At 39.4% G+C, this 57,466-nt stretch overlaps 2 protein-coding genes across 2 annotated transcripts; one reads left to right on the top strand and one right to left on the bottom strand.

Annotated features, from left to right (window-relative positions):
- The first annotated feature begins 9,338 nt into the window (after positions 1-9,338).
- On the top strand, positions 9,339-41,019 carry LOC135467462 (uncharacterized). Its single transcript, XM_064745236.1, has 11 exons — positions 9,339-9,353; positions 9,571-9,742; positions 10,157-10,271; positions 10,829-11,003; positions 11,343-11,547; positions 11,961-12,065; positions 12,348-12,469; positions 37,233-37,319; positions 37,593-38,942; positions 39,324-39,506; positions 40,081-41,019. Exons 1-11 carry the CDS (start codon positions 9,339-9,341, stop codon positions 40,198-40,200), a joined length of 2,649 nt encoding a protein of 882 aa, XP_064601306.1. The 3' UTR covers positions 40,201-41,019.
- Positions 41,020-45,935: 4,916 nt separating this feature from the next.
- LOC135468218 (uncharacterized) lies at positions 45,936-53,899 on the bottom strand. The gene is made up of 11 exons (XM_064746343.1): positions 53,890-53,899; positions 53,124-53,295; positions 52,619-52,733; positions 51,280-51,454; positions 50,722-50,926; positions 50,179-50,283; positions 49,783-49,904; positions 49,507-49,593; positions 47,867-49,216; positions 47,297-47,479; positions 45,936-46,711 (listed from the first exon to the last, which is right to left on the bottom strand). Exons 2-9 carry the CDS (start codon positions 53,146-53,148, stop codon positions 48,623-48,625), a joined length of 1,428 nt encoding a protein of 475 aa, XP_064602413.1. The 5' UTR covers positions 53,149-53,295; positions 53,890-53,899; the 3' UTR covers positions 45,936-46,711; positions 47,297-47,479; positions 47,867-48,622.
- Between the last annotated feature and the right edge of the window lie 3,567 nt (positions 53,900-57,466).

Here is a 57,466-nt window from a genome sequence, read left to right as displayed (position 1 = left end):
GAACAATTCTTAGACTTGGTCAGCACCATGGTTAATGGGGCTAGGTACATGTCAGAGCGGTGGTGCAGCCCACATGTAACATTATTAAGCGCATGTCCGACAAATGGGTCGGTCTGGAGCTCTACTACGAGCTTAGGGACATTCTCGATTGGAGTAGGCCACTCAAGAATAGGCCACCCGAGAATACAATTGCAGTGCGGTTCCCCCGAGTCTTCGTGGTTTGAGCCCCAAGACGAGCTTCATATCGAGAGTACAGCCGCTTGATGTTCTCATCGCTCATGGTGTCGATTCCCTCGGCCGATACGTGTTTTCCCAGATATCGCTTGGCCTGGCCGCCTGACGTAAGTGCGGCCAGCCTATCCCTTTGCCATGCCGATTCATATAATCTGTATGACGACACATCCGTAGGGGCGTGCGTCTCATTTAAAGAACCTTCGGTGCCGGCCTTGGAAGAATCCTTGTGGCAAGCCAGGGAGCTGAACATGTCCTCTTTCTTAACGCCTTAGTCAACGCCTTCGTGGCGCTACAGTCATCAATGATGTAAAGCGTGGGTGACCCTTGCAAAAGCTTGTACAGGTAGTCGTGAATCCGCTCACCCGGGTTGAAACAGTAGACCTCGGTGTCCGACTATAATCATCGTCGCCGCTGATAAGTCTTCGCCAACACCCCAAGCTCTGCGGTCTAAAATAAACCGCATCAGAGAGATCATACTCTTCCGGGAGCAAGGGATCACTATCAACTCTATCCTCACTGCGCTTGGATTGACGATCTAGACATTGGTGTTAGTGCTCACTGGGGGCTTTGCGCTTTTCCCAGCGCCACCTCCTAAGCCAACCGAAAGAGTGGGTGAAAAGGCATCTCCAAGCCCTCGGGCGCGCACTTGGCAAGCTGCCTGGCAATCTCGTCAGTGTTCTGTCATGGCTACTGAACCTTCTCCTGAAAACAGCTGGATGGCTGGCCGAGAATGTTTGGCCTCTGGTCGGGATGCAGGGGTCTGTTGTTCCTGGCGTACGAGGCTGGCTAATGTAGACCACAACAGCAGTAACCCAATAGCAATCCTCGCTACAACGAGAGCTGTCTTCTCCGCATCGTGGTTGTACGGCACTAAGGAGAATGAGTCGTCTGGTGGGCCTTCAAGCTGTTGTGTTTGTGCCGTAGGCACGGTGGGCGGGGGGACAGCTTCTTGTGGCTTCAAAATCCAGCATTCTCCGCTCTGGTGGGACTGCACAGTAGGTGGCACTTCGACGTTCACACCCTCATTGGCGCCTAGCTTCTGACCGGCCGTCCGAAAGACGATGTTGTTAATTTAGTTGGCCCTCTGACCGACTCGCAGAAGCATTTCGCTAGGGGCCATATATAGGCCTATGCCGAACATGAAGTCGACGACACTACCGGCGTACTGTAACACGACCTGGTAGCGTTTGATAGAAGACGGTAGGTCGATCGGGAAGGAAATAGCATCTTCGTCAAACGGATTGCTGAACGCGTCTCAAGCCCGTTCGGGGGGGTTGGGGGCTTTTATCTCTTCCGCCGGACCCGGTAGTAGACATGGAATGAGAACAGGGCCTTCATTGGGGGGTCGGGGCGTGAAAATGATTTTCAGCAGACACACCACACCCCGTGGTTCCACACCAGACTGCAATGTTCAGCTGCCAAACTGCATTGGGTTGGTATTCCAGGCCTGAACAATGGAATTGCTGGTTACTTTCGGTAAGCGGTACTTTTGGAACACATCTGCGAATTGGACATGGAAGGCCTTGCCTTCTCTCACGTAGATGTCAGGACGTGTGAGATGGTCTGCGTGGGTCTGGATAGTATGTGATGGGTTGGCCTTATAAGTAGCCTCTCTGTTGAAGCTATAGGCCGTTTTGCTCATTGTGTCGCAAAGTACTGTATACACTAAATATGTTTGTCACCTTCTCTGATGTTCAAAACGGCAGCTTAGCCAAGCTGCCGCACAGTCTAGACAACCGGGATCACCGTCTAAAGGTTGTCTTTCTTGAGATCACGCTATTCCCCTCGTGGGTTAACATTCGCCTATTTCGCCTAGTGCTCGACTTGGTGAACAGGCCTCACTAATGCTGCAAGAACTTGCTCTAATCTTGGGATTCGGGATTTTATAAGCTTCCGTCTCTGGTCCCTCATAAGGAGGCCTACGTGCAATTGGCTGAAGTGAGCAGTTCAAGTTCAGAGAATGTGCTGATATCCTCGGCTAGTAGCCACGGTCACGGCCGTACACGCCTTTGGTCTATTCTTTCTCTAGCCCACAGTACAAACCCTTGCCCTCGGGCCATAAAACAATCCTGACGCTAGGGCTTTTCCAGTTTGATGGCGGTTTTTATACCCGGAAAAAATTACAGCTGGGGGGAAGAAGTCAGAATCTGACACGTGCGATTCCCTTCAAGACGTCTCAGCCAAAGCGGAGAGTGTGCGCAAACCACCTTTTGAGGCACTCGGAGAACAAAAGCTCTCCTTAGTCCGCGCTGGGATCTTACGAGGTCCCGCGACCCCGATTGGTTGATTGATGTACAGGTGACCCCGAAATCCGTCCAAGTATCCGTCCAAGAGAGAGACGCCAGACGGGCGTTATATAAGAAGTACCGCCATGGTGTGAATGTCGCGGGCGCTTTTGATTCGGCTGTGATGTTTGGATCTTTCGGTCTGGGAGTGGCGGGCGTGGGTCTACTCTCTACGATGGTTGCGGCCCCTGCTGTCTTGGCAATGGAGGCGACCGACCTCGGATGCAGCTTGTGTAGCGCCGCTATGAAATACGCTAGCCGTCGACTCGCAGAGAAGGGGAATAAGCATAACGCGATACGAATATTAGCAAATAATAAACTGAACAGCTTCCACGCACATGTGTCCGAAGCAATGGTTGACGGCTCAGTTTCGGACTCCGAGTTCAATCAGATCGTTTCGGAGATGACCAGCTACCGTAACCTCAAGCAAACGTCACGCACACGCATTCAGAAATTGTTCAACTCCGTACAGATCGACCAAAACGTTAAAGAAGAACTTCGGGGCGTGGGGTCGGGAGTTGGAACGCGCAGAGCTGAAAAAACACCTTTTGTCCGCGTCCTCGTGGGTACGCTGAGTTGTTTAACACCGCTCTGTCAATAGAACTGCCCAGAAAACATACTAGGACTCCACCACAGGTCAATGGAGAGACCCTTCAGAGGAAAAAAATGTGCCGGAGTGGGAATCGAACCCCCAAATAGCAAAGCCTGTAAGCGAAGCCAACATCCGTTGCTATGGGTGTTGTCTACCTTGGATACCGCGCTCCTGCTTGAGCGCCTGTCTGTGTATATACAGTGAGGCTGATTCTATTACCAGACACTCAAACAGGATGTTCTGTGTACACATTTTCTGACCTGAATAACAATAGGTCATTTGCAGTCTCTATCAAATCGGAGTTCGCCTGGCAAGGTTAGTGAAGCCAACACTCACATAGACAGGTGATCGTGTAGGAACACCATTGCTATGGGTGTTGTCTAACTTGGATACCGTGCTCCTGCATGAGCGGGCTTTAATGGGTCAGACAGCAATGATAACACACTCAAACAAGATGTTTTGTGTACACAGTCTGACTTGTGACTTGAATAACAGTCTCTCTATAAACAGGATGCAAGATTAGTGGGTCCCGCTGACACACTGTATGCATGTGGTGTATAATAAGGTACCGGTATAGGCTCTCCAGGTTAGTGTGTGGGCAATTTTATATGTACTACTATGAACGGAGCGCGTCTGTCTACATAAGTTTTTGTGGCAATTATCTATCTACGCTGGAGCGTGTCTGTCTACATAAGCTTTGTGGGGAATTAGTTATGTACGTCGGAGCGCGTCTGTCTACATAAGTTTTGGGGGCAATTCTGTGTGTATGTCGGAGCCAGCCCTGCACCAGAACCCCCGTCATATATATTACCGTTTCAGATGGAATTTACAAAGCTTAATGTCAATTCTTAAAATCTGTATTGAAACGGAACATTCGCAGCAATACACCACACTGCGATTTTTACCTCCTTTATTTTTGGGGCAACAGTTGCTAGTTTGACGAAATAACTCAGAGCTAAAGTTAATGGCACAGAATAACCTTGGAAATACGAAAAACTGTCTCCCCCCCCCCTCCTCCCTCGAAGGGACCTTTGCGACGCGTAACTACTTTGACAGCATAGAATAATCTTGGCGAAATGTAACTATTTTGACCTCACACAGCCTTTGCGATGTTCATTGCTTAGTTAAATAAAACCAAGCGTTTCAAAACCCAGCTGTTGTGCGTCGTTACGTGACACACATGTGAAATATTCTCATTCAAATCGGCTAAGTGAGATGCAAACAATCCATCATTTAGCCCAATACCTTGGCTCACGATCTAAAAGTTAACGTAATGCCATGTGCAGTCAAGAATTCATTTATATTAAAAGTCAATGGTGACATACATGTAAATCCTCCAGGAAGTGCATGGAGAACTCCAAAAGACGGTAAGAACTTGTTTTGATTGGAGAACCTATGATACTTGTAGCTCGGGGAATCCCCTTCCCAGAACGGGTGGTGGGAGGAAAAGAAAAAAAACTGACTTTTAAATGTTGTAGACATGTTAAGTGTTCCGGTGCCAAACTTCTGAATGTTTTATGTGTCAAGAAGTTTGTCAGTTATCTGGTCATTCACCGGTAAGGTCGAATGTTAAGGCTCTCCGATCTGCGGTTGTATGTCAGGAGGTTTGTCAGTTATCTGGTCATTCACCGGTAAGGTCGAATGTTAAGGCTCAACGATCTGCGGTTGTATGTCTGGAGGCTTGTCAGTTATCTGGTCATTCACCGGTATGGTCGAATGTTAAGGCTCTCCGATCTGCGGTTGTATGTCAGGAGGTTTGTCAGTTATCTGGTCATTCACCGGTAAGGTCGAATGTTAAGGCTCTCCGATCTGCGGTTGTATGTCAGGAGGTTTGTCAGTTATCTGGTCATTCACCGGTAAGGTCGAATGTTAAGGCTCTCCGATCTGCGGTTGTATGTCTGGAGGCTTGTCAGTTATCTGGTCATTCACCGGTAAGGTCGAATGTTAAGGCTCTCCGATCTGCGGTTGTATGTCAGGAGGTTTGTCAGTTATCTGGTCATTCACCGGTAAGGTCGAATGTTAAGGCTCAACGATCTGCGGTTGTATGTCAGGAGGTTTGTCAGTTATCTGGTCATTCACCGGTAAGGTCGAATGTTAAGGCTCAACGATCTGCGGTTGTATGTCAGGAGGTTTGTCAGTTATCTGGTCATTCACCGGTAAGGTCGAATGTTAAGGCTCTCCGATCTGCGGTTGTATGTCAGGAGGTTTGTCAGTTATCTGGTCATTCACCGGTAAGGTCGAATGTTAAGGCTCTCCGATCTGCGGTTGTATGTCAGAAGGTTTGTCAGTTATCTGGTCATTCACCGGTATGGTCGAATGTTAAGGCTCAACGATCTGCGGTTGTATGTCTGGAGGCTTATCAGTTATCTGGTCATTCACCGGTAAGGTCGAATGTTAAGGCTCTCCGATCTGCGGTTGTATGTCAGGAGGTTTGTCAGTTATCTGGTCATTCACCGGTAAGGTCGAATGTTAAGGCTCTCCGATCTGCGGTTGTATGTCAGGAGGTTTGTCAGTTATCTGGTCATTCACCGGTAAGATCGAATGTTAAGGTTCAACGATCTGCGGTTGTATGTCAGGAGGTTTGCCAGTTATCTGGTCATTCACCGGTAAGGTCGAATGTTAAGGCTCAACGATCTGCGGTTGTATGTCAGGAGGTTTGTCAGTTATCTGGTCATTCACCGGTAAGGTCGAATGTTAAAGCTCAACGATCTGCGTTTGTATGTCAGGAGGTTTGTCGGGTTCTTGCTGAAGGGCGGTGGTTTCTCCTGTGAAAATGTCTACCATTTATACTGGAGAAATACTGGGGAAAAGTAAAAAAGTATTACTTGTAAACCACAAATAAATTAATTCTCCATAAGGTAATTGATCCTTTGGGATATGTGAGACACTCAGCTCCCCGTGGATATGACTGAATAGGCCCGTTAAAGTTGTATTGTACGACACATAGCCTATCCTGTTCGAGTTAGTGACTAAGTTTTATTTTTACATAAATAATTGTGCATACATTTTTCTGTGGTATTTCTGATTATTACGACAGCCTTGTCTTCTGTATAAAAGAAATATACTGAACAAATCAATGTTTTGTTAGCTAATCTGTATTCTTCAAATGCATGTATGTACCACATTGGAGATACATTGGGATTTACGTTGCCTGTCTTTCCTTTATTCTGTTACTCCGTCGCGTACACGATGTTCGGAGAAAAGGCATTGCTAGATCTCTTTCAAAGTTTGAACAGCAGTATGACATTAATACCTGGATGGCTGAGATCGGGCTTGAGTGGTGTGCGTAAAACAATATGGCCACCTCTGCAATCCTTGTTTTCCACTTTGTGAACAATGTCTGGATAATAACTCGAGAATACAGTGTCGTTTACTGTTGAACAGTGGCCATACGTCAGTGAGAGAACTACTTGGTTAGGTTTTCAGACTTGCACCTTGAGCAGTATGGCCTTGGATAGGATCTTTGTTTTCCTGTTGTTGTCCGGACAATAACTGAGGAAGGTTTTGACAGATTTCTTTCAAACTTGGGTAGTGATTATGACATCAGCCAGGGAGCAATTGGGACTGGCTCTCAGCTAAGTACGTCATACGTCATAGCTACCATCTTTCTTTGTCGTTAAAATTTATCCATACAAATACCCAGGTATGTGTACAAAACAAAAGTCTAGTACAACCATCTTTTCATTTCTAGGCGTTAATATTGTCGGATTGGATTGCTTTTCCACTAATGACTTCAGGAAATGAGGATATCCAGTATTGGTGTCCACAATAAACATGCAATTTCTAAGGATGCTTGTACTTCAATTTCTAAAGATGTTTCCTCTTCACTGTACTGCTTGTACACCCATCAAATTGCATGAGACTGACTATTTATGTTTTTGATCACGTTAACTGAAAAGATGGAACATTGCAATAAATCCATATACAAAGTAAACTGAACCTCAACAGTCTACTTTCTCTGACCGCATACCAAATAGAATTCAATTAGAATTTATTTAATAAGGCAAGAGCTTTAACTGTGGGAAGAAACCAGAGAAGCGATGATAGTATTATAAGTCGCAAATGGTCTTACGCAACTGCGGGCTCTTGCTGTTTACGTCAGTTAGGGTATTATTCTAAGTGTTCATGTAAATACCTGAACAGTAGCAAATTACACGTCCCCTAGCATGACTTGAGTAGAATCGTGTAAAACAAAGCAGTGATGTTAATTGCAATTTAATAGACGTCAATGATCTACTAAATAAATATGCCAAAATTATTAATTATAATAACTATCGTTAATTCGTCTACACACAACTATGATATTGTTGTTAAAGTGTACATCTACAACATGAAATTAATTATAAATTGTTTAATTGGAAATTCCATTATTCTTGATGTAAAGTTACCAGACTATTATTCAAGATCGGTCATTCTTCAGTAAGTTCGATGAAAACAGAGAGTGTAGATTTCCAAGGACTTTCCTTTCACTCAGTATAAAATCGTGCTTGGGATAAATTTTAATTAAAATTCACAGCTTTGTCAAATGTTTTTCAGTGAACATTGCAGAAAAAAATATAACGTGGGATTGCGGATGCGGATCTACTCTTAGTGGCATCTTTTGTGCCACTCGTTACAACCTTGTCGGATGGAAACACATTTATTGACACACGATCTATAAGGCTATTTAACTGCATACCAAATACGTTTAGGTCTGTTTCGTGAAATTCATTTACGCGCGCGTTTTTGTTTGGATTTGATTGGTTGAGACGTGTACAGGAAGATAAAATGTAACCGTATAAATAGGAGTGATGTTACCCCTAAGACCCAGTCCTGACCGTTGGGGCAAAGACAATGTGGCGGTGGTGGGACCTGCTGATCTGTGGCTTGCTATTTTCCTACAGCTCTGCGCAGTTGATATGTCACGTATGTATATATTTCGATGCCGTGACCATGTATCTCTTAATCATGTTATCTTAAGATAAACGACGCTAAAATATGAACTAAGTTTCACCAATTACACAACTGAAATTCGTTTACTCATGGGTAAAAAGAGTTATTACAACTTTCAGTGTCGCATGGGTAAAAAGAGTTATTACAACATTCAATGTCGTGATTAGAGTTGGAAAAACTTCCTGTAAGTTCAGAGTTCCTGAACTCTGATAGTATGGTCCATAAAACCCGCCTTAAAATTCAAATGTGTGGACTTCTTTAATTCACGTCACAAAAATCTAAACAAATATTTTCTCGAGGTCTATTCCTTTATCAGAGACAACAGATAACTTTCATAGTGCTAACACGTATTTTGATCCATATCTGTGTTTTTGCATTGGTCACAGACCGGCAATGAATTCCGTTTAGACGTCACCAGGGGCCAGTTTCATGTAGTACACTTGGCTAAGTAAGCCCTTGACTACCTTGACAACGTATGTTATAGAAATATAAAACTAAGGGCTACTTAACACTAAGTACACCTGATGAACTATCTCAATATTCCTAAGTTTGACCATAGACCAATTCCGTCTTTTTGAGTTCGAAATTAACTCAGGCATTTTCCTTTAAAGGAAGGACATACCAGCACTTATGAGTATAAGAATGAGTTGAGGTTGTGGGGTGAAGTCCAGCAGAAATTTGAAGTGTCCTGCTCGGTAGAGATCGATTGTAATGGGGGTAAGTAAGCCTTATACGTTTTAGTAAAATGAAGGGCTTTTCTATAAACAAGGAATATTACAATATCACAGAAGCATTTGTGTGCGAGTATGTTGAATTTTTTCAGTTTTGTGTTGCTCGTGCTTTCAGAATCAGCCCTATCAACAAAGGCACAGCTGGCATACGACTTCACTGCTCATTTCAGTGATCTAAAAGTGAAAGAGACGAGCGTCCGGTGAGTCATCCAAGGATATGCCAATATTCAATCTGAAAGATGTCAAGGAGTTTTTAAGAACTCGGAGGAGACACCCCGACTCAAAATAACCACATTGCTTCAGGAGATCTGTCATGTTCATGACTGCGATTTTACTGAGTTTGTTCCACCCGGTTTCCTTCGCCGATCGAAACTACCATCTTCATATTAATGCAATGAAATATTTTTTTAAACATTGTAAAAACATCAATCAAACGAAAGAATTTTTCGTTAAAGGTTTGTTTAAAAAGGAACGTAATTATTACAATAACGCCAACTCCCTCTTACACTCATAGAGATGAAATGGCTTACACGCTTATTTTTTATTTTGCAAACAGACCTGAGGATGCCCTCAAGCTTTGTAAGTCTTCGCAGGTATGTACATATATTTGAATAGTTTTTTTGATGGCGATTCTTCACTTAACAGCACATAAAATCATACAATTCCGATTCGTTCTTCTTGTGCTATACATATCATCAATAATCCTCATTCGTCGATGTATTTGTGCATACATATACACTGTACATCGTGTTTCGCAGTAGCTTACAGCGATTTTAAAAATAGCTATTTCTAACAGGACTCGAGATGCGCGCTTGACAATTCTCCAGACGAGGATAGTGAGGAGGACTCCGGTACACGTGGTGGTTCGCGTGTCGTCCGTGACGATGGACTGTTCAACTTACCTATTGTCTTCACACAGACAGCCTCTGGCAAAATCCTCCGTATACGGTTTATGGAGAAAGACCTGGGTGAGTTTGCATACGATGTCTTTTGGGGGTTTCAATAATGCTAGTGCTTTTTTACTGCTCAGTATATTTTTAATACCAGTATGCAATAATTTACTTATTTTCAAAGAGATAACACGTTGCCTTTTTGTATGAAAAAATGAATTTTAGCCAATTTTAATCATAGCTAAGCTTGTTCGTTTTACTTTAATATTCTCAAAATTTGTGATAATGCTACCCTATAACCAAAAATGGTTATTATTCTCTTACATCAAAATTATCCATCTCGGCTGGCTATATGATTTACAGCGAACACGTTTTATCTAGTTCAACACTCTTAAATTAAAATGAATTTTATCTTGACTCTCCATAAATGCTGTCCTACAGTCCTACAGAAATGTTAGAGCATATAAATTTTGTTTTATTTTTTGTATTCAGAAAATGTGGATATTGTAAACATCAAGCGAGGCATTATTTCTGCTTTACAAACCCAAATAAACACAAACACTGAGGAAGAAGTGGATTCAACAGGCAAGCATAAAATCCGGTATAGGTAAGTAGATCGTGACCAAGATGTTCACAGTGGTATAGGCATTATGTGACAGATCCCAGGTTGATGTTTATACAGACATAGTGTGACAGGTCGCAGGTTGATGTTGAGCATATATCTGCTACAGACATAATGTGACAGATCGCAGATTGATGTTTATACCAGCAAGTATCTAGTACAGACATTCTGTGATAGATCGCAGGTTGATGTTTACATGGAACATCACTGATAAAAACTTAATGTGACATATCGGAGGTTGATGTTTTTAATGCCAATGGTCCATATTTAGTGCGACATGCTTGGTCTTTATTATGGTATGTAACGGGTACAGACACAGTGTGACATATTGCAGGTAGATACTTAGAGCTACGCGTCACTGATAAAATAATTAATTTACAGCTCCTCCGGTGCTGGACTAGTGTCACACATAACAGATTAATCTACTGTGGCATATCTCAACACATTCTAAACAACATTAACGATATCTGTACATACAGAATGTTAATCAACATGCCTCGTGCCTAAAAGAACATTTAAAGAAGTTGTCATGTGTATTACAGCGCCTCGGGATCTGGTAATGAAACAGTGATTATTAAGGAATATGATAACAAAGATGACGTAGATGCTCCATTCAGTGGAAGACCAGGTAATGTCCATGTTAAAGGTCGAACAACGGTCAGCCGTGGCGACATTACGTCCAGCGAGGGACAGGCATCCAGTCAACCGGAAACAGGGGTAGGTCAATCAAAGTTTGGGTAAGGTCAGGGTTCTTCATGTCCCATGTCTCTACCCAGGTTTTCATAAGGAATATAAGTGTATACACGTGACTGACTTAATTGCGTGAAAGTGTTTATGTCTGAAAACGCAAAATCCTTTATGACTATTAAAGTTCATAAAGGGTTATAAGCTATTTTTATCCAGTTTTATTACGTGGGAGACGGTAAATGCAGACTACTGTTCATAAACTGTGCCATTTTGCTTTTTAATCTGCGAAATGCGCTACAGTGTATGGACGCCTGTTATTATTTTATTATTCAAAGGTTATAAAGAGTAATTAAGTTTACATATTTACAGGAAGACGAAGATGAAGATGAGATCCCACCAGATGTCGCCAGTGCCATTGATGCCGGAGATGTGTTGAAAAGTGAATCCAAGTATAAACTGAACCTTAAACTGAAGCGCAAACGGACGGCCCAACGAGCTAAGAGGGTGGCAAGCTTTAAGCCGACGGAATTTATTGACACCCCCATCACCATAGAGACGACACGACACGACCAAGGTACAGTGGATAGCCCAGAATAAGTTTCCCACGGAGGACTCTATCAACAAAACAACAATCGTATTACGTAACTTGAATATGAAAATTCGTATCCTATGTGTCGCCTTAGATTGACATTGTGACAATCAAATTTTGCCAATGTTCTCTTCCTGATGATTGGATGAAAACAAGAATTTTAACACTGGCATGTTTATAATATTGTTTATGTCAACGTCTGTGTGTAACTTTGTATTGGAAATGTTACATGAGAACCCGCCACCAAACCCAAATGGGATATTATTGGTGCAGTTATATATGACAATAACCTTATCCATGGCGTATGTGCGTAGAACCTTGTTTATCGACGATTTGCAACCTTATCATATCCACGAAAATTCCCGAATAAACAATTCATTCCATGATTTTTGTTTCAGAAGACGAACTTCTCAATCGACTTGAACTGTTATACAATCGATTAGAAACAACTCCCGTTGACAGGATTTTGGTTAAATTTCTTCAGTCTAAAGTTGAAGGGGATCGTAAGTCATAACGCGATTGATAAATATTTTAAGAGATTTTTATAGAAATCATTTCTTCGAGGTAATCAAATCGTCAATCTTTGTGCGATAACATAATACAAGTTGTAAGTTTTACAACTAAATTCATGAATAAAGAAGGGCGCAACTTTCAGTTTGGCCAGGTGTTAAAATAATGCATAAAAAAGTGTTTAAAAGGATTAATTTCGACAAACTGTTTTTTATCTTTTACCGTTTGGGCTGTAAATACTATCAAAGCATCCCATTGTTTCCTTTTTTACGTAGTTGACTTTTTAAAGGAAATTGTCGTTCTTGAGGCAAACATTGGATATGAAAAGGTTACGACAAAACTGAGGCGCCACAACAAACCCCCACTTATGGACATTTTAGTCCCACGTTCTTACGGCGTGAGTATTTTTAAGTTGTTAACCTGCTTAGCGAAGTCCTGATTATTACCGAACATATCGTGAACTTTCTCTTTGCTCTGTTACTTTTATTTGGATACAGTAAAAATTCCAACACGTAATCAACGGAGCCAACCCACTGTACTTTGGTAGAATAAATGTAACTCTAAGCTTCCCCATCATATTTTCAGATGCTGGCTCAGTGTCACGTGACATGGGACATCTGTCAATCAATGTTGTCTCTGTACGCACAAGGAGGAGGTGTCCTTGCTGAAGAGGTTTGATAAACTGTTCAAGATACTGTCTGATACTGTTCAAGTTCAAAGTGTTCAAGTAGATTTTTTTTTACTCATAATACTTACACTTAATAATATAATTGTTGATATATCAAAGTTCGTTGATTTATTCATAATACTTACACTTAATTATTAAATAATGGACATGTCAAAGCTCTTCGAATAGAGACTGGTATACCGCATGTGGATACTGTCTATATATCTTCAAAATAATGTTAATATCGACATAAATCATAAAGCAGGCAAAAGGTAGATTTTACACCAGTTATTCATGTTGTAGGTTTTTCAGTACCTGTTATCTGCTGACAGTCAACTTACCGATGAGCAGATGTCCAGTGTGATTGACACGGTGTCCACTATGACAAATCCCTCGGACGACTTTATCAAACTTCTGATTGATTTGTACGAGGCAGACTCCGCAGGCTCAGAGAAAGCTCGTTCCTTGCTGCTGGTTATGGGGATGTTGGCAGGACAGGACTCGGTATCAGACTCTGTCAAGTCGATCCTCAGAGGAATTTTACTGACACAGCTAGATGACATTAAAGAAGGAAACTGTCCAGAAGACACCGACCACATCGACGCTCTGGAGGCTGCCGGAAATATGGAGGACGAGAAGTTACTCTCAAGAGTCTTGGAGATTGGTTCCGTCTGTGAGGCGAGAGGAAGTCTGAGGATAGCCGTGGTGCATGCGGCAAGGGGTTTCATTAATAAACCGGATACAGTTGACCTCTTCATTCAGATTCTCGAATCAGCAGATTGTGAAGTTGTAGAAGAAGTGATACATCTGCTAATGGACATCATGGCTAATCAAAAATCCGAGGACAATCTCTCCCAATGGCCTCTCGTCCAACTGAACGACTTTGACAGGGCTTTGGTTCATTTGATTACACAAACGGACAGTCTGGGGTGTGTTTTGGACACAGCTATACCATACTTAAAAAAAAAATTAAAAACAGATATTGACGAAATTTTAGTACAACTTCGTATGAGAGACATGCTTTCTTATCCATTTGAGACAAATCACACCGGTAGAATGCAAAAGCGAAGTCTTGAGCATTCCGCGTGTTCTGTTTGGAGCGATCATGGTGGAAGATACAGTGATATACAGTCCGCAAGCACTTTCCAGTCTGACTTGAAAACCTACGATAGACGCCGCCACTGTCTCGCTCACTTCCGTGTGGGAGGATCAAAGGCCAACGCTGATCTCTATGGCGGATTCTTCGTTGGCTGTGACACCAGATCCTCGAGGGCCAAGTTGTTTGCCAGAGTGGTAGCTAAGGGCAAGGTCTTTTCGAAAACTTTTAAAATCGGTACAATTTACGCGTACTTTCTTAACAACAACTCGGGAATTTCTGCAAACGTTTATGTAAATGTAGGAGGGAAAACGTTCTTATCTTCACAATTTCATGCGCAGCCACAATCTGTAATTCGGCGAGTGTGGAATCCCAAACCTCTTACTATACGCCTGCTTAGAATTCCACTTCTCATCACGTCAATAAATATTGATGTAAAGATCAGTCCCAGCCTCAATTTGGATCAAAGTTTCACTTCATGCCAAGCGTCAGCCACGTGCCTTCAGCTTATCCCGAGGGCCACAGTTCGTGCAACAGGAGAGGCCTCCATCAGTCTGGTAATACATGTCTCCTATCAGTTTTCTATTGCTGTATAACGGATTTTGTTAGACAAATATTTATAGTGTATAAATATTTTATAGCATGAAGTGCCATCTGGTAAGTTGGTAGACTCTTCAATCCCTAATTATTCATATTTGCAATTCCACTGTATGCTAAAATAAACATTCAAACGTTTCCAGTGAGGAATAAATAAACCGAATCTGTAACACATTATATATAATAGAGATACATATTGTCACTAAATACACCCATGTCTTGATCTGCATATATGTAACCATTTCTGATATATATTTCCCGTTCTGTTCTCAGTAAAAATAAATTGCATACTATTTCTGTGTTACATGATATGTACGTGCAATATATTCTGTGATATTCATTCTGACAGGCCGTGATTCGAGGTGGTGCTGAAGTGGGGTTTAACTTTAACTACTATCTGAAGGCGGAATTGCGGGTGTTTTCCAGCTGCAGTTTGCCCTGTGTCTCACTGTCACATGGTCATGATCCAAACAGCGTCAGCATCGAATTCTGGTACCAGCGTCGTACCAAGATACGTATCAAAATTTGGCCGGTATGGAAATTGTGATTTTACAAGAGAGAAATTGTCCTTTTTTTGTTTTATGTTTAATTCCAAGAAAAGCGTTTTAGCGTCTGATAACACTATAGTATATACGGGATATTCCTGGCTAGCTGTGTAATCAGTATTGCAATGATAAAATGTAGTGAAAATAAGAGATAAAATAATGTAGACTGCTGTATGTAAATGTTTTCTTTGATTTAATTGTCTGACCTGTTTCATTATCGGAAACATAATACCTCAGAGCCTTAAAGTTGTATGATAGGGGATGGCCTGCATTCCTACATGCTAAATCCCGACGTGGGAGGTCGACAGCGCCTAAATTGTCACCAGCTAAAAGAGCTGTCTGATAAGTGGGAATTTCTGGAGTGTATTAGAATCAACCAAATACCAATCATACGTTTGTCATAGGTATACGTTTCGAAAATCTGCTTTCGTTTTCACTCTATAAGTTCATGGTTAGTAAATGCTTGTCTTATATACTACACCTTGGGTAGGAGAATATGATCGCAATACTTTCTTACTAAAAATAAATGTCCATCGCAATTGCACTGCAGAAAATATTTACTTCAAGATAGATTCTCGATCGTCTGTTACCGGTAAAAGTAAAGTACGTGCTCGGTCTAAGACTTGACTGTACTTATCTCTATATTTGTGATTTTTCTCCACGAATTTCATTAAAAATAAACTGAAAGAAAAATTATACCCGCTCTCTTTGGCAGCCATGGAAGTCCAAATTCAGTTGGACATGGGGCAGTAGGGAGATATACAGTCCCAGCAGCCTGTCCTGGAGTGTTGGATCATCTAGAGAGCGAAGCATTTTCTCCGCCTGTCCCAAATAGACGCCAACTGTAAGAAATTCTGCATGAGTGAGTTTAAAACTTATCACCAGACCACTTTTGATAGGCTATCAATGTTGAAAATATATATTTTTAAATATATATTTAATGAAAATAAAATGCAAAATTAATATCTTTTTAATAGGCACTAAGACCAGCCTCGAAGACAAGTTAAACATATCAAATTGTGACGTCACGAAACCGTCAACCACGGACAAGTAAAATGTTTACTCCAAGATAAACAGTGTTCCAAATAACGTCTTAATTTGACAATTTTTTTATTGAACTCCTCCAGTGACAAGATACAAGAGTGAAGCCAAAGCACTTCTGAGTAGTGACAAATCACTGTTCGCCCTGTCTTGTCTGTGTCTTGAACTGGGCTTGAAGTTATTGCTAGGAATAGAATGTATTAAGATTGCATAACTAAGACTACTTTATTTTCGCAGCCGAATGGCAGTGGAAGAAGCACGTCACGGAGTACGTCTTGAGTGAAGAACAAGACACAGGGGTGGAGCATAAATTTACGAGTATATAATTGTATATATATACATTGATAACAGGATTAAAATGTAGCAATTACTTATAAGTAAAACTTTTAGAGTCGTTGTGGAAGGGTATTCAAATCGAGGATACAGTAATGTAGAGTGGGGTCCAATATAACGAGGACAAGACAGTCCACTTGCCTTTTACTGAAGCGAACTTTACATTTGATCATAGATACTTTTTACTTCTCAATATCTATCCATTCCCAAATATGTAATAGTCAAATACCTTCAATAAAATCTCTGCCATGGCTTTTATATTTCTGATCTATTGTTTTGTTCTTATCTTGCATCTTACATTAATATCTTGGTAAATTGCTTCAAATATTGATTGTTCTATCATTTTCGTGTTAGGTGCCAAAGAAATAGGAAACGTATATAGGCAGTTTCACAAGGTAAACCTGCTTTAGTTCAAAGCAGAAAACTAATATGGTACCGGTATCATATTAGATAAGACATGTAATGAATTACGCTTATATCATGAAACAAGCAACACTATTAAGGTCATTTACAGATGGCATCGGGAGATGCGGTGATGTATATTCAATGTGTTTAAAAACTTTATTGATATTTATGCACATTCAGATATCCCCAACCATTGAAACAGTTATGAATAGCCCATTGTTTCAGTTTCAATTGTTTTGTTTTCAAGGTTGTTGGTAGGTGATATATAGTTTCAATTGAAGATATATGTTGTTACCTTGGAAATTTCATCACCACGTATTTAACAAATACTATTTCATAATATTTCACTGTGGAGAATAATTTGGCTTGCTCCGATTGACCGACTGATATTTTTGTCCATTGAAGCATCACTTAGGTTATAGTCTATTTCTTTTAGCCAGTCGCCTATATTCAGCTGGTACGTGGGAAGGTCTTCCAGCAACCGTTGAAAACTGTTGGCTGCTTTTGTTTACATGATTTCGTCCGAGTTGCTAAACCAAGTCTACACACCCTGCCGCCATTCCACTCAGTCATTTGATACCATACTTCGATAGTGTTTATTGAGTGTATGGACTTCTAATGAGTTTCACGTTGGGTTTGTAATGGACATGATGTATATATGTGTGCCTAATGAATGCTATGAATGAGTATGGCGTTAAACAACGCTCAGATAAATAACTGAATTCCACAGCGACGAAAAGGGATCATTTTTTTTATCTGTAAACCAGCCAGTCAAAGGCTGGAAAGTTAGGCTCTATGTAAATATACGCCCATGCTCCATGCACTCAGTAAGATTTACGTGTTCTCGTTACTCTAGCAAAAACGTTTTGGTTTGCGTTAAGTTTGAGTTTTATTACTGCGGATTTGCATAACTTAATTAATTACACGGTACTATGTGTTCGTCAGGAAAAAGGGTCAAAGGAGCTAAAGTAAGCAAACAGGGGTTTAGACCATTTCGAAAATCGAACACGATAAATAAGGGAGGTCACTCTCAATGAACATGGCCTAGACTGCCGTAGAACATGATTCGAAATGAAATAATTCTACGACATGCACTCAATACTTGTAATCGTTTCAGGACATGTACTTTAGCTGTAAGCCAGATTACCACATGATATCTCACATTGTTCTCAGGTTTTCATTCTGCGGTTGTGTTACGCTGAAACTTCGTCAGATCGCCTAAATTTCCTTTCTGTGGCTTATTTCTGCTTTTGCCAGTCAACCCTTATTCAGCTGTCTATAACATCAGTGATACTCACTACCAAAATTGCCTTCCGTTGGTGACACGTAATACCACAAGGTCTACACACCGATATGTTTTACGTTCATTATAATGCAAGGAAAATGCAGTTAGAATACTTTTTCTAATTGATGATATTAAACTCCATTAGCCTTGTTTTAACACCAAGAACAATTTGTTTCGGGTGACGTCATGACTATTCAAGAACAAGTGGCATAGTGGACAATAGGTGTGGAGAGTAATATGTTTTATAATAGGTGCACCAACACGCGATTAGAAGGAGCTCCACGCGTAAACATGGCCTACGCGACTGTCTTAGGGAATATACTACGCTGTCTTCTATAACAAACTTTCGAACATCTAGTTTTAAACCCATACCACCGTGAGATTATATACTACAAGAGATGAAATAAAATTAATTTATGAAGGTTATAGTTTACTAATATGTGCTAATAATGTCAAATATACCAATCTCATAAAATGGCTCAGATTAAATTCGATAGCAGTTTAGATAACTGGTGTTACCCTCTCTCAAAACATATTAAACTTTGCCATCCTCCTACGCCGTCATAACCGAGCTTATGTAGTTTCACATTATGAAATAGAAAATGTGTTCTACCTTCACATTCTGGAATATAGACTTTCAAGACATCCATGTGTAAATCTTGTATTCTCACGTGCCAGTGACTAAAGGCAATATTGGTGATTTTACAGGCAGCTGAATATATTTATTTATTTGATTTATTTGATTTGTGTTTTATGCCCTACTCAAGAATATTTCACCTATTCGATGGCGGCCAGTATTACGGTGGGAGGAAACCGGGCACGGCCCGTAGGAAACCCACGTCCATCCGCAGGCTGCTGGCAGACCTTCCCACTTACGGCCGGAGAGGAAACCAGCATTAGCTGGACTTGAACTCAAAGCATTGGTGAGAGGCTCCTGGGTGATTACGCTGCGCTAGCGCGCTAACCAACTGAGCCACGGAGGCCCCCCCCAGTAATATATAAAAATGCGTTTACGCAAATTATGTTCACAAATCAAATTAAGTTTACACGGTTGGTTCAAATCTCTCAATTATACCACCTAAATATGGAAATGATTTTAGTTGCAGCAGAGCATCGTTATTATGTAATTTAGATGAATATATAGCTATCAATTAAAAACTTTTAATTGTGCCAAAATTCTGATTGTAACTACTGATTTGGAGTCCGCGCTCACAAAACCTCGTGAGGTTTTGTTCATAGAGCTGTTTCTCGTCTTTAGAACTTATAAGGCTATGCAAATCTGCAATACCTGCCACATCCAGCTTAATGGTTCGTGTCGTCTTACAGCCTAGCCCTTTTTTCAGGGAATCACCCGTGTTAAAAGATACTTGTCCATCTTTAAAATGTATGATGTCAAAAATTTGACCAGCCAATAGACAAAACGACTGTTTTACGGAGCTCCATAACTGATATTAAAAATAAAATTTAATATAAATAATTGTACCTACATTTTTCTGTGGTATTTCTGATTATTACAACAGTCTTGTTTTATACTGAGCACACTAATTTTTGCCAGCTAATCCGTATTCTTCAAATACATGTACGTACCACATTGGGGATACATTGGGATTACGTTGTCTGTCATTCCTTTATTCTATTACTCCGTCGTGTACCGATATTCCGAGAGTAATTCGAAAACGCATTGCTAGGTCTCTTTCAAAGTTTGAACAGTGGGATAGCTGAGAGTGGGTCTTAGTGGTGTGCGTAAAACAATATGGCCACCTCTGCAATCCTTGTTTTCCAGTTTGTGAACAATGTCTGGACAATAACTCGAGAATACAGTGTCGTTTACTGTTGAACAGTGGTAATGCATCAGTGAGAGAACTACTTGGTTAGGTTTACAGACTTGTACCTTGAGCAGTATGGCCCTGGATAGAATCTTTGTTTTTCTGTTGTTGTCCGGACAATAACTGAGGAAGGTCTTGACAGACTTCTTTCAAATTTGGGTAGTGGTATGACATCAACCAGGGAGCAATCGGGACTGGCACTCAGCTAAGTACGTAAAACAATTCAACCATAGCTACCATCTTTCTTTGTCGTTACAATATATCCATACAAATACCCAGGTATGTGTATATAAAAAAGGCTTGTACAACCATCCTTTCATTTCTAGGCGTTAATATTGTCGGATTGGATGGCTTTTCCACTAATGACTTAAGGAAATGAGAATATCCAGTATTGGTGTCCACAATGAACATTTCTAAGGATGCTTCTTCTTTACTATACTACTTGTACACCCATCAAATTGTATGTGACTGACAATTTACGTTATTCATCTTGTTAGCTGAAAAGATCGAACAGTGTAATAAATATATACACAAAGTATTCTATTGCCATACGTAACATGGACCTCAACAGTCTACTTTCTCTGACCGCATACCAAATAGAATCCATTTGGAATTTACCTCGAGTTGACTGTCAAATTAAGGCAAGAGCTTTAACTGTGGGAGAAAAACCAGAGAAGCGATGATAGGTATTATAAGTCGCAAATGGTCTTACGTAACGGGTGAAGTATGGGCTCTTGCTGTTTACGTCAGTTAGGGTAATTATTCTAAGTGTTCATGTAAATACCTGAACAGTAGCAAATTACGCGTCCCTTAGCTCCATGACTTGAGTAGAATTGGGTAAAACAAAGCAGTGATGTTAATTGCAATTTTAATAGATATCAATGATCTACTGAATAAATATGTCAAAGTTATTAATTATAATTATAATCATTATCGTTAATTCGTCTACACACAACGTTGATATTGTTGTTAAAGTGTACATCTTCATCATAAAAATCAATTAAAAATTGTTTAGTTAAAAATTCCAGGATCCTTGATATAAAGTGACCGGAATGTTACCAAAGATCGGGTTCTATGTAATATAATTTCACAGAAGGGAAATAGGAATCTGTCATTCACTTCTGCACCAGCAGGTATGTAACCTATTTTGTTAGCTTAGTTTTAGCCCGCTGAGAACATTTTGTGTAAAAGTCACGACCAAAAACATTTGTACGACACCAACTCAGCTCTATCATGGAGGTGAGCTGCCAGAGAACTAAATATTTATTCATTTCACATACGTGTGAAATTATTTTTATATGAAGTGCTGGAAACGTGAATCTACATATAGGTGTTGCATTTAATGGTGACTCAAATAGCTACATGATCTATTGCTGATCAACGTAGTATGGCTTTATGGTCGTTACAGTTGAGTAGAGCGGACTGTTGGTAGAATTCTGTGAGCAATCTGCTAGCTTCCTGTTCCTGAATGGCTATATCCGTGTTTTGGTGGAGTTTGGGCAGGACCAGAGCACTGACCTAGCTACACCTCTCATAGACCTCGTCACAGTACATTTAGCTCTCACTGGTATGTACAACTGACACACTCACAGATAAACCTTTGCTTTCTTGTAGAGTTAAAAGATAACTACAAAAACTAATATGTTGTTTACCTGTAAGATTCCAATATATGTTCAGATTAAAACATTTTAAATAAACTTAATTTTAAAAAGACAGTGTAGATTTCTAAGGACTATCCTTTCACTCAGTATTCAGTCGTACATCGGATAAATTTTAATTGAAATTGACTGCTTTGTAAAATGTTTTTCGGTGAAGATTCCAGAAAAAAATATAACGTGGGATTCCGGATGCGGATCTACTCTTAGTGGCATCTTTTGTGTCACTGGTTACAACCTTGTCTAATGGAAACAGATTTACTGACACACGATCTATAAGGCTATTTAGACTGCATACCGAATACGTTTGGTCTGTTTTGTGAAGTCTGTTTGTGAAATATATATCTTTTTAAGTTGAAAAGTACTTTATGCATTTTCCTTTAGAGGAAGGATATACCAGCACTTACGAGTATGAGAATGAGGTGAGGTTGTGGGGTGAAGTCCAGCAGAAATTTGAAGTGTCCTGCTCGGTAGAGATCGATTGTAATGGGGGTAAGTAAGCCTTATACTTTTACTAAAATGAAGGGTTTTTCAATAAACAAGGAATATTACAATATCACAGAAGCATTTGTACACGAGTATGTTGAATTTTTTCAGTTTTGTGTTAATCGTGCTTTCAGAATCAACCCTATCAACAGAGGCACAGCTGGCATACTACTTCACTGCTCATTTCAGTGATCTAAAAGCGAAAGAGACGAACATCCGGTGAGTCACCCAAGCATATGCCAACATTCAATATAAAAGGAGAAAAGGACTTTTTTAAGAACTCGGAAAAGACACCCCGACTCAAAATGACTACAGCGTTTTAGGAGATGTGTCGTGTTCAAGGAATGCGATTTCACTGAGTTTGTTCCACCCAGTTTCCACTACCATCTTCATATTAATGGAATGAAATATTTTTTAAACATTGTAAAAACATCAATCTAACGAAAGAATTTTTCGTTAAAAGTCTGTTTAAAAAGGAACGTAATTATTACAACAACGCCAACTTCCTTTTACACTCAGAGAAATGAAATGGCTTACACACTTATTTTTTATTTTGCAAAAAGACCTGAGGATGCAATCAATCTGTAAGTCTTCGCAACCTCTGTCAAAATCCTCCGTATACGGTTTATGGAGAAAGACCTGGGTGAGTTTGCATACGATGTCTTTTGGGGGGTTCATTAATGCTAGTGCTTTTTTATTGTCTTAGCATATTTTTAATACCAGTAGGCAATAATTTACTTATTTTCAAAGAGATAACACGTTGCCTTTTTGTATGAAAAAATGAAATTTATCCAATTTTAGTCATAGCTAAGCTTGTTCGTTTAACTTTAATATTCTCAAAATTTGTGATAACGCTACCCTATAACCAAAAATGGTTATTATTCTCTTACATCAAGATTATCCATCTCGGCTGGCTATATAGTTCACAGCGAACACGTTTTATCTAGTTCAATACTGTTAAATTAAAATTAATATTTTCTTGGCTCTCCATAAATGCTGTCCTACACAGTTTACTGAAATGTTAGAGCACAAAAGTTTTATTTTATTTTTTGTATTCAGAAAATGTGGATATTGTAAACATCAAGCGAGGCATTATTTCTGCTTTACAAACCCAAATAAACATTAACACTGAGGAAAAATTGGATTCAACAGGCAAGCATAAAATCCAGTATAGCAGGTAGATCGGGACCTGTTCACAGTGGTATAGGCATTGTGTGACAGATCCCAGGTTGATGTTTATAAAGACATAGTGTGACAGGTCGCAGGTTGATGTTTATACGAGCGTATATCTGCTACAGTCATAATTTGACAGATCGCAGATTGAAGTTTATACTAGCATGTATCTAGTACAGACATCGTACAGACATGATAGATCGTAGGTTGATTTTTATACCAGCATATATCAAACATAGTGTGACAGATCACGGGTTGATGTTCATACAAGCATGTGTATTACAGCGCCTCGGAATCTGGTAATGAAACAGTGATTATTAAGGAATATGATAACAAAGATGACGTAGATGCTCCATCCAGTGGAAAACCAGGTAACGTCCATGTTAAAGGTCGAACAACGGTCAGCCATGGCGACATTACGTCCAGCGAGGGACAGGCATCCAGTCAACCGGAAACAGGGGTATGTCAATCAAAATTTGGGTAAGACCAGGGTCCTTTATGAGGGGCCTCATGTCTCTACCCAGGTTTTCATAATGAATATAAGTGTATACACGTGACTGACTTAATTGCGTGAAAGTGTTTATGTCTGAAAACGCAAAATCCTTTGTGACTATTGTAGTTCATAAAGGGCTATAAGCTATTTTTATCCAGTTTTATTACGTGGGAGACGGTAAATGCAGACTACTGTTCATAAACTGTGCCATTTTGCTTTTTAATCTGCGAAATGCGCTACAGTGTATGGACGACGTTATTATTTTATTATTCAAAGGTTAGGAAGGATAATTAAATTCATATATTTACAGACAGACGAAGATGAAGATGAGATCCCACCAGATGTCGCCAGTGCCATTGATGCCGGAGATGTGTTGAAAAGTGAATCCAAGTATAAACTGAACCTTAAACTGAAGCGCAAACGGACGGCCCAACGAGAAAAGAGGGTGGCAAGCTTTAAGCCGACGGAATTTATTGACACTCCCATCACCATAGAGACGACACGACACGACCAAGGTACTGTGGATAGCCCAGAATCAGTTTGCCACAGAGGAAATACATGTTCTCTTAAGCAATGTACCACTGCGCCTTTCTTTAATGCTGTCCACAAATTCATAAAAAAACAAATAACAACTTAATCAACAAAACAACAATCGTATTACGTAACTTGAATATGAAAATTCGTGTCCTATGTGTCGCTTTAGATTGACATTGTGACAATCAAATTTTGCCAATGTTCTCTTCCTGATGATTGGATGAAAATAAGAATTTTAACAGTGGCATGTTTATAATATTGTTTATGTCAACGTCTGTGTGTAAATTTGTATTGGAAATGTTACATGAGTTGTAGAACCCGCCTCCAAACCCAACTGGGATATTATTGGTGCAGTTATATATGACAATAACCTTATCCATGGCGTATGTGTGTAGAACCTTAATTATGGACGATTTGCAACATTATTATATCCAAGGAAATTCCCGAATAAACAATTCATTCCATGATTTTTGTTTTAGACGACGAACTCCTAAATGCACTTGAACTGTTATACAATCGATTAGAAACAACTCCCGTTGACAGGATTTTGGTTAAATTTCTTCAGTCTAAAGTTGAAGGGGATCGTAAGTCATAACGCGATTGAGATTTTTATAGAAATCATTTCTTCGAGGTAATCAAATCGTCAATCTTTGTGCGATAACATAATACAAGTTGTAAGTTTTACACCCCCATTCATGGATAAAGAAGGGCACAATTTTCAGTTTGGCCAGGTGTTTAAAAAATGCATAAAAAAGAATTCCAAATGATTAATTTCGACAAACTGTTTTTTATCTTTTACCGTTTGGGCTGTAAATACTATCAAAGCATCCCATTGTTTCCCTTTTATGTTGTTGACTTTTTAAGGGAAATTGTCACTCTTGAGGCAAACATTGGATATGAAAAGGTTAAGACGAAACTGAGGCGCCACAACAAAACCCTCACTCATGGAAGTTTTAGTCCCACGTTCTTACGGGAAACGTATTTTTAAGTTGTTAACCTGCTTACCGAAGTCCTGATTATTACCGAACATATTGTGAACTTTTTCTTTGCTCTATTGCTTTTATTTGGATACTGTAAAAAATCCAGTACCTTATCAACAGAGCCAACCCACTGTACTTTGGTAGATAAAATGTAACTCTCTAGGTTTCCATAAAAAAACCTAGAGAACCATCAGAAAAAAATAAATTGCATACTATTTCTGTTTTACATGATATGTACGTGCAATATGTTCTCTGATATTCATTCTGACAGGCTGTGATTCGAGGTGGTGCTGAAGTTGGGTTTAACTTTAACTACTATCTGAATATATATACATTACCATTTTCTGACGACAGACGTTAGAGAAATCTTAACAAGTATAGCAATACATAATTAAATACATGTACTCGTAAATGTATGCTCCATCCCTGTGTCTTGTTCTGCACACAAGACGACCCCGTACTCAGTGACGTGCTTCTTTCACTGCCATTCAGCTGCGAAAATAAATGAGTCTTAGTTATGCCCTCTTAACATGTTCTAATCCTATCATTAACTTCAAGCCCAGTGCAACATACAGACAAGTCAGGGCGAACAGTGATTTGTCACTGCTTAGAAGTGCTTTGGCTTCACTCTTGTATCTTGTCACTGGAAGAGTTCAATAAAAAAATGTCAAATTAAGACGTTATTTGGAGCAGTGTTTATGTTGGAGTAAACATTTTACTTGGCCGTGGTTGACGGTTTTGTGACGTCACAAGTTGATATGTTTAACTTGTCTTCGTGGCTTTCCATTTTATTTTCATTAAATATATTTCGTTATTCAACATTGCTATTCTATCAAAAGTGGTCTGGTGATAAGTTTTAAACTCACTCATGCAGAATTTGTTACAAGTGGAGAAAATGCTGCGCTCCCTAGATGATCCAACACTCCAGGACAGGCTGCTGGGACTGTATATCTCCCGACCGCCCCATGTCCAACTGAATTTGGACTTCCATGGCTGCCAAATAGAGAGGGTAAAATTTTTCTTTCAGTTTATTTTTAATGAAATTCGTGGAGAAAGATCACAAATATAGAGATAAGTACAGTCAAGTCTTATACCGAGCATGTACTTCATTTTTACCGGCAACAGACGATCGGGAATCTATCTTAAAGTAGATATTTTCTGCAGTGGAATTGCGATGGACATTTATTTTTAGTAAGAAAATATTGCGATCATATTCTCATACCCACGGCGTTTACTAACCAGGAATTGACAGTGTGAAAACGAAAGCAGATTTTCGAAACGTATACCTATGACAAACGTATGATTGGTATTTGGTTGATTCTAATACACTCTAGAAATTCCCACTTATTAGTCAGCTGTTTTGGGTGGTGGAAACGTAGGTGCTCTCGACCGCCCCCCCCCCCCCCATGTTAGCATGTTGGAATGCAGGCCATCCCCTATCATACAACTTTAAGGCTCTGAGGTATGATGTTTCCGATAATGAAACGGGTGAGACAATTAAATCGAAGAAAACATTAACAGATACCAGTGTACATTATTTTATCTCTTATTTTCACTACATTTTATCATTGCAATACTGATTACACAGCTAGCCAGGAATATCCCGTATATACTATAGTTTTATCAGACGGTAAGACGCTTTTCTTAGAAGTAAACATGAAAGAAAAAAAGGACAATTTTTACAGTGGTCGTAGAAGGGTATTTACAACGAGAAGACAGTAATGGAGAGCGGGGTCCAGTATAACGAGCACAAGACAGTCCACTTGCCTTTTACTGAAGCGAACTTTACATTTTATAATAGATACTTTTTACTTCTCAATATCTATCCATTCCCAAATATGTAATAGTCCGTTAACTTGAGTAAAATCTCTGCCATGGCCTTTATATTTCTGATCTATTCTTTTGTTCTTATCTTGCATTAATATCTTGGAAAATTGCTTCTATTATTGATTGCTCCAGCATTTTTGTGTTAGGTCCCAAAGAAATAGGAAACATATATAGGAGGTTTCACATGGTAAACCTGCTTTAGTTCAAAGCAGGAGACTTAGTTTAATACGGTACCGGTATCATTTCAAATAAGATATGCAATGAATTACGTTTATCATGAAACAAGCAACACTATTAAGGTCAATTACAGATGACATCGGGAGATGCGGTGATGTATCTTCAAAGTGTTTGAAAACATTATTGACATTTATGCGCATTTAGATACCCCCAACCATTGAGACAGTCATGAATAGCCCATTGTTTCAGTTTCAATCGTTTTGTTTTCAAGGTTGTCAGTAGGTGACATATAGTGAGTGAGGGATTGCTTGGGGTTTAAAGTCGTACTTAACAATTTCCCAGTCATATGACTACGAAAGAATCCTTGAAGTACATGTTATGTGCCTCCTAGTTGCAGGGCGGATTTCCAGCGCTCTTTCACATAGTGCTGCTTGACTGAGACGCCTTACCGAATGATTGGCGTATACCGAAGCATAAATTATATGACATACCCGCACAAATGACGAAAAAGAACTTAGTTCGGGTCGCTGAAACCACGCCAAGGTTAAGTGCTGCTTATTTACATTTGTGTATATACTTTCTCGATCCCCACAAATCAAAATGTCGGTCATTTGCGTGAAACATTCTTGAGTACCGGTATGGTACAAAGCAAACATTGTATGAATTGCTGTTATCTCAGTTGTCAGCGAGACACCTTACAATGACAAGTTGCGCTGAACATACTTGTCACTTTATTATAAAGCCTCCCAGGTTATGCTCCGATTCTTCTGAGCAGGGTGGTTTACTCACGGATATCACGCTTATACAGCGTTTGTTAGGTTTACGGTAGGATAAAATTGGCAAAGCACATGAGATACCCCGCCCCCCCCCCCCCCCCCCAGGTGGCTGACTTCCGTCGTCGATGTAAGATGTAGACGTTTTGATCAAATGAATGGGTTAGAAGTATTCTGGGCATGCAATAGCAAACATTTTATTAAAAAAATATAAACATTTTTGGTTAGAGAGAAAGAAGAAGAATGATGTACAGGTCTTTGCTGGAGAAGTAGAATTATTTACGACCAAATATGCAGAATTGTTTATTCTGCTTTACTTAAAGACAGGTGGAGAATATGCTTCCCTTACTTTATTTTATTTATTTATTTGATTGGGGTTCAAATCCAGGTCATGCTGGCTTCCTCTCCGGCCGTACCTGGGAAGGTCAAATAAATAAATATTTGATTGATGTTTTACGCCGTACTCAAGAATATTTCACATACATGACGGCGGCCAGCATTATTGTGGGTGAAAACCGGGCACAGGCACAGGGGAGAGGAAGCCAGTATGAGCTGGACCTGAACTCATAGCAATGGTGAGAGGCTCCTGGGTCAATACGCTGCGCTAGAGCGCTAACCAACTCACCCGCTTGGCTTATTGGGTGATTCAACTCTCCATGACAGACTTCTCGGTGTACGTGTTTTTTTTACTGCCCCACGTTCATTGGAATCTTATTTTCCATTGCTGCGAAAACGAAAGAGTTACTTACATTTAAATTTAAGCATTTGAATGAACAGTTAGAATAAAACTCTGAGGTAAACTGACAGGAGGCCGGATTGTCATTGTCGTCGCCAATGAATAAATTCATTTATTATAAAAGTTAAATGGTGACGTACATGTAAATCTCCAGGAAGTGCATGGAGCACTCACCAAGACGATAACAATTGATTTGTTTTGAATGGAGAAACCATGTAGCTTGGGGAACCCCCTTCCCAGTCCGGGTGGTGGGAGGAAAAGAAAAAAAAACTGCTGCATGTTGTAGACATGTTAAGTGTTCCAAGTATTTCTGTTTATGTTCAGTGCCAAACTTCTGAATATTTGATGTGTCAAGAAGTTTGTCAGTTACCTGGTTACTCACCGGTAAGTTCGAATGTTAACGCTGTGTTAACCGCGGTTGTATGTCAGGAGGTTTGTCGGCTGTTGGTGGTGGTTCCTTCAAAATACTGAAAAATTATTTGGACAAAATAAACAAGTATTACTTGTAAACCACAAATAAATTAATTTTCTATAAGATGATTGATCCTTAGGGACATGTGAGACACTCAGCCCCCCATGGATAAAAATGTTTACAAACGTTGAAAGAACGCACATCGAGACGTTTAGTTCTGACTGAATAGGGCACTTGACGACATACAGCCTAGCAGCTAGTTTGCGCGAACGTTGGTATAGGTTAAGTGAACTGTCCTTTGTAGAATACTAATAGTGCGGGATGAAAAAAACGATTTCCTGCCAAACGTACGTCAGAAACCGTTCTACTGACACTGAGCCGTTTTAGAGATCTGATAGATGAAGGAGTTGTAACTAAGTCCTGTTGGAGTTGGGCATGAGATTTGTGTACAAACCCAGCTTGCTAATGTTGAAACTGAAACTTTCTGTGGTGTCATTTTTGTCTATTTTGCAAAGTTCGTGGTTCTCAGCAATACACCTAACAAGTATATGTCGATCGATGTCGATATGAAAGATTGTGGAGAAAACTGAAAGACAGGTGGGCGGACAGATATAGACAGGCATTTCTCAAGTTGTGTGACTACTGGTTATTTAACGAGATCGGGTGAATAGATAAAAAATAATTTCAAATAATTTCGAACTGGTTAATCTGTTTTAGTTTTCCTCGGGGAGAACTTCAGACAATAGATCTTTATATTTAATCAATACATATCAATGGGTAGCTTTTCATCACCGAATATTTGCAAGATTTTCTTGAGTCACAAATTAGACTGCAGTGTATTGATCGGGCAGTGGGCGGGGATTCCCCGTAACTCTCTCCCACCCACGGTATTGACATTGATATGTTGAGTTTGCCCCTAGATGTCTCTCTCTTTGAGAAATGGGTAAGCACATTTATTTGGCAGGGCACAAAAAGAACCTGTTCAAAAGCATGATGTACATTTCATACACACGCATTTTGAATACACTTGTGACTCAGATATAACTTTACAAAATTCATTTTAATCTGGAGTAATTTTGATATTGTATATTTTACGCACATCGTCAGTGTGTAAGGGCATTATAGGAACGTACTGACAAAGAACTGACGTTTCCAGCTGCCAATTAAATTTACATGTATAGGGGCAGTAATATATTAAAATGTTTTACACAAATTTAATTCGACTGAGGATCATAACGTTTTTATGATGTCTACATCTTTCAATTATACCACATAAATCTGGAGATGCTTTATATTACAGCCGACCAACTATAATATATAATTTAGATGATTATATAGTAACCAGTTAAAAACCTTTAATTGCGTCAATTTTTTAATTGTTTGATTTGGAGTGCGGCGTCACAAATCCTCGTGGGATTTTTGTTCATACAGGTGTCTTACATCATTAGACCTGGAACTTACAAGGCTAAAGTAAATTCGCCATACCTGCCACATCCAGCTTAATGGTTCGTGTCGTCTTATACTCTACCCCTTATTCAGGGAATCACCCGTGTTAAAAGATATGATATCATAAAAGATGTATGATGTCAAAAATTTGACCAGCCAATAGACAAAACGACTGTTTTACGCAGCTCCATAATTGATGTAAAAAAAAATTTAATATAAAAAATGGTGCACATATTTTTCTGTGGTATTTCTGATAATTACGACAGTCTTGTCTTCGACATAGAGATATAATGATTACATCATTATTTTTTTGTTAGCTAATCTCTATTCTTCAAATGCATGTACGTACCACATTGGGGATACATTGGGATTTACGTTGTCTGTCATTCCTTTATTCTATTACTCCGTCGTGTGCCGATTTTCCGAGAGTAATTCTAAAACGCATTGCTAGGTCTCTTTCAAAGTTTGAACAGTGGGATGGCTGAGAGTGGGTCTTAGTGGTGTGCGTAAAACAATATGGCCACCTTTGCAATCCTTGTTTTCCAGTTTGTGAGCAATGTCTGGACAATAACTCGAGAATACAGCGTCGTTTACTGTTGGACAGTGGCAATACGTCAGTGAGACAACTACTTGGTTAGGTTTACTGACTTGTACCTTGAGCAGTATGGCCTTGGACAAAATCTTTGTTTTCCTGTTGTTACCCGGACGTTCCGTTTTCGTCTGAAGTGTTTGCCGAACGTTCCAGAAACCTGCTCTATTCATAGTGGCATCTTTTGTGTCACTCGTTACAACCTTGTCTGATGGAAACACATTTACTGACACACAATCTATAAGGCTATCCATACACGGCTTCTTCTTTGTTATCAAACACTTTCCCTTCACAGAGACCATTCACTTCCACATTCTTTTTGTAACCTTGTCCTCGTTATGCTGAATACGTTTTGGTCTCTTTTGTGAAAATGGTTTACGTGAGTGTTTTGTTTGGTTTTGATTGGCTGATACTTATACAGGAAGATAAAATGTAACTGTATAAATAGGAGTGAAATTACCCCGAAGATCCAAAATCCTGACCGTTAGGGCAAAGACAATGTGGCAGTGGTGGGACCTGCTGATCTGTGGCCTGCTATTTTCCTACAGCTCTGCGCAGTTGATATGTCACGTATGTATATAGATCGATGCCGTGACCATGTATCTCTTAATCATGTTATCTTAAGATAAACGACGCTAAAATATGAACTAAGTTTCACCATTTACATAAATGAAACTCGTTTACTCATGGGTAAAAAGAGTTATTACAACATTCAATGTCTCATGGGTAAAAAGAGTTATTACAACATTCAGTGTCGTGATTAGAGTTGGAAAAACTTCCTGTGAGTTCAGAGATCCTGAACTCTGATAGTATGGTCCATAAAACCCGCCTTAAAATTCAAATGTGTGTCTTTCTTTAATTCACATCACAAAAATCTAAACAAATATTAAATCGAGGTCTGTTCCTTTATCAGAGACAAAAGATAACTTTCATAGTACTAATACGTATTTTGATCCATATCTGTATTTTTGCATTGGTCACAGACCGGCAATGAATTCCGTTTAGACGTCACCAGGGGCCAGTTTCATGTAGCACACTTAGCTAAGTAAGCCCTTGACTACCTTGACAACGTATGTTGTAGAAATATAAAACTAAGAGCTACTTAACACTAAGTACACCTGATGAACTATCTCAATATTCCTAAGTTGACCTTAGACCAATTCCGTTTAGACGTAAAAGTCTGCCTTTTTGAGTTCGAAATTAACTCAGGCATTTTTCTTTAAAGGAAGGACATACCAGCACTTATGAGTATAAGAATGAGTTGAAGTTGTGGGGTGAAGTCCAGCAGAAATTTGAAGTGTCCTGCTCGGTAGAGATCGATTGTAATGGGGGTAAGTAAGCCTTATACTTTTACTAAAATGAAGGGCTTTTCTATAAACAAGGGATATTACAATATCACGGAAGCATTTGTACACGAATATGTTGAATTTTTTCAGTTTTGTGTTACTCGTGCTTTCAGAATCAGCCCTATCAACAGAGGCACAGCTGGCATACGACTTCACTGCTCATTTCAGTGATCTAAAAGTGAAAGAGACGAACATCCGGTGAGTCACCCAGGGATATGCCAATATTCAATCTGAAAGATGACAAGGAGTTTTTAAGAACTCAGAGAAGACACCCCGACTCAAAATAACCACTTCGCTTCAGGAGATCTGTCATGTTCATGGACTGCGATTTCACTGAGTTTGTTCCACCCGGTTTCCTTCGTCGATTGAAACTACCATCTTCATATTAATGCAATGAAATATTTTTTTAAACATTGTAAAAACATCAATCAAACGAAAGAATTTCTCGTTAAAGGTTTGTTTAAAAAGGAACGTAATTATTACAATAACGCCAACTTCCTTTTACACTCACAGAGATGAAATGGCTTACACACTTATTTTTTATTTTGCAAACAGACCTGAGGATGCCCTCAAGCTTTGTAAGTCTTCGCAGGTATGTACATATATTTGAATTGTTTTTTTCATGGCGATTCTTCACTCCACAGCACATAAAATCATACAATAATTCCGATTCGTTTCTCTTGTGCTATACACATCATCAATAATCCTCATTCGTTGATGTATTTGTTCATACATATACACTGTACAGCGTGTTTCGCAGTAGCTTACAGCGATTTTAAAAACAGCTATTTCTCACAGGACTCGAGATGTGCGCTTGACAATCCTCCAGACGAGGATAGTGAGGAGGACTCTGGGTCAAGTGGTGGTTCACGTATCGTCCGTGACGACGGACTGTTCAACTTACCTATTGTCTTCACACAGACAGCCTCGGGCAAAATCCTCCGTATACGGTTTATGGAGAAAGACCTGGGTGAGTTTGCATACATTGTTTGTTATTTCATTAATGCTAGTTCTTTTTTCTTTTTTTGCTTAGTATATATTTGATACACAATAATTTACTTATTTTCAAGGAGATAACACGTTGCCTTTTCGACAGAGAAAATTAATTTCAAACAATTTTAATCATAGCTAGGCTAATTTTGTGATAATGCTATGCTAAAACCAAAATGGTTATTATTTTCTAATATCAAGATTTTCCATCTCGGATGGCTATATGATTCACAGCGAACACGTTTTATTTCGTTTTAAATTGTTAAATTAAAATTAGTATGATCTTGACTCTCCATAAATGCTCTTTTTAATAAGTTTCGTTTTATTTTTTTGAATTCAGAAAATGTGGATGTTGTAAACATCAAGCGAGGCATTATTTCTGCTTTACAAACCCAAATAAACACAAACACTGAGGAAGAAGTGGATTCAACAGGCAAGCATAAAATTCGGTATAGGTAAGTAGATCGGGACCAAGATGTTCACAGTGGTATAGGCATTGTGTGACAGATCCCAGGTTGATGTTTATATCAGCATATATCTGGCCTAGACATAGTGTGACAGATCGCAGGTTGAGGTTTATACCAGTATATATCTGGCATAGACATAGTGTGACAGATCGAAGGTTGTTATTTATTCCAGCATATACAGACATAGGTTGACAGATCATAGTTTGATGTTTGTACCAGCATACATCAGAGATAGTGTGACAGATCGCAGGTTGATGTTTATACCAGTATATATCTGGCATAGACATAGTGTGACAGTTCGAAGGTTGTTATTTATTCCAGCATATACAGACATAGGTTTACAGATCATAGTTTGATGTTTGTACCAGCATACATTAGAGATAGTGTGACAGGTCGCAGGCTGATGTTTATACCACCATATATCTGGCAGAGACAAAGTGTGGCCGATCGCACGTTGTTTTTTATGGCCGCATATACAGACATATTTTGACAGATCGCAGGTTGATGTTTGTACCAGTATACATCAGAGATAGTGTGACAGGTCGCAGGCTGATGTTTATACCAGCATATATCTGGCAGATACAAAGTGTGGCCGATCGCACGTTGTTTTTTATGGCCGCATATACAGACATATTTTGACAGATCGCAGGTTGATGTTTATACCAGCATACATCAGACATACTGTGAGTGATCGCAGGTTGATGTTTATACCAGTATATAACAAACTTAATGTGATATATTGCAGCTTGATGTTTAGACCGGCCACATCCCTATCGCTTGTGCAGATATAGTGTGACATATCACAGCTCAATGTTTACGCGGAACATCACTGATACAGACTTAGTGTGACATGTCAGACGTTGACGTTTATAATGCGAAAGTTCCATTTTTATTGCGACATGCTTGGTATTTATTATGGTATGTAAGGGTATAGACAACGTGTGATATATTGCAGGTAGATACTTAGAGCTACACGTCACAGATGACGGTGTCTCCGGTGCTGGACCTGTGTCACACATAACAGATATATCCTATTGTCGCACATCTCAGCACATTCTAAACAACATTAACGGCATTAGTACATGTATAGGTTGTTAATTAACATGCCTCGTGCCTAAAAGAACGTTTAAAGAAGTTGTCATGTGTATTACAGCGCCTCGGGATCTGGTGATGAAACAGTAATTATTAAGGAATATGATAACAAAGATGACGTAGATGCTCCATTTAGTGGAAAACCAGGTAACGTCCATGTTAAAGGTCGAACAACGGTCAGCCATGGCGACATTACGTCCAGCGAGGGACAGGCATCCAGTCAACCGGAAATAGGGGTAGGTCATTTAAAGTTTGGGTAAGATCAGGGTTCTTTATGAGCGACCTTATGTCTCTACCCAGGTTTTGAATGTAAGCATATACATGTGACTGACTTAATTACGCGAAAGTGTTAATGTCTGAAAACGCAAATCGCTTTATGACTATTGTAGTTCATAAAGGGCTATAAGCTTTGAAGATTTTTATCCAGTTTTATTACATGGGAGACGATAAATGCAGACTACTATTCATAAACTGTGCCATTTTGCTCTTTAACTTGCGAAATATGCTACAGTGTGTGGACGTTTTTTTATTATTTTCATATTCAAAAGCTGATTAAATGAAAAGTAATTAAATTTATATACTTACAGGAAGAGGAAGATGAAGATGAGATCCCACCAGATGTCGCCAGTGCCATTGATGCTGGAGATGTGTTGAAAAGTGAATCCAAGTATAAACTGAGCCTTAAACTGAAGCGCAAACGGTCGGCTAAACGAGCGAAGAGGGTGGGAAGTTTTAAGCCGACGGAATTTATTGACACCCCCATCACCATAGAGACATCACGACACGACCAAGGTAATGTGGATAGCCCAGAATCAGTTTCGCAAGGAGGAAATACATGTTCCCTTAAGCAATGTACCACTGCGCCTTTCTTTAATGTTGTCCACAAATTCATAAAAAAAATCAAATAACAACTCTATCAACAAAACAACAATTGTTTTACGTAACTTGAATATGGAAATTCGTGTCCTACGTTTCGCCTTAAATTGACATTGTGACAATCAAATTTCGCTGATGATTGGATGAAAATATGAATTTTAATACTGGCATGTTTATAATATTGTTTATGTCAACGTCTGTGTGTGCATTGGCAATGTTACATGAGTTGTATATATGACAATAACGTTATCCATGGCGTATGTGTGTAGAACCTTAATTATGAACGATTTGCAACATTATCATATCCAAGAAAATTCCCCAATAAACCATTCATTCCATTGTTTCAGAAGACGAACTCCTAAATCAACTTGAACTGTTATACAGTCGATTAGAAACAACACCCGTTGACAGGATTTTGGCTAAATTTCTTCAGTCTAAAGATGAAGGCGATCGTAAGTCATTACACAATTGATAAATACCTAGGGACATTTTGTACAAATCCTTTCTTCGACGTCATGAAATCGTCAATCTTTGTGCGATAATATAATACAAGTTGTAAGTTTTATAACTTAATTCATTGATAAAGAAGGACGCAACTTTGAGTTTGGACAGGTGTTAAAATAATACATAAAAAAGGATTTAATAGAATTACTTTCGACAAGCTGTTTTTATTTCTTTCAGGGGCCTCCGTGGCTCAGTCGGTTAGCGCGCTAGCGCAGCGTAATGACCCAGGAACCTCTCACCAATGCGGTCGCTGTGAGTTCAAGTCCAGCTCATGCTGGCTTCCTTTCCGGCCGTAAGTGGGTAGGTCTGCCAGCAACCTGCGGATGGTCGTGGGTTTCCCCTGGGCTGTACCCGGTTTCCACCCACCATAATGCTGGACGCCGTCGTATAAGTGTAATATTCTTGAGTACGTCGTAAAACACCAATCAAATAAATAAATAAATTATTTCTTTCACCTTTGGGCTGCTAATTCTGTCAATGTATCCATTTTTTTACGTAGTTGACCTTTTAAAGGAAATTGTCGTTCTTGAGACAAACATTGGGAACGAAAAGGTTAAGACGTACCTGCGGCGCCACAACAAAACCCCACTTATGGACATTTTAGTCCCACGTTCTTACGGTGTGAGTATTTTTAAGTTGTTAACATGCCTAGCGAAGTCCTGATCATTACCGAATATATCATGAACTTTCTGTTTGCTCCATTGCTTCTATTTAGATACAGTAAAATTTCAGTATGTAACTAAAAAAGCCAACCCACTGTACTTTGGTAGAATAATGTACCTCTCTAAACTTCCCCATCATATTTCCAGATGCTGGCTCAGTGTCACGTGACATGGGACATCTGTCAACCAATGTTGTCTCTGTACGCACAAGGAGGAGGTGCCCTTGCTGAAGAGGTTTGTTAAACTGTCTGAATCCGAATGAGCAATGGTCGCGGCTTTTACGACCATAACATGAGTTTTAAAATAGATTTAGTTAAAAAGAAGGCAGCGATATTAATTTGACTTTGTTTTATTTATAATACTTACACTTAATAACCAAAGTTCTTCGAATGGACACTGGTACACGGCATGTGCATACTGTCTATAAATCTTCAAAATAATGATGCTATCTACATAAAAGATAAAACAGGCAACAAGCAGTTTTTACACCAGTTATTCATGTTGTAGGTGTTTCAATACCTGTTATCTGCTGACAGTCAACTTACCCATGAGCAGTTGTCCAATGTTATTGACACGGTGTCCACTATGACAAATCCATCGGACGACTTTATCAAACTTCTGATTGATTTGTACGAGTCTGATTCAGCAAACTTAGAGATAGCTCGTGCCTTGCTGCTGGTTATGGGGACGTTGGCAGGACAGGACTCGGTATCAGACTCTGTCAAGTCGATCCTCAGAGGAATTTTACTGACACAGCTAGATGACATTAAAGAAGGAAACTGTCCAGAAGACACCGACCATATCGACGCTCTGGAAGCTGCCGGAAATATGGAGGATGAGAAGCTACTCTCAAGAGTCTTGGAGATTGGTTCAGTTTGCGAGGCGAGCGGAAGTCTGAGGATAGCCGTGACGCATGCGGCAAGGCGTTTCGTCAATAAACAGGAAACCGTTGGTTTCTTAATTCAGGTTCTGGAATCAGCCAATTGTGAAGTGGTAGAAGAAGCTATACATCTGCTGATAGATATCATGGCAAATCAAAAATCCGAGGACAATCTCTCTCAATGGCCTCTCGTCGGAATGAACGCTTTTGACAGGTCTTTGGCTCACTTCCTGACACAAACGGACAATCTGGGGTGTGTTTTGGACACAGCTATACGATACTTCAAAAAGAAATTGCAAACAGATGTTGACCAAATCTTAGTACAACTTCGTATGAGTAACATGCATTCTTCTCCACTTGAGACAAATCACACCGGTAGAATACAAAAGCGAAGTCTTGAACATGCCACATGTTCTGTTTGGAGCGACTATAGTGGAAGATACAGTGATATACAGTCCGCAAGCACTTTCCAATCCGACTTGAGAACGTACAATAGACGTCGCCACTGTCTCGCTCACTTCCGTGTGGGAGGATCAAAGGCCAACGCTGATCTCTATGGCGGATTCTTCGTTGGCTGTGACACCAGATCCTCGAGGGCCAAGTTGTTTGCCAGAGTGGTAGCTAAAGGCAAGGTCTTTTCGAAAACTTTTAGAATCGGTACAATTTACGTGTACTTCCTGAACAGCAACTCTAGAATTTCTGCAAGAGTGTATGTAAATGTAGGAGGGAAAACACTCTTATCTTCACAATTTTATGTGCAGCCAAAAACTGTAACTCGCCGGCTGTGGAATCCCAGACCTCTTACTATACGCCTGCTTAGAATTCCACTTCTCATCACGTCAATAAATATTTATTTGAAGATCAGCCCCAGCCTCTATTTGGATCAAAGTTTCACTTCATGCCAAGCGTCAGCCACGTGCCTTCAGCTTATCCCAAGGGTTAGAGCACGAGCGGCAGCTGGGGCCTCCATCGGTCTGGTAATATATGCCTCTTATCATATTCCTATGGCTACATAACTGATTTTATTAGACACAAATATATAGTAGAGTAAAAAGTGCCATTTGGCAAGTTGGTAGACTCTTCAATCCCCAATTCATATTTGCAATTCCGCTGTATGCTAAAAGAAACATTCAAACGTTTCCAGTGAGAAACAAATAAACCGAATCTGTAACACATTATAGAATAGAGCCACATATTGTCACTAAATATACCCATGTCTTGATCTGCATATATGTAACCATTTCAGATATATATTTCCCGTGCTGTTCTCATTAAAAATAAATTGCATAATAAATTAAGTACTATTTCTGTGTTACATGAGATGTGTGCAATATATTCTGTGATATTCATTCTGACAGGCCGTGATTCGAGGTGGTGCTGATATTGGGTTTGACTTTAACTACTATCTGAAGGCGGAATTGCGGGTGTTTTCCAGCTGCAGTTGGCCCTGTGTCTCACTGTCACATGGTCACGATCGAAATAGCGTCAGCATCGAATTCTGGTACGAGCTTCGTACCAAGATACGTATCAAACTTTGGCCGGTATGTATATCATTGATATTCTGTAACGGTAATGATTCGTTTGAAAAACTTGACTCATAAGGAAAAGATACGTTCGTTTGGTAAGACCACATGTGGATTAGGTTTTGTCAGAATTGCAGTGTCAGTATGTTTGAAAATAATAAGATCTTCCGGGAAATGATTTGCCTTACTCAGTATGATACACACGTGTAGTATTCTCGGTCTCATACATGTCATATATAGGAGAGTTAGTCACCAGGGTTTCCTCCAACCATAAAATTGACCGCCATGTATTAGCATACAACGTTGATCTTCAATCAAATACATATATAGTTTAAATCCTTGTATTTTCTCTTTTTGCTCATTAAGAAAGATTTGTTTGCGATTTTTGTCAGCCAACGTTATTGTTTAATGGTAAACCATGTGTATGTGAGGATGATCCCCATTCGGTTCAACTCAAATAGATGACTCGTTATTGTAGTTCCACTGTCGACAATATCTAGAAATATTTCCGATTGTCAAAAGCAAAATACAAAAACAATTGACTGAAAATAAACTGAATATGTAAGAAAAATTTACTCGCTGTCTTTGGCAGCCATGGAAGTTGAGATTCCGTTGGACATGGGGCCGTAGGAAGATATACCGTCCCAGCAGCCTGTCCTGGAGTGTTGGATCATCTAGGGAGCGAAGCATTTTCTCCACCTGTCCCAAATAGACGCCAACTGTAAGAAATTCTGCAGGAGTGATTTTAAAACTTATCCCCAGATCACTTTGTTAAAAAGTGTTCAAAAACGAGATATATTCAATGGTTATAAAATGGTAAATTAATATCTTTTTAATAGCCAATAAGTTCACCCACGAAGACAAGTAAAAAGTTATCAAATTGTGACGTCACAAAACCGTGGAGCGACAGCACGTCTGGGTAGTGACAAATCACTATTCGTCCTATTTTGTCTGTGTCTTGCACTGGGCTTTAAGTGAATAATAGGTTTAGAATGTAGTAAGTGTGGATAACTAAACTCCTTTATATTCCGCAGCCGAGTGGCAGTGAAAGAAGCACGTCACGGAGTACCGTATCGCCTTGGGTGCGGAACACGACATTGGGGTGGAACATGATTTTACGACTATATTATGACTCGTTACTTCCTCTAAACTGAATGATTATCTGTTATAGAAATTATTGTATAATCTTTAATTTAGACGCGTGTTTTCTGAACGCTTTTCTGTTATATTTTTCTGTTTTGTGTCTTTCTATACTATTCAATGTAAAACATAATTCAAGAGAGAAGTATATATTACTTCTATCTTGAACTATGCTTTATATTGAAAATATTATTAAAATGTATCAATGAAAAATATAAGTAAAACTCCTTTATTTTCGCACTCAAGTGGCCGTAGAGGGATATTCACACAGAGAAGACAGTAATGGGGACCAGAGTCCAATATAACCAGCACAAGACAGTCCACTTGCCTTTTACTGAAGCGAACTGTACATTTGATCACAGATACTTTTTACTTCTCAATATCTATCCATCCCCAAATATGTAATAGTTAATTAACTTCAATAAAATCTCTGCCATCGCTTTCATATTTCTGATTCTTTTGTTCTTATCTTGCATCTTACATTAATATCGGGGGCATCCGTTCCTCGGTTGGTTAGCTGACCCAGGAGCCTCTCACCAATGCGGTCGCTGTGAGTTCAAGACCAGCTCATGCTGGCTTCCTCTCTAGCCGTACGTGGGACGGTCTGTCAGCAACCTGCGGATGGTCGTGGGTTTCCCCCGGGCTCTGCCCGGTTTTCTGCCACCATAATGTTGTCGGCCGTCATATAAGTTGAGCATGGCGTAAAACACCAATCAAATAAATAAATACATTAATATCTTTTTAAATTGATTCAATTATTGATTGCTCCATCACTTTCGTGTTACGCCCCAAAGAAATAGGAAACGTATATAGGAAGTTTCACATGGTAAATCTGCTTTAGTTCAAAGCAGGGAATTTAGTTTAATACCGTACCGGTATCATTTTAAATAAGATATGCAATGAATTACGCTTATCATGAAACAGGCAACACTATTAAGGTCAATTACAGATGATATCGGGAGATTCGTTGATGTATATTCCAAATGTTTGAAAACTTTATGGACATTTATGCGCAATTAGTTTTAATTGAAGATAAATGTTGTTACCTTAGAAATTTTATCACCATGCTGGGGCTCAGTGGCTCATTTGGTTAGCGCGCTAGCTCAGCGTTATGACCCAGGCTTCTCTTACCAATGCTGTGAATTCAAGTCCAGCTCATGCTGGCTTCCTCTCCGGCCGAACGTGGGAAGGTCTGTCAGCAATCTACGGATGGTGGTGGGTTTCCCCCGGGCTGTGCCCGGTTTCCACCCACCATAATGCTAGCCGCCGTCATATAAATGAAATATTCTTGAGTACGGCGTAAAACACCAGTCAAACAAGCATCACCATGCATTTAACAAATACTTGCTATAATTGACCGACTGATATTTTTATTCATTGGAGCATAGTCTATTCCTTTTAGCCAGTCGCCTATATCCAGCTGGGGACCTCCATCGCTCAGTTGTTTAGCGCGCTAACGCAGCGTAATGACCCAGGAGCCTCTCACCATTGCGGTCGCTGTGAGTTCAAGACCAGCTCATGCTGGCTTCCTCTCCGGCCGAACATGGGAAGGCCTGGCAGCAACCTGCTGGAGGTCGTGGGTTTCACCCGGGCTTTGCCCGCTTTCCTCCAACCATAGTGCTGGCCGCCGTTGTATATATGAATTATTTTTGAGTACGTCGTAATACACCAATCAAAATAAAAAAGAATAAAAATAAATATATTCAGCTGTCTGTAAAATTACCAATATTGCCTTTAGTCAATGACACGTAAGAATACAAGATTTACACATGGATGTGTTGGAAGTCCATTTTCCAGAAAGTGAAGCTAGAACACATTTTCTGTTTCATAATGTGTACTGAATAAGCTTGGTTACGACGGCAAGAACTATTGCGTCGGATGTTGTCAATTATTGAAAAAAGGAAAAAACAGTGGCATGCTGGATATTGGGCGGAGTTCAATATATTTTGAGAGAGGGTGACACCAGTTATCTAAACTGCGAATTTAATCTAAGCCATTTTTTGAGATTGCTATATTTGACATATTAGTATATATTAGCACATATTAGTATACTATAACCTTCATAAATGAATTTTATTTTATCTCTTGTAGTATATTAATCACGGTCGTATGGGTTTAAAACTGGATGTTAGAAATTTTGTTATAGAAGACAGGGTAGTCTGTTCGCTAAGACAGTCGTGTAGGCCATGTTTACGCGTGGAGCTTCTTCTAATCGCGTGTTGGTGCATCTATTATAAAACATATTACTCTCCACACCTATTGTCCACTATGCCACTTGTTCTGGAATAATCTTGACGTCGCTTGAGGCAAAGAGTTCTTAGTGTTGAAACCAGGCTTATGGATTTGAACATTATCAATTAGAAAAAGTATTCTAACTGCATTTTCCTTGCAGTAATATGAACGTAAAACATATCAGTGTGTAGACCTTGTGTTATTACGTGTCACCAACGGAGGGTAATTGTGCTAGTGAGTATGACTGATGTTATAGACAGGCTGAATAAAGGTGACTGGCGATAAGGAAAAGACTATAGAAAGGAAATTTAGGCGATCTTACGAAGTTTCACCGTAACGCGACCACAGAATGAAAACTTGTGAACAGTGAGAGATACCATGTGGTAATCTGGCACATGTCCTAAAACGATTACAAGTAATGAGTGCATGTCGAAGAACTATTTTATTTCGAATTTTGTTTGATGGCAGTCTAGGCCATGTTCATTAAGAGTGACCCCCCTTGTTTATCGTGTTCGATATTCGAAATGGTGTAGACCCCTGTTTGCTTACTTTAACTCCTTTGACCCTTTTTCCTGACGAACACATGGCACCATGTAATTGAATAAATTATACAAATCCGCAATAATAAAACTTAAATTTAATTCAAACCAAATCGTTTTTGCTGGAGTAACGTGAACACGTGAATCATGCTGAGTGCTTGGAGCATGGGCATATATTTACATAGAGCCTAATTTTCCAGCCTTTGACTGGCTGGTTTACAGATAAACAAATGATCCCTTTTCGCCGCTTTGGAACCCAGTTATTTATCTGAGCGTTGTTTAACGCCATACTCATTCATAGCATTCATTAGGCACACATATATACATCATGTCCATTACAAACCCAACGTGAAACTCATTAGATGTCCATACATTCAATGAACACTATGGAAGTATGGTATCAAATGACTGAGTGGATTGGCGGCAGGGTGTGTAGACTTGGTTTAGCAACTCGGACGAAATCATGTAAACAAAAGCCAGCACAGTTTTCAATGGTCCCGGAAAGACCCTGGAAATTTTAAGGCACGTCATGCAGTATCCAAATCGTGCCCTTGCCTTTTTATATAAAATGTCATTTAATCAAAATATTTATCCCAGTCCGACTGACTGCAGCTGTTTACTTATGTCCATTGCAAAAAAAAAAGTACAAAGCGGTGAGCGTAAGGTATAGTGACTCAGCCTTCCAGTAAGTACGGTATGGTGCAGGTCTGAGCAACATCTGCAGTACTAATGAAAAAGATACCCTTTAAGTGGCCCAAAGCTATGGGCATAACGATATACGTGTGACACGGCACTGTATGTATTAATCTTCAGAATTGCCTAGTAAGCATCTCAATGTTAAAGGAGAAAATGCCAAAAACAGATGATTTTCGATTTTTTCTTAAAGGAGAAATGGGTATTTAAACTAAATTTTCTATGGTGAGTATTTAGGACCACTTCTTAGTCTTTGCATAATAATGTTCTTAAAAGGATGTAATACATGTGTAATAAATTTATTTAATTGGTGGTTTATGCCGTACTCAAAAATATTTCACTTATACGATGACGGCCGGCATTATGATGTGAGGAAAGCGGGCAGAGCCAGGAAGAAACCCACGACCATCCTCAAGCTGCTGACAGACCTTCTCACTGACGGCCGGAGATGAAGCCACACCAGCTGGACTTGAACTCACAGCGACCGCATTGGTGAAAGGCTCCTGGGTCATTATGCTACGCTAAGGCGCTAATCAACTGAGCTACGGGGCCTCCTAAATTTATTTGAATGTAAATTTGTTGTTCATATTTAAACACATACATTAAAGCTGAACTGTGATAATATGTCTGAATGTAATAAAAATATAAAATATGATCAAAATCCAGGTTGAACACATTTGTTAGCTTGTTACATCCCTATTTACAAAATTATTACACAATAAGACAATACATAAGAGGTGGATAAAAAAACCCACCGTACAAAAGCTGTTTCCACATTTACTACTAATTTTTCGCACTCCTCCATCAAATGTAATTTTTTATGTTTCCTCTAGCTCTAACGTTCAATGGCTACACATTGGTATACCGGGCGTTTATGCTTTTGCATACTTTACGGATGCCAAATATAGGCCAATAGGAGACAATAAATCGGAAGAATCCTATTCGCACAGTGCTGTGAATAGTTTGCTGTGTATTGACTCAAATGGCCGTGGGCCCATATTTTTCAAGACTTTTTCAAGTCAAAAAGTCAAGTCAGCAACAATTAAAATGTTTCGCTCTAAAATATTTACAGCAGAACAATGTACTAACCACAATCTCAGTTCTTTCGTGTTCTAAGTTTGGCTTTATAAGGACTTGCAACTTATGACTTAAATGAACGGGGTAATAATCTTTCTTTGGCAAGTACTGAAAAGGTTTAACACATGTTACTTAGACACATTCACACCATATTGGTAGAATTTATTTGCTTGATTGGTGTTTCAGGCCGCTCCCATGAATATTTCACTTATACGGCGGCACCCAGCATTGCAGTGGGAGGAAAACCGGGGACAGCCTGGGGGAAACCCACGACCATCCGCAGGTTGCTGGCAGACGTTCCCACGTACGGCCAGAGAGGAAGCCATATTGGTAGAAGTCAATGGTCTTAAACGAATGTCAGATTGCGGAAATGGCTCTGTGAACGTCGTCAGCCGCATATTGTCACCACGAATACAATGTAAGTGAGAAAATGTACAAATTGCACGGCGGTTTTGAACCGGTGGCTTGGGTGTTTTAGCGATGGAAAGGCAAGCACCCTTAACCACTAGTTAACGATCTGATACATGCTGGGCCCTTTAGTAAGGGATATTGTCCTGATATATTGGCTGTCAGATTTATGGCTCTAAAATGGGGAAAATACCTGGAGGAAGTCTCCCAGGAAGCTGACTGGAAAGCTCAATAGAACCTGGGGTACGGGCAGAGTCAATCTCAGATCAGTCAATGGATCAATTACTCGATGTAACATACTTTGTGAACAAATGTAAAAGAGATATCCAAACAAAATATCTTAGCAAAAAGAGTTTATTTAAAACCAGACAGTTATTACATATTTCTGGCGAACGAAGAGGAAGAAAAACGACGTAGATCTTGAGCTTGAGTTGTGAAATCATTTAAGGTTCAAAATGCCGATTTAATGACAGTTAGCAATTAGCAGTTAGCAGTTGGAGAAATCTTAACAAGAATAGCAATACATAATAATGCATAGAGATGATCTTTCAGTTTAGATGAAGTAACGAGTGATTATATAGGGGTAAATGTATGCTCCGCCCATGTGTCTTGTTCTGCACCCAAAACGACCCCGTACTCAGTGACGTGTTTCTTCCACTGCCATTCGCCTGCGACAATAAAGGAGTCTTAGTTATACTCTCTTAATACATTCTATTCCTATTATTAACTTCAAGCCCAATGCAAGACACAGACAAGACAGGGCGAACAGTGATTTGTCACTACTCAAAAGTGCTTTGACTTCACTCCTGTATCTTGTCACTGGCGGAGTACACTAAAAAAAGTGTCAAATTAAGACGTTATTTGGAGCAGTGTTTATCTTGGAGTAAACTTGTCTTAGTAAGTGGAATTTTATTTTCGTTAAATATATCTCGTTTTTCAACATTGATAATTTATCAAAAGTGGTCGGGTGATAAGTTTTAAACTCGCTCATGCAGAATTTCTTACAGTTTACGTCTATTTGGGACAGGTGGAGAAAATGCTTCGCTCCCTAGATGATCCAACACTCCACGACAGGCTGCTGGGACTGTATATCTTCCTACTGCCCCATGTAAAACCGAATTTGAACTTCCATGGCTGCCAAAGAGAGCGGGTAAAATCTTTCTTACATATTCATTTTATTTTCAGTCAATTGTTTTTGTATTTTGCTTTTGACAATCGGAAATATTTCTTGATATTGTCGACAGTGGAACTACAATAACGAGTCATCAATTTGAGGTGAACCGAATGGGGATCATCCTCACATACACATGGTTTGCCATAAAACAATAACGTTGGCTGACAAAAATCGCAAACAAATCTTTCTTAATGAGCAAAAAGAGAAAATACAAGTACTTGAACTATACATGTATTTGATTTATGATCAACGTTGTATGCTAATACAATTTTCACGATGGCGGTCAATTTTATGGTTGGAGGAAACCCTGGTGACTAACTCTCCTATATATGACATGTATGAGACCGAGAATACTACACGGGTGTATCATACTGGGGAAGGCAAATCATTTCCTGGAGGATCTTATTATTTTCAAACATAATGACACTGCAATTCTGACAAAACCTAATCCACATGTGGTCTTACCAAACGAACGTATCTTTTCCTTATGAGTCAAGTTTTTCAAACGAATCATTACCGTTACAGAATATCAATGATATACATACCGGCCAAAGTTTGATACGAAACTTGCTACGAAGCTCGTACCAGAATTCGATGCTAACGCTGTTTCGATCGTGACCATGTGACAGTGAGACACAGGGCAAACTGCAGCTGGAAAACACCCGCAATTCCGCCTTCAGATAGTAGTTAAAGTTAAACCCAATATCAGCACCACCTCGAATCACGACCTGTCAGAATGAATATCACAGAATATATTGCACACACATGTCAGGTAAGTCTTTTGATTGGTCTTTTGAATAGTATGCGATTTATTTTTACTGAGAACAGCACGGGAAATATATATCTGAAATGGTTACATATATGCAGATCAAGACATGGGTGTATTTAGTGACAATATGTAGCTCTATTATACATAATGTGTTACAGATTCGGTTTATTTGTTTCTCACTGGAAACGTTTGAATGTTTCTTTTAGAATACAGCGGAATTGCAAATATGAATTGGGGATTAAAGAGTCTACCAACTTGCCAAATGGCAGTTTTTACTCTACTATATATTTGTGTCTAATAAAATCAGTTATATAGCCATAGAAATATGATAAGAGGCATGTATTACCAGACTGATGGAGGCCCCAGCTGCCGCTCGTGCTCTAACCCTCGGGGAAAGCTGAAGGCACGTGGCTGACCCTTGGCATGAAGTGAAACTTTGATCCAAATAGAGGCTGGGGCTGATCTTCAAATAAATATTTATTGACGTGATGAGAAGTGGAATTCTAAGCAGGCGTATAGTAAGAGGTCTGGGATTCCACAGCCGGCGAGTTACAGTTTTTGGCTGCACATAAAATTGTGAAGATACGAGTGTTTTCCCTCCTACATTTACATACACTCTTGCAGAAATTCTAGAGTTGCTGTTCAGGAAGTACACGTAAATTGTACCGATTCTAAAAGTTTTCGAAAAGACCTTGCCTTTAGCTACCACTCTGGCAAACAACTTGGCCCTCGAGGATCTGGTGTCACAGCCAACGAAGAATCCGCCATAGAGATCAGCGTTGGCCTTTGATCCTCCCACACGGAAGTGAGCGAGACAGTGGCGACGTCTATTGTACGTTCTCAAGTCGGATTGGAAAGTGCTTGCGGACTGTATATCACTGTATCTTCCACTATAGTCGCTCCAAACAGAACATGTGGCATGTTCAAGACTTCGCTTTTGTATTCTACCGGTGTGATTTGTCTCAGGTGGAGAAGAATGCATGTTACTCATACGAAGTTGTACTAAGATTTGGTCAACATCTGTTTGCAATTTCTTTTTGAAGTATCGTATAGCTGTGTCCAAAACACACCCCAGATTGTCCGTTTGTGTCAGGAAATGAGCCTAAGACCTGTCAAAGGCGTTCACTCCGACGAGAGGCCACTGGGAGAGATTGTCCTCGGATTTTTGATTTGCCATGATATCTATCAGCAGATGTATAGCTTCTTCTACCACTTCACAATTGGCTGATTCCAGAACCTGAATTAAGAAACCAACGGTTTCCTGTTTATTGACGAAACGCCTTGCCGCATGCGTCACGGCTATCCTCAGACTTCCGCTCGTTTTGCAGACTGAACCAATCTCCAAGACTCTTGAGAGTAGCTTCTCGTCCTCCATATTTCCGGCAGCTTCCAGAGCGTCGATATGGTCGGTGTCTTCTGGACAGTTTCCTTCTTTAATGTCATCTAGCTGTGTCAGTAAAATTCCTCTGAGGATCGACTTGACAGAGTCTGATACCGAGTCTTGTCCTGCCAACATCCCCATAACCAGCAGCAAGGAACGAGCTTTCTCTAAGTCTGCGGAGTCTGCCTCGTACAAATCAATCAGAAGTTTGATAAAGTCGTCCGAAGGATTTGTCATAGTGGACACCGTGTCAATAACATTGGACAACTGCTCATGGGTAAGTTGACTGTCAGCAGATAACAGGTATTGAAACACCTACAACATGAATAACTGGTGTAAAAACTGCTTGTTGCCTGTTTTATCTTTTATGTAGATAGCATCATTATTTTGAAGATTTATAGACAATATGCACATGCAGTGTACCAGTCTGCACTCGAAGAACTTTGATATGGCCACTATAATATTATTAAGTGTAAGTATTATGAATAAAACAAAGTGAAAAAATATATCGCTGCCTTCTTTTTAACTAAATCTATTTTAACAATCATGTTATGGTCGTAAAAGCCGCAACCATTGCTCATTCGGATTCAGACAGTTTAACAAACCTCTTCAGCAAGGGCACCTCCTCCTTGTGCGTACAGAGACAACATTGGTTGACAGATGTCCCATGTCACGTGACACTGAGCCAGCATCTGAAAATATGATGGGGAAGCTTAGAGAGTTATATTGTTCTGCCAAAGTACAGTGGGTTGGCTTTTTTAGTTACATACTGAAATTTTTACTGTATCTAAATAGAAGCAAAGGAGCAAACAGAAAGTTCATGACATATTCGGTAATGATCAGGACTTCGCTAAGCAGGTTAACAACTTAAAAATACTCACACCGTAAGAACGTGGGACTAAAATGTCCATAAGTGGGGTTTTGTTGTAGCGCCTCAGTTTCGTCTTAACCTTTTCGTTCCCAATGTTTGTCTCAAGAAGGACAATTTCCTTTAAAAGGTCAACTACGTAAAAAAATGGATACATTGACAGTATTAGCAGCCCAAAGGTGAAAGAAATAAAAACAGCTTGTCGAAAGTAATTCTATTAAATCCTTTTTTATGTATTATTTTAACAATTGTCCAAACTCAAAGTTGCGTCCTTTTTTATCAGTGAATTAAGTTATAAGACTTACAACTTGTATTATGTTATCGCACAAAGATTGACAATTTGATTACGTCGAAGAAAAGATTTGTACAAAATTTCCCCAAAATATCTATCAATCATGTAATGACTTACGATCGCCTTCATCTTTAGACTGAAGAAATTTAGCCAAAATCCTGTCAACGGGTGTTGTTTCTAATCGACTGTATAACAGCTCAAGTCGATTTAGGAGTTCGTCTTCTGAAGCAAAAATCATGGAATGAATGTTTTTTTCGGGAATTTTCTTGGATATGATAATGTTGCAAATCGTCCATAATTAAGGTTCTACACACACATGCCATGGATAACGTTATTGTCATATATACAACTCATGTAACATTGCCAATGCACACACAGACGTTGACATAAACAATATTATAAACATGCCAGTATTAAAATTCTTATTTTCATCCAATCATCAGCGAAATTTAATTGTCACAATGTCAATTTAAGGCGAAACGTAGGACACGAATTTCCATATTCAAGTTACGTAAAACAAATGTTGTTTTATTGATAGAGTTGTTATTTGATTTTTTTTCATGAATTTGTGGACAACATTAAAGAAAGGCGCAGTGGTACATTGCTTAAGGGAACATGTATTTCCTCCTTGCGAAACTGATTCTGGGCTATCCACATTACCTTGGTCGTGTCGTGACGTCTCTATGGTGATGGGGGTGTCAATAAATTCCGTCGGCTTAAAACTTGCTTTCCTCTTCGCTCGTTGAGCCGACCGTTTGCGCTTCAGTTTAAGGCTCAGTTTATACTTGGATTCACTTTTCAACACATCTCCAGCGTCAATGGCACTGGCGACATCTGGTGGGATCTCATCTTCATCTTCCTCTTCCTGTAAGTATATAAATTTAATTACTTTTCATTTAATCAGCTTTTGAATATGAAAATAAAATAAAAAAACGTCCACACACTGTAGCATATTTCGCAAGTTAAAGAGCAAAATGGCACAGTTTATGAATAGTAGTCTGCATTTATCGTCTCCCATGTAATAAAACTGGATAACATTCTTCAAAGCTTATAGCCCTTCATGAACTACAATAGTCATAAAGCGATTTGCGTTTTCAGACATTAATACTTTCGCGTAATTAAATCAGTCACATGTATATGCTTACATTCAAAACCTGGGTAGAGACATGAGGTCGCTCATAAAGAACCCTGATCTTACCCAAACTTTAAATGACCTACCCCTATTTCCGGTTGACTGGATGCCTGTCCCTCGCTGGACGTAATGTCGCCATGGCTGACCGTTGTTCGACCTTTAACATGGACGTTACCTGGTTTTCCACTAAATGGAGCATCTACGTCATCTTTGTTATCATATTCCTTGATAATCACTGTTTCATTACCAGATCCCGAGGCGCTGTAATACACATGACAACTTCTTTAAACGTTCTTTTAGGCACGAGGCATGTTAATTAACAACCTATACATGTACTAATGCCGTTAATGTTGTTTAGAATGTGCTGAGATGTGCGACAGTAGGATTTATCTGTTGTGTGTGACACAGGTCCAGCACCGGAGACACCGTCATCTGTGACGTGTAGCTCTAAGTATCTACCTGCAATATGTCACACTGTGTCTGTACCCGTTACATATCATAATAAACACCAAGAATGTCGCAATAAATATGGAACTTTCGCAATAACCTCTGACATGTCACAGTCAGTCTGTATCAGTGATGTTCCGCGTAAACATTGAGCTGCGATATGTCACACTATACCTGCACAAGCGATAGGGATGTGGCCGGTCTAAACATCAAGCTGCAATATATCACATTAAGTTTGTTATATGCTGGTATAAACATCAACCTGCGATCAGTCACACTATGTCTGATGTATGCTGGTATAAACATCAACCTGTGATCTGTCAAAATATGCCTGTATATGCTGCCAGAAAAAAACAACTTGCGATGTGTCACACTTTGTCTCTGCCAGATATATGATGGTATAAACATTAGCCTGCGACCTGTCACACTATCTCTGATGTATGCTGGTACAAACATCAAACTGCGATCTGTCAAACTATGTCTGTATATGCTGGAATAAACAACAACTTTCGATCTGCCACACTATGCCTATGCCAGATATATACTGGTATAAACATCAACCTGCGATGTGTCACACTTTGTCTAGGCCAGATATATGCTGATATAAACATCAAACTGCGATCTGTCAAACTATGTCTGTATATGCTGGAATAAATAACAACTTTCGATCTGTCACACTTTGTCTATGCCAGATATATACTGGTATAAACATCAACCTGCGATCTGTCACACTATCTCTGATGTATGCTGGTACAAACATCAAACTATGATCTGTCAACCTATGTCTGTATATGCTGGAATAAATAACAACCTTCGAACTGTCACACTATGTCTATGCCAGATATATACTGGTATAAACCTTAACCTGCGATGTGTCACACTTTGTCTAGGCCAGATATATGCTGATATAAACATCAGCTTTGGATCTGTCACACAATGCCTATGCCACTGTGAACATCTTGGTCCCGATCTACTTACCTATACCGGATTTTATGCTTGCCTGTTGAATCCACTTCTTCCTCAGTGTTTGTGTTTATTTGGGTTTGTAAAGCAGAAATAATGCCTCGCTTGATGTTTACAATATCCACATTTTCTGAATTCAAAAAAAATAAAACGAAATTTTTTAAAAAGAGCATTTATGGAGAGTCAGGATCATACTAATTTTAATTTTACAATTTTAAACGAAATAAAACGTCTTTGTTGTGAATCATATAGCCATCCGAGATGGAAAATCTTGATATAAGAAAACAATAACAATTTTGGTTTTAGGGTAGCATTATCACAAATTTTTAAAATATTAAAGTAAAACGAACTAGCCTAGCTATGATTAAAATTGTTTGAAATTAATTTTCTCTGTCGAAAAGGCAACGTGTTATCTCCTTAAAAATAAGTAAATTATTGTGAATCAAATATATACTAAGCAAAAAAAAGAAAAAAGCACTAGCATTAATGAAACAATAAAAGACACCGAATGCAAACTCACCCAGGTCTTTCTCCATAAACCGCATACGGAGGATTTTGCCAGAGGCTGTCTGTGTGAAGACAATAGGTAAGTTGAACAGTCCGTCGTCAGGGACGATACGTGAACCACCACTTGACCCAGAGTCCTCCTCACTATCCTCGTCTGGAGGATTGTCAAGCGCACATCTCGAGTCCTGTGAGAAATAGCTATTTTTAAAATCGCTGTAAGCTACTGCGAAACACGCTGTACAGTGTGTTCGTATGAACAAATACATCAACGAATGAGGATTATTGATGATGTGTATAGCACAAGAGAAACAAATCGGAATTATTGTATGATTTTATGTGCTGTGGTGTGAAGAATCGCCATAGAAACAATTGAGTTGTCTGTACATACCTGCGAAGACTTACAAAGCTTGAGGGCATCCTCAGGTCTGTTTGCAAAATAAAAAATAAGTGTGTAAGCCATTTCATCTCTGTGAGTGTAAAAGGAAGTTGGCGTTATTGTAATAATTACGTTCCTTTTTAAACAGACCTTTAACAAAAATTCTTTCGTTTGATTGATGTTTTTACAATGTTTAAAAATATTTCATTGCATTAATATGAAGATGGTAGTTTCAATCGACGAAGGAAACCGGGTGGAACAAACTCATTGAAATCGCAGTCCATGAGCATGACAGATCTCCTGAAGCAATGTGGTTATTTTGAGTCGGGGTGTCTTCTCCGAGTTCTTAAAAACTCCTTGTCACCTTTCAGATTGAATATTGGCATATCCTTGGATGACTCACCGGATGTTCGTCTCTTTCACTTTTAGATCACTGAAATGAGCAGTGAAGTCGTATGCCAGCTGTGCCTCTGTTGATAGGGCTGATTCTGAAAGCACGAGTAACACAAAACTGAAAAAATTCAATATACTCGTGTACAAATGCTTCCGTGATATTGTAATATCCCTTGTTTATAGAAAAGCCCTTCATTTTACTAAAGCGTATAAGGCTTACTTACCTCCATTACAGTCGAGCTCTACCGAGCAGGACACTTCAAATTTCTGCTGGACTTCACCCCACAACTTCAACTCATTCTTATACTCATATGTGCTGGTATGTCCTCCCTTTAAAGGAAAATGCCTGAGTTAATTTCGAACTCAAAAAGACAGACTTTTACGTCTAAACGGAATTGGTCTATGATCAAACTTAAGATAGTTCATCAGGTGTACTTAGTGTTAAGTAGCTCTTAGTTTTATATTTCTACAACATACGTTGTCAAGGTAGTCAAGGGCTTACTTAGCTAAGTGTGCTACATGAAACTGGCCCCTGGTGACGTCTAAACGGAATTCATTGCCGGTCTGTGACCAATGCAAAAATACAGATATGGATCAAAATACGTATTAGTACTATAAAAGTTATCTTTTGTCTCTGATAAAGGAACAGACCTCGATTTAATATTTGTTTAGGTTTTTGTGATGTGAATTAAAGAAGGACACACATCTAAATTTTAAGGCGGGTTTTATGGACCATACTATCAGAGTTTAGGAACTCTGAACTCACAGGAAGTCTTTCCAACTCTAATCACGACACTGAATGTTGTAATAACTCTTTTTACCCATGAGACATTGAATGTTGTAATAACTCTTTTTACCCATGAGTAAACGAGTTTCAGTTGTGTAAATGGTGAAACTTAGTTCATATTTTAGCGTCGTTTATCTTAAGATAACATGATTAAGAGATACATGGTCATGGCATCGATCTATATGCATACGTGACATATCAACTGCGCAGAGCTGTAGGAAAATAGCAGGCCACAGATCAGCAGGTCCCACCACTGCCACATTGTCTTTGCCCCAACGGTCAGGATTTTGGATCTTCGGGGTAATTTCACTCCTACTTATACAGTTACATTTTATCTTCCTGTATAAGTATCAGCCAATCAAAACAAAACAAAACACTCACGTAAACCATTTTCACAAAAGAGACCAACACGTATTCAGCATGACGAGGACAAGGTCACAAAAAGAATGTGGAAGTGAATGGTCTCTGTGAAGGGAAAGTGTTTGATAACAAAGAAGAAGCCGTGTATGGATAGCCTTATAGATTGTGTGTCAGTCAATGTGTTTCCATCAGACAAGGTTGTAACGAGTGACACAAAAGATGCCACTATGAATAGAGCAGGTTTCTGGAACGTTCAGCAAACATTTCAGAGGAAAACGTAACGTCCGGGCAACAACAGGAAAACAAAGATTTCGTCCACGGCCATACTGCTCAAGGTACAAGTCTGAAAACTTAACCACGTAGTTCTCTCACTGACGTATTGCCACTGTTCAACAGTAAACGACACTGTATTCTCGAGTTATTGTCCAGACATTGTTCACAAACTGGAAAACAAGGATTGCAGAGGTGGCCATATTGTTTTACGCACATCACTAAGACCCAATCTCAGCCATCCCACTGTTCAAACTTTGAAAGAGACCTAGCAATGCGTTTTCGAATTACCCTCGGAATATCGTGTACGAGACGGAGTAACAGAATAAAGGAATGACAGACAACGTAAATCCCAATGTATCCCCAATGTGATAAATACATGCGCTTGAAGAATACAGATTAGCAAACAAAAAACTGATTTAATCATTATATCTCCTCTATGTAGAAGACAAGACTGTCGTAATAATCAGAAATACCACAGAAAAATATGTGCACAATTATTTATATTAAATTTTTTTGGACATCAATTATGGAGCTCCGTAAAAGGGTCGTTTTGTCTATTGGCTAGTCAAATTTTTGACATCATACATATTAAACATGGACGCATATCTTTTAACAAGGGTGATTCCCTGGATAAAGGGCTAGAGTATAAGACGACACGAACCATTCAGCTGGATGTGGCAGGTATGGCGAATTTACTTTAGCCTTGTAAGTTCCAGGTCTAATGATGTAAGACACCTGTATGAACAAAAATCCCACGAGGATTTGTGACACCGCACTCCAAATCAAACAATTAAAAATTTGACGCAATTAAAAGGTTTTTAACTGGTTACTATATAATCATCTAAATTATATATTATAGTTGATCGGCTGTATATAAATCATGTCCAGATTTATGTGGTATAATTGAAAGATTTAGACTTATCAAGAAAACGTTATGATCCTCAGTCGAATTAAATTTGTGTAAAACATTTTAAAATATTACTGCCCCTTATACATGTAAATTTAATTGGCAGCTGGAAACGTCAGTTCTTTGTCAGTACGTTCCTATAATGCCCTTACACACTGACGATGTGCGTAAAATATACAATATCAAAATTACTCCAGATTAAAATGAATTTTGTAAAGTTCCACCCACCACCTGTCTTTCAGTTTTCTCCACAATCTTTCATATCGACATCGATCGACATATACTAGGTGTATTGCTGAAAACCACGAACTTTGCAAAATAGACAAAATGACACCACAGAAAGTTTCAGCTTCAACACTGGCAAGCTGGGTTTGTACACAAATCTCATGCTCATCTCCAACAGGACTTAGTGACAACCCCTTCATCTATCAGATCTCTAAAACGGCTCAGTGTCAGTAGAACGGTTTTCTGACGTACGTTTGGCAGGAAATAGTTTTTTTCGTCCCGCACTATTAGTATTCTACAAATGACAGTTCACTTAACCTATACCAACGTTCGCGCAACTAGCTGCTAGGCTGTATGTCGTACTATACAACTTCAAGTGGCCTATTCAGTCAGAACTAAACGTCTCGATGTGCGTGGTTTCAACGTTTGTGAACATTTTTTTCCATGGGGAGCTGAGTGTCTCACATGTCCCTAAGGATCAATCATCTTATAGAAAATTAATTTATTTGTGGTTTACAAGTAATACTTGTTCATTTTGTCCAAATAATTTTTCAGTATTTTGAAGGAACCACCACCAACAGCCGACAAACCTCCTGACATACAACCGCGGTTAACACAGCGTTAACATTCGAACTTACCGGTGAGTAACCAGGTAACTGACAAACTTCTTGACACATAAAATATTCAGAAGTTTGGCACTGAACATAAACAGAAATACTTGGAACACTTAACATGTCTACAACATGCAGCAGTTTTTTTTTCTTTTCCTCCCACCACCCGGACTGGGAAGGGGGTTCCCCAAGCTACATGGTTTCTCCAATCAAAACAAATCAATTGTTATCGTCTTGGTGAGTGCTCCATGCACTTCCTGGAGATTTACATGTACGTCACCATTTAACTTTTATAATAAATGAATTTATTCATTGGCGACGACAATGACAATCCGGCCTCCTGTCAGTTTACCTCAGAGTTTTATTCTAACTGTTCATTCAAATGCTTAAATTTAAATGTAAGTAACTCTTTCGTTTTCGCAGC

This window comes from Liolophura sinensis, chromosome 6 (assembly GCF_032854445.1).
Source record: "Liolophura sinensis isolate JHLJ2023 chromosome 6, CUHK_Ljap_v2, whole genome shotgun sequence".
NCBI classification, from domain to species: domain Eukaryota; kingdom Metazoa; phylum Mollusca; class Polyplacophora; order Chitonida; family Chitonidae; genus Liolophura; species Liolophura sinensis.
The sequence above is the reverse complement of the archived record's forward strand: the minus strand, read 5'-3'. Positions and strand labels throughout refer to the sequence as shown.

What these genes read in the sequence shown, in the direction of transcription:
- LOC135467462 (XM_064745236.1), top strand. An exon ending in GTTTATGGAGAAAGACCTGG is followed by an intron (nt 9,743 to 10,156) that starts GTGAGTTTGCAT and finishes TTTTGTATTCAG; the next exon opens with AAAATGTGGATATTGTAAAC. An exon ending in GACGACACGACACGACCAAG is followed by an intron (nt 11,548 to 11,960) that starts GTACAGTGGATA and finishes TTTTTGTTTCAG; the next exon opens with AAGACGAACTTCTCAATCGA.
- LOC135468218 (XM_064746343.1), bottom strand. Translation starts at nt 53,148, where the DNA reads ATGCGGTTTATGGAGAAAGACCTGG. An exon ending in GTTTATGGAGAAAGACCTGG is followed by an intron (nt 52,734 to 53,123) that starts GTGAGTTTGCAT and finishes TTTTGAATTCAG; the next exon opens with AAAATGTGGATATTGTAAAC. An exon ending in GACGTCACGACACGACCAAG is followed by an intron (nt 50,284 to 50,721) that starts GTAATGTGGATA and finishes TTTTTGCTTCAG; the next exon opens with AAGACGAACTCCTAAATCGA.